A 60,948-nucleotide genomic window follows, 5' to 3' on the forward strand; every position below is an offset into this window, starting at 1 on the left:
CAGCAGATATGGTGAGTAAAAAAGGAGGAGCAGGGCTATAAAGAGGACACGTGAATAATGCACATTTTAAAAGCCTAAAAAAGAGGCAGCACTGCATGTGGTAGTACAGAAAGAGTGTAAAAAAGAAGTGTTGAAGAAAAGACACAGAAACCGAGGAGAAAGGGGTTAGCGGAAGAGGAGTGGGTGACATTTCTGATCCTCGTTTTGTAATTGAATAATAATCTCCTGCGGGACCTGACCTAGAAGCGCGCAAGTGTGTGTATTAGCACGTTTTTTTTTTTCGTTTTTTTTCAGTGCGAGACAAAGAGTCAAATGAAAAGGGCTGACGTGAAATGAAACACTGCCCCCTGTCGTTTGATCGGGGTTTCACTCACATTGAGCATGAAAAATGATCCGGATTAATGTGCTGTGGCAAAGAATTGAAACATAACTGCTTTTCCGTTCAAGCAAGACTTATATATTTCGGAAAGGTTAATGAGATTAATCGTTACACTTTCCTTTCACCACCGTTTCAGTTTGTACAGATAGATCTTTTAGATTATTATACTTTGTAGGGGAGAGCGGGGAAGAAAGTACCATTTTTCATTAAAAAAAATAATCTTAAAAGATAATGATTTAGACAGATATATATATATATATATATATATATATATATATATATATATATATATATATATATATATATTATTATTATTATTATTATTATTTATTTATTTATTTTTTTTTTTTTTTTTGCTTTGGTTACTAACTCATAAGTGTGGTCTATCAATATTAGGGACTAAATAAAAGTAGAACAGCTACCTCCTAGGGCAGGGGTCAAGAAGAGCCATTCCTGATTTTTTTGGCAAATGCATTTTTTAAAAGAGCTATTGTGGATATATAAGCATCACATGTCGACCAAGTCCATGTATTAAGAAAGGATAAAATATATATAATTTTTTTCTTTTCACCATCAGCACTCATGAATGTTGTTTGAATTTACGTGTGCAAGGTTACTGTAGAAATGTAAGTTGCATAATCTTTATTGGTGTCCAATTCAAGTTAATCCACAGCGCTGCACACTTATTCATTGCTGTAAAAATATACAATAAAAAGGTCATTTTAATTTTATTTTCAACAGGAAACTTATTTTTAGTGACAGTTTAAATTTTTTATTGAAGGGAGACAGCTGTAGAGCCACATATTTTTGGTCAAAGAGCCACTTGTGGATCCCGAGCCATAGGTTCCCTACCCCTGTCCTAGGGCTTAGCGGCCACATACATGGACAGCACATTTTAGCTATAAAGTGGCTTTTTAAATACTTTGAATGTTTTAGATTTTGTTGCAGACAATGTGTCATCCTGCAACTGTTTAGAGAATGTCCCAAACACTAGTTTTAGTTGTCAAAATGGGCAAAATTGTTGGTTTTACTCTCTGAAGGTCATATATATATATATATATATATATATATATATATATATATATATATATATATATATATATATATATATATATATATATATATATATATATATTTATGTGCATTAAAAACAGTCAAAAACAGTTTATTTATGTGCCTGTCAGGAAAAAAGTGTTTTTTGTGAATTCAGACCACAAGTCCACATATATGGACATCATTTTTCTCTATAAGTACATCATATCAAAAGGTGATTCTTGAGATACTTGAGATGAGATTTTTTATTCTAATTAGGTTCCAATAAGCTCAAATAGAAAAGAGAAATAAAATAAAAAAAATGCATGTAAAAAAGCATCTAGGGCCTTAAGGGGTTAAAGTAATTTCACTTAAAAATTTTCAGCCAGGTTTTAGTCAACTTGCAATATTGTCAAAAACATAGAACACATCTTCCTGTGCCTGTAAAGCCGTAAACAAACACCTGCAATCGGTTTATGAGATCAGCCAGATAGTCGTGTACCGATCGAGTCATAAAATATGATCTTCGGCTGTGTGATCGGAGCGTCCCTAATATTTTGTCCTTTATTTTTGCCAAAAAATATTAAGCTGCATTTTCATTTAAAATTTAAGCTCCATCAAATATTTCAAAAGTAATTAAACAAATGCAAATGTTAACATTGTACTATGGTCAATTTAGTTCATCCAAATCCCCTATAGAGCACCCAAAACTGAAACACCCAGGGGAAACCCATGCGAACACTGGGAAAGCATGCAAACTCCACACAGAAATGCTAACTGGCCTAGCTGGGACTTGAACCAGAAACCTTCTTGTTGTAAGGCAACAGTGCTAACCATTAAGCCAACATCCATGCCTAATATTTGAATTTGATTTTTTTCCTCCAATGTATCAGACAACTACCATTTAAATAGAAAAGCATGTAATCTTTGTAATAATAATAATATTCTTTCTGTTTTTTGTCTTTTAGTTTGAGGAGGGAGGGCTACACTGTACAGGTCAGTGTGAATGACTACCTGGACATCTACTGTCCGCACTACAACCAGAGCCAGCGGGGGTCGCTAGAGCGTGGCGTGGCAGAGCAGTATGTTCTCTACATGGTCAGCTACAGAGGCTACCGCACCTGCGACCCACAGATGGGCTTCAAGCGCTGGGAGTGCAACCGGCCACACGCCCCCCACGCACCCATTAAATTCTCTGAGAAATTCCAACGTTACAGCGCCTTCTCACTAGGCTATGAGTTCAACGTGGGACATGAGTACTATTATATATGTGAGTATTCAGTTCTTGTGTAAGATTTCAACTAAAAGAAGATATGCTTGTTGTTTGATCAAACTACTTATTTAAAATGAGCTGAAACAACACAATTCTTAAGTATTTTTGGGACAACTTAATTGTTTTATGTTCAATCTACTTCAATTTGTGAAAACTGATACGTTATTTATTCAAGTGATCCCAACACAAATCAGTTTTGAGGAACTGTTACACACTGTACTTATACATACATTTTTGTTCACTGTTACACACTGAAAAATGAAACCGCACATAAAAACGCACAGACTTCCTTTAGCCTATTAATTAATATTTTCGTTATGGATTTGCTTTTTAAACAGCGTGGCTCAATACGCCAAAACAACTCTTGCGCCAAGCTGAAACTAGCAAACAACAATTGCGTCGCGCCTTGCGCCACAATGAGCCGGGTGTATGATAGGGCCCAATGTCTTCATGTTGTCCCAACAGAAATTGATTAAGTTACCTTAATTGTATTTTTTATTTATGAATTTAAGTGGATTGAACATATAACAATTATGTTGCCCCCCAAAAACATCAAGGATTGTGTTGATTCAGCTCATTTTAAATAGGATAGTTTAAACAGCAAAAATCAAATTTTAAGTGCATTATCAGGTGGTTTTATTAACAAAGCATTACAGTGCGTTTACATTAGACACGGATGAAGCGTCAAGTGCGAGTGATTAAGTTGTTAAGTCAATGCAAAGACGTGAATAGACAAGGTTTGCGTGAATGAGGCGGTGCGTATGACAAGATTCACACAAATGAAGCTGTACTAAATAATCGTTTTGCACGTTTGACAAAAGCCCCACCCATGACGCGAATCTGCGTGAATTTCACGTGCTAATGAAGTGAATTTGATGCACGAGTGAGCCTCAAAAATGTGTGCACCCTAGTCTATAATGATTTTATTGATTAAAAAATAATGACGTATTATTAATTGTTTAAACTCTTTTACACATGTACACTATATAGAAATCAATTAGATTAAACTCAATTTAACTTAAAATATTTAAGTAAATGTCCACCCAGATTCCGTGTGGGTCTAATTATGACTAATAATTCAGGAGGGCTAATAATTCTGACTTCAACTGTTTATAGAAATATTATTAAAAAAAAATATATATATATATATATGTGTATATATATATATATATATATATATATATATATATATATATATATATATATATATATATATATATATATATATATATATATATATATATATATATATATATATAATATATACATTCTCTCAAGTTTTAAATCATTCAATTTCTTGAATAGCTTGGAATACTGTTAGGGTTTTCCTTATTTAACCCAACCTTGGGTTAATACATTTACTCATTCATTCATTTTCTATCGGCTTAGTCTCTATTTCAGAGGTTGCCACAGCAGAATGAACTTCCAACTATTCCAGCATATGTGTAACGCAGCAGATACACTTTTGACGATTTAGTTTATTCAGTTCCCCTATACCGCATGTTTTTAGAGCAAGTCACCTGGAGGAAACCCACACGAACACAGAAAGAACATGCAAACTTCACACAGACTCAAACCAGCGACCTTCTTGCTGTGAGGCGCCAATGCTAACCACTGAGCCACCGTGCCACCTTGGGTTAATACAAGCAACATTTTTTAGACTATAACTTAATGAGATGAAGTCACATTTCGGTGTTTGAAGCACATCCAGAAAATAATAAACATAATGTTTTAGTCTTAGCTTTTATAATCAGTGTTGCCTTAATAACTAAAAAAAAAAAAAATAATAATAATAATATATATATATATATATATATATATATATATATATATATATATATATATATATATATATATATATATGTAATTTCGTCTTGGTAATTGCATCCCACTTTTTATGTACTGTCCAAAATATTAGCAAAACAACATGTGGACGAAAGGTAGCATCACAGAAAACCTTTCACACTTATCCTTCAGTCCACAAAAACAAGCTTACAATACAAGTATCTGGGGCAAAACTCAGCACAATTACAAGTGGATTTCAGCTCAAACAAACTCAGGTGCGAGTGGAAATGATTCTCAGTGGTTATTGACAGCATGCCACAGATGGCGTCCACAGAGCTTAACTTGCATTTAACATAATAATCCTTTAAAGTGTGCTTTTGCCAGGGTGCAGTAGGCATACTTTATCTAAACTCCTCTGACAGAAAAGGTTATTACGCAGGGAAAGGCATTCTGGCGAGCAGATGGAGGTTTAGTTGCTTTGTTCAAGGGGACATTGTTAGCAGAAGTGCCTTGGCAGGATCCTCCCTTTCATGATGTGGCGATTGTACCGCTGAGCCAATCAGGGCTCTTCCTGTCCTCAGGTTTTTTTGAATTGGTAATAAAGGAAGATAGAACTTTCGCCATTATGTGCAGGGTGACAGATAACTCACAGAGATGCGCTTAACAAAAGCAAAACTTGTGTGGAAAACAATTTGCAACCCCAGCGATCTATAAGACGGCGAGTTATTTCAAAAACGCCACAATGTTTCATTCATTTTTACCAAATCACAACTGAGAATAAAAGAAAGCTCTTAAGGACGGACTCAAATGCATCTCTCCCAGCAGTACATTTGCTCTCAAAAGCGCCTTGTTGGTGAAATGGTGACAGCTCCGCCATCCAAAGGGGCTTGTTATCGGGGGTGCGAATGTTACGCCAGGCCGCCGATCATCAGTCTTCCTGGCATTTGGGTCAATCACTACCAATTAAAGCGCACCCGCTTTGATTAAAAACTTTTTGAATGCAGAATAGAAAGCGAGTGTTAATAGAGCATCGCTAATGGCGATTTTTCGGATGCATGTCTCACCTAATGCTAATAGTCGTCTTCATTAGTGCGGTCCGCAGGCAGGTTATTAGCGATAGTATGACAGTCATTGCTATTGAAAAATGCTATCACGCTCCAACATTTCTATGATAGCGTGGCCCATATGTTTATCAACCTGAAAACAAGAAACGCTATCTTTAAGCTTGGAGGGAGTTCGTTTGGGGGCAATTCATCAATCGCTGATGGTATCTGCGGCTTGTGGAAATGGATAATTTAATAAACGCACCGTATCTGTTTTGATCAATGCTATTCATTTTAGTGTTCGGTTTATCTCAGCTTTACCTTAAAGGAGCAGTACACTGTAAAAAAAAAAAAAGGCTGGGTTCCACACAATTCCTTCATGTTGTCCCAACACAAATCTATTAAGTTAACTTAATTGTTTTTGCTAATTTAAGTGGAATGAGCATAAAACATTTAAGTTGTGCTTTAAAAAAAAACTCAAGAATTGTGATGGTCCAGCTCATTTTAAATAAATAGTCTGAACAAACAGCAAATTCAATTCAATTCAATTTAATTCAGCTTTATTTGTATAGCGCTTTTACAATGTAGATTGTGTCAAAGCAGCTTCAAATAAATGGTCATAGTAACTGGATCAGGGTAGTTTTTAGTGTTTAAGTTCAGTTCAGTTTAGCTCAGTTCAGTGTGGTTTGAAGTCATTATTGAGAGTCCAAACACTGAAGAGCAAATTCATTGATGAGTAGCTTTTCAAATCCTGAACCATGCAAGCCAGTGGCGACAGCGGAGAGGGAAAAAAAACTTCACCAATAGGAGAGTGAAGGAAAAAAACCTTGAGAAAACCAGACTCAGTTCGGCACGACCATTTTAATTTCTCCGCTGGCCAAAAGTCTTGTGCAGAGCTGCAGTCTCAGCAGTGGAGGCTGGATGCTGGCCTCAACGAAGACTCGTCTGTCCCTGGAGCATCACTGGAATCGGTCTCATGCTCTCCATTCCCCCATGACCAACTGCGCAGCAGCAGCTCAGGATACGGCCTGGTCCCGGAAATGGACACCTTGGGATCATCTCGTTGCTGGTCTTGGGTCCAATCAGTGACTCCGCATGATCTGAGGACCTCGGGATGAGTAGTCCCAGGTGGAAATAGAGAATAAAGAGAATAATTAGCGATGTCAAATGTAGCGTTTGCATTGGTCTTTTAAAATAAAGAGTTCAATATAGTTTGTAGGTGCGCTTTAAAGGACAAAGAAAGTTCAAAGTCATTTGCTTATGAAAGACTTAAAGGTACAAAAGAAAAAGCAACCTGCTTATCTTAAAAGGATAATTCACCCAAAAAAATACGATTCTGTCATCATTTACCCACACTTGTTCAAAACCTATTTGAGTTTCTTTCTTTTGTTGAACACACAAGAAGATATTTTGTAAAATGCTGGGACTTTTTGTTTGATGCATGCGTAATTCATTCTTTAAATATCAGTGGGTAGTTTGTTAATTTACAGCAAGAAGGTTGCGGGTTCATTTGGCATTTCTGTGTGGAGTTTGCATGTTCTCCCCATGTTCGCATGGGGTTCCTCCAGGTGCTCCGGTTTCCCCCACAAGTCCAAAGAGGGGGGGATAGGTGAATTGGGTAGGCTAATTTTCATTAGTGTATGTGTGTGAATGAGTGTGTGTGGATGTTTCCCAGTGATGGGTTGCGACTGGAAAAGCATCCGCTGCGTAAAACATTTGCTGGATAAGTTGGCTGTTCATTCCTTTGTGGCGATCTCAGATTAATTAAGTGACTGAGCCGAAAAGAAAATGAATGAATGAATATTGCTTTAAAATAGCACACAACCATTCTATACCACGGATATCATAATGGATACTATGGTACTTACTGTAGTATGCTGTATTTTGTGCACTATTCATTATTTATGTGTTCTGTTCAATTTTTCTCCGACAGCCAACATACCACCTATTTTAGTTTTTTATCATTATTTACAGAAGATACCCGCTGGAATAGGACATGAGTAATGACACCAAAATGGAACATATACAGAATAGAATAGGTTGACTAGCACTAATTATTTACTTTCTATGGTGGCACAGTGGTTAGCACAATCGCCTCACAGCAAGAAGGTCACTGGTTTGAGCCCTGGCTGGGTCAGTTGGCATTTCTGTGTGGAGTTTGCATGTTCTCCCCTAGTTCGCATGGGTTTCCTCCGGGTGCTCCGGTTTCCCCCACAGTCCAAAGACATGCTGTATAGGTAAATTAAATAAACTAAATGGGCTGTAGTATATGTGTGTGAATGAGAGTGTATGGGTGTTTCCCAGTGTTGGGTTGCAGCTGGAAGGGTATCTGCTTCGTAAAACATATGCTGGATAAGTTGGCGGTTCATTCCACAGTGGCGACTCTGGATTAGTAACGCTGAAAAGAAATTGAATGAATGAATGAATTACTTTCTATACCTATTGTGCACTTCTTACTAAAACTGTGCAGAAAGTATTATTGTATCCTCCACTCAAATGGGATTGACTTGATCATGTTTTTGATTTACAAATGTTAATATATTTACAGATTAGGTCACATGACAGGAAAGCAATATTGTATTTTTAAAGAGAAAATTCTACAGACTGAACTCTGATAATACATCATTTTGAAGTGTTTATTAAGTCTAAACTGGGTTTTAAACATCTTGACAGCACTTCAGCTGAACAGTCTTTCTCAGACACCACCGCCTTCTGTTTAGATTTAATAAAAACCTCAAAAGGATGATGTCTAGAGTACAGACTTCTTTTTTTTTCTTTTTTTGCAGTAGGCGCTACATTCCTGACAGCTATAAAAGCTAGGAAAGTGGGAGAGTGCCGTGATTGCAGTTTCAGAATACTAATATTTACATGTTCATTATCATTCCTTGTTTACTTAATGGATATACTATACTGCATACTGTCCATTTTGTAGTGAGCGTGTATTTAATACATTCTGAACCTGAAGTGCCTGTCATCGTCCAGGAGGTGGCAGTAGGTTAATGCTTGTGCTGTCGTGTGTTGTTTCAGCTACACCGATCCATCATCACGGACACAGCTGTTTAAGACTGCGGGTGTATGTCTGCTGTTCTACAGGTGAGGATTATCACACGCGCGCACACACACACACACACGTGTACACCACAGGAGAAGGTCATGAGAATGATGGTTTTGATGTGTGTTTGTGTGTGAGCAAACTATTTTCAGGACTTAATGCTTGAACACGTTCTGTGGCCTGTTTGATCAGAGCCATGTGTGGAGAGATCCTCTCATCCCTAGCTCTCTCTTTCACTTTGCTGTATTTATATCTATCAGTGATATTTCTCACGTACATGTGTGTTCATATATTTGTTTGATATGGCTTTGCATTTGTTTATGCTGTATTTAATTATATCAACTACAAAAAATGAGAATGAGTGATTTGTGTAAAGAAGGGAGACAGCTAGCATGTGAATTCACATGTAAAATGTAAATTTATTTATTAAGCCAATACATTTAACACATTTTGCAAAAAAAAAAAAAAAAAGGTCTTTTGTGCATTTATTAGAATAAAAAGATTATTCCAATAAGATCTTGTGCTACACACACACACACACACACACACACACACAAATACCTTTTTGGGAGTAATAAGTTACTGTAAAGGCTTGCAAAATACAAGGCAGTGAACATTTTGTGATAAAAAGGTGCACATTTAATGAGAAGACAATATTTTAATGAATTATGTAAATGAATGAACATAATTTTCTAATGCAGTAATCATTTTAATAGTATTCACACCAGTATTTATTGGCTCAAAGGTAAAAATCATGTCTTGACCAGTGTTAATTGAATATTCAACCCAGGCTCATTCTGAAAACATACTCCCGTGAACGTTTCTGATGACCGTGAAATACATTCTCAAAGGTATGTATTTTTGCAGTTTTTGTTTGCGAGAGGCCGCTGTGTGCTTTTTTTTTCCACATCTTGAGTGTCTCTCGCGAATGCTGTTCGCACCGCGCTGTACTCACATAAACCCACCAGAGGCCACTGTCAACCGACTGAATGATTGAATGGGTGACTGGCCAATCGACCGATCCACCCTCCTCATTCCCTAAACCCAACCAATTTTACAGATTGACCCGCCCACTCGCTTACTTCCCTAAACCCAATCTACAGTTTACAAAAGCCGTCCAGAAAAAGAAAAGCCCTCGTCTGATTTTTACCACTTTTTCAGATTTTACCACATTCTCACCCTGTTATTCACTCGTTCATTTTATTTTTTTGATTCTGTTTTTGTCTTACCTGATTTCTGGAACCGCTCTTTCCAGACTCGATCCCAGTCGTCTAGCTAACTGGACAAACTAGTTGCGGTGGGAAAGCTCTCCAAACAGAGGTAAGCGGTAAGCGTCAAAAAGAATGGCGTCATACCGCCCCATAGCGTTCACCATACATACCTCTAGCTACATAATTCGCAGCCTCTGGTGGATTTATGCGATAAAAGTAGGCGCAAATGGCACTCACGAGAGAAATTTGAAATCTAAAAAAAGTGTACACAGCGGCCTCTGGTGGATTTACATGAGAAAAGCAGGCTTGAATGGCACTCACGAAAGAAATTTGCAATCAGAAAAAGTGTACACAGCGGCCTCTGGCGGATTTGCGAAAACAAAAACTGCAAAAAAATGTATCTTCAGGCATATTTTGCGATGTCCAGAAATGTATGTTTGTATCCATGATGAGCCTGAGTTGATAAATTATCAAAATCTAAAAATTTTTATAGAAAAAAAAAATCTAATTTTGAAAAGAGTAATAAAAAAATCAAATTAACTAAAAGTACCATTACTTGCCTTAAAGTGTACTGCAGGTAGAGTAAAAGTATATGTTGTTATGATTACTCAAAGTATGAGTAAATAGTAGCTAAAGAACTCAAGAGTAGTGAGTAATACGCTGTAAAAAGCTGATAGATTTACATGTAATTTGTTAATGTGTTCAAAGGTAACATTCTGTAGTGCATTCAGTTATTGCTCAGCAGGCACACAACATTAATAAGACGTTAATATTAGGGTAAATTTAGGTTTGACATCAGGTAAACTAAATTCAATGTCTAACCAGTGTCTAAGGACAATGTTATTTTGATGTCCAATAGCGATGTCAAACAACATTGATATTTGGTTGATTTTAGGTTGTGTTGAAAAGCGACCAAAATCCAGTGTTGTGCCAACATCTTAAACCAACGTCATATTGACATCAAATACTGACATTTATTTGTCAGGTATGGCAACCGATGTCCAATATCTGATAGACGTCATAGTGGTAACATCCACACAACATCAAGCTGTAACATCATCAGACGTTGATATTTGGTTGATTTTAGGTTGGACGTTAGAAGTCAGCCATCTTTAAGTATACATCTTTAAAACTACTCAGTAAAGTACAGTTCCTGAGAAAAACTACTCAATTACAGTGATTTGAGTATTTGTAATATGTTAGTGTGCACCACTGTTAAAGATTACTGCTAGTTTGCTGTTTAAGAGCTTACTGTTTACTGTTTACCGTTCATGCACAAGCTGAGGCATCTATTAAAATACATACTACGAGTATAATTTGACTTTTAATTCTAATTTTAAACAACTTTTTATCTAATTTAAAAGTTAAACGTGCGTTTTGATGACTTATGGTGTCGACAAGGTATTCTGTAGACTAGATCTGCTGGTTTCAGGTCACCTGCTGAATTTTTTCCGGTAAAGGTGATGTAGTTACGCATGTTCCATGGCCATACTACAGTAACTACAATGAATCATGCATAATTACTTGTAACTGACCCTAAACCTAACCCACATTCTAACCCCAACCATATTGTAAGTACATGCAATTAATTCATATTACTGAGTAATATGCTAAATGAAGAGTTTATACTGTAACTAGGTCACCTTAAAATTAATAGCATTATTATTATTTAATTTTTTATTTTTCATTATTATTATTATTATTATTATTATTATTATTATTAGTAGTAGTAGTAGTAGTAGTAGTAGTAGTATTAATAAAGATTAGATTAGTGCAAACTATTTTCCAGAGACCCTTCCTAAACAGCACACACACACATATGCACACACACACACACACACACGCACATTTTGTTTTTGATGTCCTTCAGGGGGGATCAAGTGTTAATTAGTGAGGGTTAAACTCCCCCTGTAATTCTCACTCTGGTCTTAACTGATCTGGCACTTGACATGCTGTGATATTTGCTAAAGCAGGATCAAGGCAGAGACCAGAGAGAGCATAAAAGTAGAAAGAGAATTTATTTGCAATGCCACATGAATGCCCATTACCAGGATAAAGATCGGTTGATTGTGTTGTTCATTATGGACATGAGCTGATATCAACACTTTCCTCTTCCATCAGCGCTTTTATGCGATTGACCCTTAAATGAACTGTATGAGTATTGTATAAGAGACTGTACATGATTCAGTGGCCATAAATTTACACACAATGCCTTTCACAGTTCATTTATTATTTGATTAATATTGAAAGAAGATGAAAATACATTCGCATATTATATTAATATCGTTTTGATGAATATGTAAGTATGTGCTGTGCGCTTTGCTCTTGATAACAAAATAAAGATATGATAAAACGACAGCAGTGAGAAAAGAGCAGTTAATAATACTCCTGTTTACTAGCATCATGTCGACAGGTGAGGTAATTATTTGGGATGCTCTGATCAGGATGTTTGCAGCCGATACCGAGTACAGATTCCTTGTCTTGGTGATCAGCCAATAGCGAATACCGAGTCTAATGCTTCAAGCTTATAATTATAAAGCTTATAATTATATATAGTAATATAAGAAAAATTACAATCAATACAATTTGGAAAAATTGCAAATGATGAAAGAATAATTCAACATGTCTCAATCAAGAAAAAAATGAAGCGCATATTTAATGCATAAGAAATAAAAAAACAATCAAGTCATTAAATGTTATTATCGACCGATAACGATCTTCGGCCAATCGATCGAAGCATCCCTAGTAACAATAATCTTTTGATATTTTGATTTTTAAAACTATTTAAAATACTGTATAGAGCTGGCTTAAAGGGGTAGGTTTTTAGCCCAAAATTACAATTCTCTCATCATTTACCTTAAACCTTTTTAAGCTTCTTCTATTAAAGACTGTTTTTTTCAGCTGGTTCTTTCTTGGATTTTTATTTTTATTAAAATTACAGGTTCTAAGTTCTGTTTGTGAAAAGCAATGTTTTTACAGTAATATTTTTGCATAAATGGAAAGCAAATGACATTTGTCCCCTCCCTTTTTTGCTGATTCGAAAAATGGTCCGATCCATGACTCAAAACCGCAGAGTGATCTGAACTGCAGATTTGTGATCCGTTACACCACTAGTGTTGGGGAAAGTTACTTTTTAAGTCACATGTTACAATATTGAGTTACTCTCTCAAAAAAGTAACTAGCTGCATTACTTGGTTGCTTTTTATGGTAAGTAATGTGTTATGTTACTTTTTAATTACTTTTTATTACCTGTCTGAGATTTGATCTCTTTCAGAACTTGTTTTTTTTTTCTTTCTTTTTTTTTCTTTCTTTCTTTCTTTCTTTCTTTCTTTCTTTCTTTCTTTCTTTCTTTCTTTCTTTCTTTCTTTCTTTCTTTCTTTCTTTCTTTCTTTCTTTCTTTCTTTCTTTCTTTCTTTTTAATAAAGGAGTTCTGCAATTAAAAGCACACTGTATAACCTACACCTTCATTAACCTGTAAAAACACATCAAAAAATAATACTTTAGCATTATGTTATCTGAGAACTTCTTACCACAGAACTATACATGTTGTACTGTATTTGGAAATTATTGAAAGTTTAAAGCAATGTCTTTGCTACTGTTGTAATATTTGTCAAGTAAAATCACTGTCCATTGAAACAATGCCTTTTTGTTCAAAATAATAAACACATTCTCTAATTGACTGCATGATTCATTTTAATTCAGCTTTTTTAAGCTAATAATTTAAACTAAAAAATAACTTGCTTTACATTTTTTTAAAGTAACTCAAATATTATTACTTATTTTTTAAAATTAACTCTGACTTTGCTCATTACTTAGAAAAGTAATAATATTACGTAACTCGCATTACTCGTAATGCATTACACCCAACACAGGTTACAGATTTTCAGCTTTGTGTTTTGGAATCACTCAAAGTGAGTAAATAGTGAGTAAATGTTCAATTTTGGATGGACCTTTTAATCCCTTTTCATTGCATGACGCATTGAAATAAAAACACAAAACAGTTCTCTTTTTCTTTTATCTTGATCTTTGTGTAAGCACATGTTTCGTGTGGCATAGACCGTCACATGCTTTTTTATTTATTATACTGTAAGTCCTTCACATAAAAATCAGCCTACAGGCTTTCACGGACAAGCTCAGAAGTGATGGAAGGCCTCATTTTTCAAGTTACATTACAAGCACTTCACACATTGTCTATATAAATGCATGACATGTTTTTAAATCAGCTCCTTTAATGCCTGAACAGTTTTGCAACCACTGCATGCACTGAGATCATGTGTTTTCTTGTGTTCAGTCTCGAATTCAGATGACGACTCGAGTCCACCTGACTACACTGTCAGACCCAAACTGCATGACATCGGTGAGTGCGTACACACACACACACACACGCACATATACATGTGAATCCTGAACACAATGCAATTTTTGTTTAGCTGCTCTCAGAAATATTACTATTTCCTATTATCTGAAATTCCTCCTAAAAGCCCGGATGATTCGTTAACGTCCGGTGATTAACCAATAACAAGCAAATGGAAGCATTTATTGATTCTCTCTTGCCCTCACTCAAAGAACATTTTTATTCTGAGAAATCTGGCAGTAGGAATGAGAAAATCATTATGAGTGCCTGGAATCTGAAAAGATTTCTGATGTTTGACACCACTTTAGAGACCCAGTAGACTTATATATATAATATTATATATATTTTTATTTTTTTATTTTTGTTTTGTTTATTATTTATTTATTTGTTGTTTGTTTGTCTGTATTTGATATGCTAGTATATGCTACAAAATTGTAATATGCTTAATTTCAGTTGTTACTTTTTAGGGTGGGTTACTGAAAAATAAATATTAATGAGAAAAATTACAATAATTATAATAAAATAATAATAATAATAAATACACAAGTAAATAGATATTAATGATAAAAGAGCACTGTAAACATGATATGACATGGCAACAAATATTTGTGTGTTACAGTAACATGTTTCAATTAGTTTATCAGGTTTCAACAATTTTTAGTTACACCTGATTTTATTGTACAATTCACGCTCTTAACAAACCATTTTAGCTCAATGAACTACTAATTAGCTGCTTATTAATAGTAAATAAAGTAATTGTGGGGTTTGGTTGTTGGGTAGGATTAAAGATGTAAAAAAAGATCATACAAGTGCTAATGAACAGCTAATAACTTAACAGATATTAAGCAGACAGTCTACTAATACTCAAATGGACCATAAAATTAAAGTGTTACCAATATCTTAATACAAGGCAGACAATAAACCAGTAGTGGTGTAGATTTTTACCTAAACTGAAGTGTTACCCAAAGTTTAACTTTATGTTTCTAGTCAGTTAAATTGATGTAAGTTGCAATAACTAGAAAAGTTAAGTTGATTCGACTAAAAAATGTAGATTTTTTTTAATGCGTAAAAATGTTTTGATAGATCTGTTGTGATATTTCATGTATTTGTAAATAGTATCATAATTTACAGCTATACATATATATAAAATAAGGAAAATGAGGAGCTACTTTCTTCCGCCATTCATTTACATTCTATAGCGTAATGTCTAAAAGTATGACAAAACAGGCGATTTTGATCACATTTTAAGATTATAAGGCTGAATGGCATGAAATGCCATCAGTCTACAGATATTTTCCATTATTTATCTGTTGCAATCGGGAGCTAACAATAATTAACCACGGAAAAGCCAAAGCAAAGCAAACACTAGCAGATTACTATGGTATAAATACAGCACTACAAAATACAAAAGAGAGAGATCGACTTACAGTATCACTTAACTGTTCTGTAATGATTTGATCAGCTGTAGTTTGAAATACGAAAAGAAACTTAGGACTTAATATGCTGTCTCTGTTGCCATCTTGTGTTGCCATCTTGTGGCATCTTGCAACCGTCTTTGGTCAGCTCAGTATGACAGGCTGATGGCTGCTGATCTCAGAATATATAAATATGTGAAATCGACACTGTCCTTATAAATAAACTGCAAAGTAGCACTCTAAACAACTACATACTTCCCTAAAAAATCCTCAGATTTACATTATGTTGTCCAACAGCTGCAATATTTGTCAAACTGTAGTGAGTCTATTGATCTGCTATCACTATGTGGGCGGAGTAATACACAAGAGTAAAGAGGCTGTATTTGCAGAACATTGCATGGCTATTATGTATATATGTATATGTTTTAAATGAGAAATCATTTATGTTCATCAGGATTTCCTGTTATTTATATGTTTGTTTGTTTATTGCAGTGGTCAGCAATTGACCAACAACAACAAAAAAATAAATGCATTTATTGATTCTCACACCAAAAAGTGTTTATATTCTGAGAAATCTGCCTTTAAACGTGTGAAGCGCATTACGAATACATCTGAAATGTATGTCCAGCAAAATACCCAGAAACTCAAGTTCACATCAGGATCACAGAAAGCATCATGGGGACACACTGCAGGATGCAAAGCTTGGCTCAACGCCCCCGTGCCCTTGCTAAAACACATAATGCAACAAATAGCTGGCACTTTACACCGCCGCAGGCATCTAAAAGCACTCTAGCAGTAGGACATCTGTGTGTGTGTGTGCGTCCGTGTGTGTGTGTGATTGCACCATTAAACTGATTCTTATATTCATTTATGACACACATACAGCACACGGCATGAACCAAATGTTCCCCTCTGTTTTCATCCAGAACCTTCTACTTCTAAAGCTGTCAACATCTCGTTAGCGTTTCCAAACCATATCTTATAAAAACACATTGCTGACAGGTCAACCACCCCATTATGTGGAGAAGAAAAAAAACCTTGTGTGCAGCAGTCTTGGGAAATAAGGCTAAGTTTTACTTTGTTTCTGTCAACGGCTCCATAATGTCATCATTTGTGCTGACGCTGCATTCAGACATTCATTCTGCTTCAGTCTCAGCAACGAACGGGTTCCAGTCAGGGATTATTCTCCTCACTGAAACAGATATGATGAGATATAGTTACAGATGTCCAAAAAATAGCAAGGCATAGTCACTTTTCTGAAAAGATTACCAAAGTTTAACACAGCTTTAGAGATCTTGGAGATTTAATAGACTGGGTGTTCACTGCGAAAGGAGAATGGTAATTACAGTGAGGCAAAGTTTATACCAGACTCTTTTGACTCTTCTAAAGCTTACATATACCATAACATGTTTGCTGTAGGGATGCTCATTTCGGTTAATTTTGCTAACCGACAATCGTCACTCATTAATCGGTTATTAACGGTTAACTGGTCAGATTACTATTAATTTTATATTAAACAAATTGACATGTCTATTTTGTGTCTGACACATTAAATATTGCATTTTAAAATACTGATTTATTTTTATATGCTAGCATATAAATAACAGAACAATACAACAGAGCATTTTCACGCACCTGCAGTGTTTAGCACAGAAGAACAGAATAAACTAAATAAAATGAATAAAAAAAAAATAGGACTGCCCTAAATTATTTACACTTAAATAATAAGTTTTTATAACAAAATGAAAATAATGACTGATTCTTTTTAATAACCGGCATAGGCTGTTTTTTCCAATCATATGTTTTTTCTTCCGTCAAATTAAAATAGCTGACTTCCTCAAATCGCTCGCTCCATGGAAAATATGCCTTTATTTAATATGCCTTTATTTAATGCGTCTTCAATTAAAGCGAAACGGCTAAAAACTCCAGCAAGATAGAGTGATTATATGCAGTCATATACCTTTATCTATAAATAAAGTATAAGAATTTGTCATCATCTTAACTGAAAGCTTCTGCATGTTTGCTGGCCTCACGCATCGCGCACCTGTCAGTCAGTCAGTCAGTCAGCACGTAACGCCAAGGGATTAAACGGATAGAAACAGCACAGCACTATACGGTTACAGAAAAGTTTGCGCTGTTATAATCCACTTACCTTTAAATACATTTTGGTACGATTATAATCCGCTATTTAAAACAACAACAATGACTGAATGTTTTGAATGGGTAATGTAGCCGTGGAGGGATGCATTTTAGTCCCCGCCAAGGAAGAATGAATGTAGCGGAAACCATGCTCTTTAAAAGTTCTCTCTAGTTGTCTTGACAACAAAACGTGCTGCTCTGGGATGAGCCGCGTGCAAAAGATCCCCCTCTTAACGCAAAGGCGCATTTAGTCGGCCCCTTATGCAGCCAAACTAAAAATATATAAAATAATATTTTTAATCGTTTAACTGATAGCATTAATCGGTTACAAACGCACCCTTTCGGTTAACGGTTAATCGATTATTTTGAGCATCCCTAATTTGCTGATATTTGAGAAACATGCTAAGTGAACATCTTGTTTATCTGAAAAACAATGCTGGAGTCATATAATCTGCTATGAAAATGTGCGTTACCTGTCTGAACGCCTGTCTTTTTTTTTTTGGTCTCTTTAACCGGCTCATTGTCAGTTTAGCCATTTATATTTCAGCAACACGGGTTGCCATGGTGAAAAACAACGTATTTCATTAATCCAGTCAGGAAGACTCTCAAAGTGTGTGTCCTTAACTGAAATGCGACCTCTGGTGGACAGTAGCTGACTCCGAAATGAGAGGCAGATTCAGAGTTCCACATTTGAGTTTAACATTTGGTGTGCAGGTTATTTTGTTAACCTATAATTCTTAACAACACGCTTCACAAAGACATATGCAGTGATAAACAATTTGGCTGTTTGCACTAGACGAAACACAACCGAAATTTAAATTCAGCCATTCAGAAGCACAGAATAGTGCACTTACTGCACTCCAACAAAATGGTAACATTTATAATCTAATTAATACATATTAAACGACTTTAACACTATTAAACGCAGATGCTGAATCACTGATATATGTTGTCTTCCAATGAGTCACAGTTCTAAAGTTCCATATCAAGTTGTTTATTTTATTGTCAAGATCTGAGGTGAACTGTCTGCTGCTGCTTGCGGTAGTATGGCAATAAATGTCATGTAAAATGACATTCACACTCACACAGCACATGAGGTGTACCTGAGGTGATCATTGCCAGTTTTCTGTTGTTCAGCTGCGGGAAATAGAAGCTGTTTCTAAAATATAATTTTTTATACATTTATAAATTATAAAATATAAATATATTGTGTGCTTTTGATTATATTTAGAATACGGTTTAAATCAGCTTAAATCAGCATTTAGGCTCAACAGGCACATTGCTGTTGGTGTCGTCAATCTGGCAACCTGCCCTTGTGTGTGTATTAAACCAGCTGTGCAAAACCTAGTTCAACCACTGGGTGTCAAACTTTCATACAGCACTTTTCAATTATTTGAAAAAAAATGGCAACACTTTATAATAACTACACACTATGAGTCATTTATTTAGCATTAGCAAATAGTTCATTCATTATCTGTTATGCTGTGTTCAAACCAGATGCGGATTGTAAATAGAAACGTGAACATTTGAGTTTACCTGCTTCATTCGCGCGTCAAAATGGCTAAGATGGATTTTATTGAGAAAATAACTTTGTTTATGTGCTTTATGAAGGCTGAAAAAAAGTGTTGATTCATTCGGAGCCATGTCTGAGTGCACTACATCCTTTCAGAGGTGCACCCTGCTCTGTGAGCTTATAAACTCCTCCAGAAACTATACTTGATTGATAGAACCATTCAGCGGTGCTTCTGAATGAGCCGAGCCCAGTTTAATAAACTGTTATTGGTGTGTGCTGGAGGATTTTCCCCCTGGACATGTCAAAATCACGCCCTCACAAGAGCAAGCTCCTGATTGGTTAACGTGGCACAAATGTCCGCTAAAGTTCAGATTTTCAAACTTGAGCAATGTCAAATGTGCAAAACGCTCAATTCGCACCGAGCCATTCGCGCAATTTGTGTCATTCACGCTGCGCCATTCGCACATATCGCACTGCAGAATGTCTATTCGCGCCTTTGCATTGACTTAACATGTAAATCACTGGTGCTTGACGCTTCATCCGCATCTGATATGAACACATCATTAAGCATTAACTCTAGATTAATAGACATTGGTAAGCAGTTTTTAAATACAGCTACAAGTGCTTTATTCTTGTCTAATTCTTGTTAGGCATTTTCATACTTTTCATAAATACTATTACTAAATTAAGTATTGCATTATTTACAAACCAGTTATTTAAGAATAGCTGGTGTTTTTTTAAGATAATTAAGAACAATCAACAGCATAGTTGAGTACAACCCATTATGAAAATTATTATTTTTATCCATTTCTGAGTAAATATATTCAGTGTATTTTTGGTGCATTTAAACTAAACAGATTTATTAAACAGATATATTTCTTAAAATAATATTTTAGTCACCAAGCTTATTTAGAAATTATATAGATAATACAATTAAATTCAAGCTAAATACTGCAAAAAAGTTACAACCTACAAAATTTCAACTTTTTAAAAATATTTTGATCTCCTGATTTTTCCTTTTTTTAATTTGTATTTAATATTTTTCTATAACATAAATTTGGGTCTTCTTTTTTATACTGTTATCATTAGTTATTTTGTCAGATAAGCTCCAGATTTGACTTTAGTACTGACTAATATAATGTATCTGCACAAATATAATATTTTAGAGCTTCCTATTAATAATATGAATTTAAAAGAGAGATTTGTGAGGGGTGTTTACTTATATATGCTGAGCACTGTATTTATAATAATTTGTTTCATTCATTTTTTTTCCAATTCTCTTAAATGTCTCAAAAGTCATTTTTTATTGTTTATTTTTTTAAATATTTCACACAGCTTGGATCTTTTTTTTATATATCTTTTTATTTTTTATACAGAACATTTCTCTCTTTACTCTTACACACTAAACAATACCGGTACAGTGTTAAATCGTCACATGATGTCTGGGTCCTCAGGCAAAACCAGCAAGGATGTATTGTAAGGCTAAATTTTGTTTGACAGCCGTGTTTTATCCAGGCCAAACAAAAGATGGCGATACAGGAGCACATCCTACTTTGTCACACACAGAACAACAGAAGTAGATTTTTAACAATAACAGATTCTAGACATTTTCCTGATGTGTTGACATCCGTGTATCTACAGAGCCGTGTCTCTATCCATTCACGTCTGCCATCACAGCAGCATATTTAACCTATAGCTGTCCGAGTGTCCTTTATCAACATACAGAATGCTTCAGCTGATAAGAAATGTCAGAAATTCTTTGTTTATTTCTGTCAGACCTCTTTCCCGCAGTCTTCCCTCTACAATCATATCTCCTGCTTTAATAGATAAGATTTCTCTCTCACTATCTCTCATTTTCTCTGCAGCCTTTTCTCTCTCTTTTCTAAGTGATTATTTTCATCATCAATAACTCTTGTACAATGTTATATCGGGCTTTGGGGCCAGTAATAATACCGAAAATGAATGGATGAGTTTTATCTTCCTTATATTTGGTGAAGGCTGTGGGGAAGCCGTTGCATTTGCCGTAGGTAACGATGTTACTCAAAGAGAAATCATTATTTCCCCTGCTCCCATATGCCATTCGCTGAGACCGAGTAGGTGAGAATTTACCATCTATGTCAATTTCTAACTTCAGCGTCTAACTTTTTTCCCCTTTGGTTAATAAGATTAAACAAATAGTTTCTCATGCTTGTCAGTTGGGCGATGACTTTGAAGAAAATGTAGCATCCGTAAAACTAGAATCTGAAGCAACATGCATTCATTCACTTTCTTTTCGGCTTTTTCCCTTTATTAATCTGGGGTCGCCACAGCGGAATGAACCGACAACTTATCCAGCATATGTTTTATGCAGCGGATGCCCTTCCAGCTGCAACCCATTGCTGGGAAACATCCATACACACTCATTCACACATATAAACTACTGTACGGGCAATTTAGCTTACCCAATTCACCTATGCCACTTGTTTTTGGACTGTTTTCGGGGCACCCCGAGGAAACCCACACGAACATGAGGAGAACATACACAAAAATGCCAACTCACTCAGCCGGGGCTCAACCAGTAACCTTCTTGCTGTGAGGCGATTGTGCTACCCACTGCATCACCTTGCTGCCGTCTGAAGCAACATGTACTGTAAAATAAGTTATCATGAACTGCTCAGCTCACAGTCAATGTCTTTGCAGTATTGGCCTGCGTTTTTTGATAAGTTTGGGAAAAAAAAATCATATCAATGTTGATTTTTTTTTCAAGATTTTTTGATGAAGGGAAAGTACAAATCAGGAGCCTTTATTTGAAACATAATTTTTGTAACATAAAAATATCTTTGCTGTAGGGATTTATGTTTTGCTTATATGGTGGCTGCATAGTATTACAGGAAACAAAAACTATTTAAAAATATATATGAAAGTATATAGATGCATTATACAAAATTTATATTGCCTTCATTTTTATTTTGTTGAATCAAATGAACTTTTCTAGCCATCTCAACTTACATCAATCAAACTGACTAAAGCCCAATCCCAATTCTATTTTTGTACACCTACCCCTTCCTCTTCCCCTTGACCCTTGAAACAGAGTCTGAAGGGGAAGGGCTTCAAAATTTACCTCTAAGAAATTAAACACTACTACAACACCTGCACAAGTCCTTGCAATCTCTTGCCTTATATGAGATTGTTGACGGAGATAGCTGCAGTTATTCCAGTTGCGGTATTTATCTACCGGAAATCACTGAAGGCAACGATTTCATGTTATCATAGCGATATAATGTGACAATAAGGTTGTAACTGTACTATGTATTTACACAGTGGCCATATTTATCTATGTAAACACACAAAAACAACACTAACATTATAGCAGACACTGTAATAGGTCATTCCTAGCCACTAGACTTTTCTGACAGGTTATTCGAGTTTCAATGGGACAGGAGTTATTATTATTATGGATTGTAGATAGTTTTTATTTTTAATTTATTTTTTTTATTTTAGCGTTTTTTTAAGCATAATAATAAAACAAGAACGTGGTTATGAACATATTGAAACATGCTTGTTTGTTGTAAAATATCATAATAATGACAAAATACTAATTTGTGCATCTCCTGACTTCCGTGTTCAGCCATGCTATAGTTGTAGCTAATGTATTCTGGGAAATTTACTTACCCATTGGTTTCAAGTGTGGTTCTGTAAAATCTCAGTTTCAGGGGCTGTCTAGCCCTTCCTCTTAGCACTACACCTTCAAGCTAAAGAGAATTAGGACACCCCTACCCTTACCCTTCCAAAACGAGGAAAATTATCAAGTTAAACTTTGAATAACTTTTAAAAAAAATTGAATTAAAACCTAAATAACTTATTAAAATAATAAAAAATCTTAAAGTATTGGTTGTCTTGATGTTTTGTATTTGTTTACAGTGTGAACACTAATTCTTTCTTTCTTTCTTTCTTTCTTTCTCTCTTTCTTTCTTTCTTTGCTTTTTTTCTTCCTCTTGTCTCAGACGAGTTTAACCCTGAGATCCCCAAACTGGAGAAGAGTGTAAGCGGCAGCAGTCCGTCCGGAGACCGACTGTTAATCACTGTGGCGACGCTCCTCCTCGCTGCTCTCCTCGTGTCCTAGCAATCATCTTTCTGTCCTATCTGAGCAAACCCGAGCGCTCCGAAAAACAAAACAAAACATCGCCTTTCCTTCAACCTGTGCGGAGGGATTACCCAATCAGAATCCATTCACCCCTAGTCGAGCCCTGAACACGGGAGCTAAACGTAGATCTACCGCACCCAAATAGTGGCCTTTGTCTCCACAATTTTGGACCTTAGGAATAAGGAGCGTCGATTTCAGAATTTGCCTTTGTGGTGGAACGTCCACTCTTCTCAAACATACTCGAACATTTCAACAGAGGAAAAAACCAATGTGGTTAGACAGTGAGGTCTCTCTACCTCGAGCTGCACCGTTCTCATCTCTAATGAACCAGACTGAGGCATTTTGAGATTGACGTGCGCTCCAATGGAGATGACGAACATCACAGTGGTCCGTTGGATTTCAGCTGAGAGACTCAAGGAGCTCTGGAGACCTTTGATCCTGTCTTAACTTTCTGTCACAATCCATACCTTTGTGACTGCAATATGTGTTGGTAATTGACAGCGCTGCAGCGGAGATCAATAAAACTCATTCGCCAGTCACTAAGTTCAGGTGTCAGGCTTATGAATCGATGGCAAAAAGGCTCAGCAGCAGTTTCTGCTAGTTGCCAGGCTGGAGTGGGGAAAAAAACATCTAAACTGTAAAAAAAATCCGTAATTTTACGTTTTTTTTTCAGGCACCTGGGGTGAAATAAAATAACGGCCGTTAAATTACAGAAATTTAGAATAGAATAACGGACGTTAAATTACAGTAATTTACTGTTGAATAACAGATGTTAAAATACAGAAATTTACTGTAGAATAATGGACGTTAAATTACAGAAATTTACTGTAGAATAACGGATGTTAAATTACAGAAATTTACTGTAGAATAATGGACGTTAAATTACAGAAACTTACTGTAGAATAACGGATGTTAAATTACAGAAATTTACTGTAGAATAACAGACTTTAAATTACAGAAATATACTGTAGAATAACAGATGTTAAATTACAGAAATTGACAGTAAAATAACGGACATTAGATTACAGAACTGTAGAATAACGGATGTTATATTACAGAAATTTTCTGTAGAATAACAGACTTTAAATTACAGAAATTGACGGCAAAATAACAGACTTTAGATTACAAAACTGTAGAATAACGGACGTTAAATTACAGTTATTTACTGTAGAATAGCAGATGTTAAATTCCAGAAATTTATGGTAGAAAAATGGACTTTAAATTACACAAATTTACTGTAGAATAACAGAGGTTATATAACAGACATTTACTTAAAATTTCTGGTAAATTTCTGCAATTTAACGTCTTTTATTTTATGGTAAATTTCTGTCATTTAATTTCCATTATTTTATGTTTTTTTTCCAGCAGCCCAGCTGTCAAAAAAGAAAAAGTAAAGTACTGACTGTTAAATTACAGAAATTTATCAAAGAATAACAAACATTAAATTACAGAAATTTACTGTAGAATAATGAACGTTAAATTACAGAATTTTACTGTAAAATCACAGACGTTAAATTACAGAAATTTACTGTAGAATAACAAACATTAAATTACAGAAATTTACTAAAGAATAATGAACGTTAAATTACAGAAATTTACTGTAAAATCACAGACGTTAAATTACAGAAATTTACTGTAGAATAACAAACATTAAATTACAGAAATTTACTGTAGAATAATGGACGTTAAATTACAGAAATTTACTGTAAAATCACAGACGTTAAATTACATAAATTTACTGCAGAATAACAAACATTAAATTACAGAAATTTACTGTAGAATAATTAACGTTAAATTACAGAAATTTACTGTTAAATAAGAGACGTTAAATTACAGAAATTTACTGTAGAATAATGAATGTTAAATTACAGAAATTTACTGTAGAATAATGAAAGGTATATTACAGAAATTTACTGTAGAATAACAGACGTTACATTACAGAAATTTACTGTATAAAAACAGACGTTACATTACAGAAATTTACTGTAGAATAATGAACTTTTTATTACAGAAATTTACTGTAAAATATCAGACATTACATTACAGAAATTTACTGTAGAATAATGAAAGTTATATTACAGAAATTTACTGTAGAATAACAGACGTTACATTACAGAAATTTACTGTAGGATAATGAACTTTTTATTACAGAAATTTACTGTAGAATAACAGATGTTAAATTACAGAAATTTACTGTAGAATAATGAAAGTTATATTACAGAAATTTACTGTAGAATAACAGACGTTACATTACAGAAATTTACTGTATAATAACAGACGTTACATTACAGAAATTTACTGTATAATAACAGACGTTACATTACAGAAAAAAAAATAAAATTATTTTATTTTCTGGTTAATTACTGCAATTTAATGTAAATTATTTTACGGTAAATTTCTGTAAATTAACTACCATTGTTTTACGTAACGTAAATTTACGGATTTTTTTACTATGTAGTTTCTTTGTTCTTTTGCTGAACTTAGAAACTAGAGGCACGTTATAGGTCAGAGACCATCACTTTTGTACATTGTGCGACCTGAGATGTTTGATCATCATAGCAGCGCACGACTGAACGAGCTGTAGATGGATAGATACTTTAATTTCTTATAGTATGTACTGTACCGTGTCATCTCGAAGAGGCGCTGGATTGGCCGGTGCCACCGATTAGCATTTTTTGTAAGAGCGCTCGACTTGTAAACTGCAGTTCGCTGTTTTATATCGAAGACTTTGCGATGCAGACTTAGTTTTTACCGTACGATACATATTTAACTGCTCTTTGAGTATGTTACTTTATATACTTAATTTATTGAGTTATTTATTGATCATTTGATCCTTTTTTTGAAACTTTGTGAGTTTTGTCTGCTTTCTTGAGGGATCTTCCCTTGTCTTTGCTAATGCCAAATTATAATTTTGTTTCTGTTCGTTTCATGTTCTTTGTTTATGTGCCAGCAAATTGAATCACATTTCATAGTTACAAAATCTCATTCATTGCTCTCGGTTGAGTAGGTCTCATTATTATAGGACAGTGTGAGATTGTTGTAGTTCGTATTGGTGGGCGGGGCTGGGGGGATTCATGGGGGAGGGGCTTTTGAGTGGGCATAGCTTCAGTGCAGTAAGGGAATGAGTTTTAATGAATAAAAGCATTCCTCCGATCGCCGCAGACAATGTCAAGAGTGAATGTCAATGTAAACGTGTCTGCGTATGTGTCTTATGAGTGTGCACTTTACTGGGAACGGAACGGGAGTGTGCGCGTTTTCATATGCATTTAGATACACATTTGTAGGTTTTAAATACTCAAAGCTTGCGTGAGAGTTTCGGCTGGTGAGAACGGAGCGGGCGAGAACGAAGGCATTTATCATTGTTGGAAACAACAGTACCAATCGTGTTTACCTTAGAACGATTACAAAACATGTAAACGAATCATGAATGACAATTACCAGATTGAAACTTAATAAACCATTCTTATTTTAACAGTCTACTTGTTATTTTTTACTGATTTCTAGACCATTTCTGAATCATCATCTGCATGGCATTAATGTAAATGAGTTTGGGTTTGCGCTTGCGTTTTGAGAACAAACATGTTTATGAGTTTTTGTTTCCAGGCCTGTTTGTGACCACTCGTTTAGTCATGGTACACTGCTTGTAAATCCACTTTTACTATTTAAGAGATATTTAGATTGCCTCTGGTTTGCGGTGTGTAATGAACATGCTGAGATATTAATGTGACTACCATAAAATATAATTATACAAAATTGTAAATGCTAATAATGTCAATATAAAATGTGTTATCGTTCCTATTATTATTATTATTATTATTATTATTAGTATTAGTATTATTATTATCATTATTAATATTATCATTATTATTATTGTTATTATTATTATCATCATCATTAATATTATCATAATCATCATCATTATTATTATTATTATTATTATTATCATTATTAATATTATCGTTATTATTATCATTATTATTATTATTATTATTAATATTATTATTATTATTATTATTATTATCATTATTAATATTGTCATAATTATTATTATCATTATTATTATTATTATTATTATTATTATTATTATTATTATTATTATTATTATGACGCTTCTTCTTCTTGTGTTGGATTTAAATGGCAGCCCATATAGCCATATGCAGGATGTAGTTGTATAATTTGCACAATGAAAGAGGGCAGTCTCAATATTAACCAGAGCAAACATAAAGTTTTAAAATCAAACACTCTAGTGTCACCACTTGTCCAAAGTTTCACTTGTGTTTATCTTTATAACTTTTAAACCAAATGGGCTACAATGAAACAACTTTTTCCTCTGATTGCTTGAATCAAGCCGATTCAAATGCATGCTATGATGTCATTTTCCATCATGAAAATGTTTTCGCTATTTTGAATTTTTTGCAAAACCTATTTGACCGATATTTAATTTGTGATCTTGGTTCAAAGATGAACTGGAATTCATTTTTGTCCTGCAACTTGGAATTAATAATGTCTTAACATCTAATAATACTTAAAAACGTCCCCTCAATTATTCTTATAAGATTTTTCTTGTAATAATAAGAAACGTTTTTGTAATAATCATTTATTTTTTCATAGTCATGTTTTATTTTCTCATAAAATGAGAAATGTTCTCTTAATGTTGACTTCCTACACCGTAAGAATTACTAGGTTCCACAAAATTCCTTCATGCTGTCCCAGCACAAATTGGTTGAGTATTTTACAAATTTAAGTGGATTGAACATAAAACAATTAAGTTGTCCAAAAAAACTTAAGAATTGTGTTGTTTCAACTCAATTTAAATAAGTGGTTTGAACAAGCAGAACAAAGTCATTTTTTGAGTGTAATAATAATGACTTTATGATAAATTTTCTGAGAAATTATTATGAGAAATGTTCTCATAACTATGAGCAAAATATATCATTATGGGAAATCAACATTATGAATAAATAAGTCATCATTTTGAGAAAGTTTCTTAATATTATGAGAAAAATATCTCATATTGGAAAAGTAAGTCATTATGATCAAACAATAAGTCATTATTTTGGGAACATTTCGCTGTATTATGAGATATTAAGTCTGTTTTATGAGAAAAATATCACATTAAAATTATTACTATAAATAAATAAGTCATTATTTTGAGAAAGTTTACCATTATTATGAAAAAAATATGTCATTATGGGAAAGATATTATTATTTAAAAAAATAAGTCATTATTATGAAAAAAAAAATAATTTTTATGAAAAAATCATATAATTATGAGAAAAAAATCTCATTATGGAGAAGTAAGTCATTATTATGAAAAAAATAAGTCATTGTTTTGAAAAAGTTTTTCTTTATTATGAGAAAAATTATCTTATTATGGAAAAGTCATTATGAAAAAAATAAGTCATTATTTTAAGAACATTTCTCAATTTTATGAGATATTAAGTCAGTTTTATGAGAAAGTTTTTCATAATTATGAGAAACATGTCTCATTATGGGAAAGTCATTATTATGAAAAAATGAGTCATTATTATGAAAAAATAAGTCATTGTTTTGAAAAAAAAGTTTCTCTTTATTATGAGAAAAATATCTTATTGAAAAGTCATTATGAAAAAAATAAGTCACTATTTTGAGAACATTTCTCAATATTATGAGATATTAAGTCAGTTTTATGAGAAAAATATCTCATTATAGGAAAATCAATATTATGAATAAATAAGTCATTGTTTTGAAAACGTTTCTCTTTATTATAAGAAAAATATCTCCTCATGGGGAAGTCCTTATGAAAAAAAAGTCATTATTTTCAGAACATTTCTCAATTTTATGAGATATTAAGTCAGTTTTATGAGAAAGTTTTTCATAATTATGAGAAACATATCTCATTATGGGAAAGTCATTATTACAAAAAAATGAGTCATTTTTTGAGATGTTAAGTCAGTATCACGAGAGAATTTCTCTCTCTCTTTTTTTTAAATGTATTATATTTATGAAAAAGTATGTAATAAAGTATGGGGGAAAAAAGTAATTATTAGAATGTTTCCCGCTATTAGTTTTTTTTTTTTTTTTTTTTTATGGCAGAAATGAGCTTTAATAAATGCTTCAACCAAAACAATTATATAAAATATAAAACATTTTAATGGTTTCACATAAATGTATTCATCATATGAATTTAAAAGCCTTTTTTTGTTTTGTTTTTACAGTATTTTAAAATATATTTTAATAAGTTTGTCAGATTTGTAACATGCACTTTTTATATCTCCAATTATAAACTATTACGAACATTTAGCAGAAAAGTTACACAATGTAGCAAAATTAGTTTATTAGTTTATTATTATTGTAGCATTATTAGTTATTTTTGCATGGTGCTATGCCAATTATGTAATAAGTATCTTATAAACACATTTATATATTTAAAAATGTCGAAATTTAGTCCTCACAACTTTATTTTTTATATCTTTCCATCTGTGTTCTGCACTTTGTCTCTGTCTGTTATTTTATCTGCTCTGTTTTCACACAGACACATTCATTCATATTCAGCCAGACAAAGCACACGTCTGTCTCCTCAGGTAAAAGGTTCCTAAAGTGATGAGAATCTGACCTCAGAATCTCCTTCACCTCTGTACTCTTATACAACATACAAATCAAAACTTTCAAGGTGCCCATCATTAGCGAACAAACACAGCATAAAACACCCCACACTGACAGTCCTGAGAAGAAGATGATGTTGTTCTTCTCAATTTCGCTCTTTCCATCTATGGAGAAAATGCCTCGGAGCGAAGCATGTTTGTGCACATCTGTCTGTTTTTCTCTTTTTTTTCTTCAGCCTTTCTCCTTCTCTGCTCTTAAGTGTTGTTCAGTTCCAAGGACTCTCCACGTAAAAGCGGAGATAGTCAAGGCACTCAAGATTCAATGGTAAGCAAGATTAAATGTCACATCAAACATTCCAGTCCTGATTTCAACTGCATAATGTTGTGCAATAACATGGTTGCACGTCTCAGAAATCATTGGCCGTGTGTTTGTATGAATCATTCAGTTTGTCTATCACAGCAACCGTTTTGATGGTGATGAGGAGTCTATTCCTGTGCCAATAAAAAAATGGAATTGTTTTATGTTCGATACTTGGAGTGAAAATAAAAGTGCGTTTAGCAAAGTAAATTGAGGGTACCCATGCACTTTATACATATATATGTTCCGTATTTTGTGATTCACAAGTGTTTTCCGTTTATTTACGGTTGTGAATTGCATTATGGGACCTTGATCTCTGCTCTGTCGACTTTTGATGTTGATAATCCAACTCTAACGTTTAACAAAGTGACTTTTTATTGAAATTTTAGTTTGAAATATAATGTATAAGAAGTTAAATATTGAGAAATAAGTCCTGATAGTTTATTACAAAGTTTTTGTACCATATACACCAGGGATGGGCAGTATTTATGAAACATGTATTTCAAATACGTGTTTTAAGAACAAAATAGTGTTTTGTAATTTGTATTTTAAGGGGTTAATGGAAATGGCTTCATGTTTTGTATCAAAATACTTTAGTGTCTTGTATTTTTAAAATACTTTGTAAGAAGTCTGCATGGTGACATGATAAGATGCATCCTCTGATTGGTGCTTTTCACATCATTAACTCTTCCATTTAAAGAATAACTGAAAAAAAATACAAAATCTTTGGAGAAAGAGTATACTGTACAAATAATAGTAGTTTTGGATGGATTCCTGATGCCAAATGTTTAAAACAAGAAACATAAAAATAAGTCCTACAGTGGCAATTCCTACAATACCTCTTCGTCGGTTTTAAATGGCAGAAGTTGAACAGCAGGTATAGTTGCAATGTAAATGAGGAGGAAATGTATGCCTTTAAAGATGTCAGAGTGACACAACATATAAAACATATATTTAATAATCTCCTAAAATCGGATTATACAACAGGAGCAGGATATAGCATTTAAAGAGTTACCGGAAATTTTCAGAAATTGTGTTTTTACATTGAGTATAGTGTCTATGCTAGATCCTATACAGACCAAAATCATTCCTTCATTCATTTTCTTTTCGGCTTAGTCCCTTTATTAATGTGGGGTCGCCACAGCGGAATGAACCACCAACTTATCCAGCACATGTTTTGCGTAGTGGATGCCCTTCCAGCTGCAACCCATCTCTGGGAAACATCCATACACACCTCTACACTACGGACAATTTTTTAGCCTACCCAATTCACCTATACCTCATGTATTTGGACTGTGGGGGAAACTGGAGCACAGACCAAATTACTAAAACAATTGTTTTCAGAAGATTCTGAACCTGTTCTTAACGTTTTGAATTCATCCCTACTTTTAGAATACATTCCTAAAACTTTTAAACTAGCTGTCATTAAGCCTCTTATTACAAAAAAAAAAAAAAAAAAACACAGCTTGATCCCAAAGAACTAGTAAATTAAAGACCCATTTCAACACTTCCTTTTCTTTCAGTGATTCTAGAAAAAGTTGTATCTGCTCAACTATGTTCCTTCCTGCAAAGAAACAATATTTATGAAAAATTTCAATCTGTATTTAGAGCCTTTCATAGCACAGAATCAGCACTCCTAAGAGTTACAAATGATCTTCTCCTGCCGTCCGATTGAGGTTGCGATTTTCTCTTAGTGTTATTGGACCTCAGTGCTGCATTTGATACAATCGATCATAATATTCTCATTGATAGGCTTGACAATTATGTTGGTATTACAGGAACTGCATTTGCCTGGTTCAGGTCTTGTCTATCTGAACGTTATCAATTTGCATCAGTTAATGAAGAGGCATCATACAGGTATTTGGTATGTTATTTTAAAATGCATTTCCATGTATCTTTGCCCAACCCTGGTACATATATCAAACACCAAACCAGACAATATATCACTTTAAACTGTTAAAAATGTTTATAAAAGTCACTTTTTTCATACTTTTTAAGGTTAAAAGTGTTTGGAAGGCAGCTCAAGGTTTCATAATGATATTCAATAGCATAAATAAACAAGGAAAAACTAAAACATAGATCACAGATATGGAAAACTGACAATTTATGGATGTTTGTTTACAGTGTGTCATGGCATTTCTGAAATATCAATTTGAAAAGTTCTATTCCAGACATTGAAAGTCAGGGATTTTATTGCTCTTTTTATCATGGATTTTTGTTTGACATTTTAATTTTGACCATCTAATCATTAAAATTAATTTTTTACATGTTTTGCCTATTGTTAGTCTATTTATTTTCATGCAATTTTACTTCTTTCTCACTTGCCAACTCATAATCAAATAACTTAAAACATTATCAAGTAGCATACGTTGTTTTGGTTTGCTGAAAATTAATGGAAGTGAATAAGACTGTAAGTCGCATTTTACTTTACAATGGCCATGATGCTTAAAAATTAAGTGGATGGGTCATGGACCCTCAGCCTTTTAGTCAGTGAAAATTAGAGGGAAATCTGGAAATTTCACATTTTGTATAGAGCAAGAACCCTGTACATAGTACTGCATTGTTATTCACAAGTGAATGTAAGCCTGGTTTTAGCCAAAATACCACCCCGTGATGGGATGGGGCTGTAGAGTTGTGGGTACTTGCAATCAGTGTGAATCTGCCTTTAAGCAGCTTGTGTAAAGAAGCTCACAGCTGACTTCCTTCAGGCACACATATGCTGCTCCTCGACCTCCCAGATTGTGGTGCCATCTCGGTCATCAGAGGGACTAAGAGGCAGATATTAAACAGAGAGATAAGAAAAACTCAAACTATACACTATGGCAGGCAGGCGTTCTCAACTGGTGTGGCCATGGTCATTTTCTCATGGTCATTACCTATAGAAGATATATAAAACCAGAGCAAAGGTAATTTACAAAAATATTTAACACAGACTCATTGTGAAAACGTACCCCCATATACATCTCTGGAAAGCATGAATTATGTAGCCAGAGCTGCGTATGGCTGCATTTCATCTTTCAAACAAATGCTATGGAGTGGTACGACACCACTGACTGTTTATTTTCATGCTACCAGTTTACCACTTACCTTAATGTGGACAGCTTGCCCAGTAGCTTGCCCTGTATGTCTACGACTTGAGATGTAGAGAGGAGTTGACCGCATCGACAGGGTTTAAGTTTGGCAAAGAACTGTTCCAGAAAACAGGTAGAACAAAAACAAAAGGCAAAAATGAAATAAGTAAATGACAGGGTGGGAAATTGGGTTTAGGGAAGGGAAGGAGTGAGGGGATCGATCAGTCTGTCAGTCAGCCTCAGGCGGTTTTTCGCGAGAAGAGCGGGCGTTAATGGCACTCGCGAGAGAAATTTGAGATCTGACAAAGCGTACACAGCATCCTCTAGTGCAGTGGTTCTCAAACTTTTTTTATCAAGTACCACCTCTGAAAAAAATTGTCTCTCCAAGTACCACCATAATGAGCAGTTTTGAAATACAGTAAAGTAATAGGCCCAGTCAAGCAGCTACAGATTTGTACAGTTTAAAAACATGGCAGATTATTTCCTATTTATAAGAATATTATTGTCAGCCACTTTAAACATTATAAATAGTTTGAACATTAACCCTGCACTGTGCTTACATGTACAAAAAACGTCACCATTTAAATTAAAATGTGCTTTTAAAAGTAAAAAATTATAGGTTACTGTTCGTAAAAAGTAAAAAAAAATAAATAAATAAATAAAAAATCCTGTACTCCTGTAAAGTTTTAACATGGTAGCCTATTTATCAACACTTAGAAATATAGGCTGTATGTCTTCATATTCATATATAAATCATTTTTGATACATTTGTACAATGTACATGACATATTTGATTCCTCCGCATTCCACTAAAAGGAAGCCCGCATACCACTAGTGGTACACGTACCAAAGATTGAGAACCACTGCTCTAGTGGATTCACAAAAACAAAAACTGCAAACAAATATACCTCCTGTGACATATTTCACGATCTCCAGAAATGTATGTAGTGGTGCTTATCAACAATGAGCCTGGGTTGAAAATATTTCACACACATTGATTTTGGTGGTTTATGATGTCTCTCCATAGTCATTATGTATTTTATACTTTAAACGCTCTACATGATGTAACTACAAAAGTGTTAATCTTTAAATAAGATAATTATTAAAACCTTTTGGTCATTATTGCTATCTAGATGCTAATGGTCTAATCTGATTCAATGACTTATACTAAGCTAAGCTAAAATTGCTCCCACAAGACCCTGAGTTCAGGTGAATGGATTAAAAAATGGTAAAAAAATAAATAAATAAATAAATCAACACGTTTAACAGTGCAACAAGTTTAACTCTGTGGTAAAATTAGCTTATTTTCAAAAAGGAAAAAAAATGTATGTAGTGGAAAATAAAAATTGATTCATGAGAACTTGATATTTTTCATGGGTAAACAAACTAAAGGAGCTTCCATTTATCTTCATACAGATCAGTATTTATGTATTTATACAGCAGAAATCATCATTAGCAGTCTTTAAGCCCAATATACAATTACCTGCCATTTTATTAGGTACACCTGTCCAACTGCTTGTTAATGCAAATTTCTAATCAGCCAATAACATGGCAGCAACTCAATGCATTTAGGCATGTAGACATGATCAAGACGATCTGCTGCAGTTCAAACCGAGCATCAGACTGGGGAGGAAAGGTGATTTGAGTGACTTTCAACGTGGCATGGTTGTTGGTACCAGATGGGCTGGTCTGAGTATTTTAGAAACTGCTGATCTACTGGGATTTTCCTGCACAACCATCTCTAGGGTTTACAGAGAATGGTCAGAATAAAGTGAGCAGCAGATCTGTGGGCGCAAACTCCTTGTTGATGCCAGAGGTCAGAGGAGAATAGCCAGACTGATTTGAGCTGATAGAAGACATGAGGTGGATGGGCTACAGCAGCAGAAGACCACAACCTGTGCCATTCATGTCAGCTATGCACAGGAAACTAAGGCTACAATTTGCACAGGTTAACCAAAATTGGACAATAGAGGATTGGAAAATGTTGCCTGGTCTGATGAGTCTCGATTTCTAATGCAACATTCAGACGGTAGAGTCAGAATTTGGCGTCAACAACATGAAAGCATGGATCTATCCTGCTTTGTATCAGTGGTTCAGGCTGGTAGTAGTGGTGTAATGGTGTGGGGGATATTTTCTGGGCTCACTTTGGGCCCATTAGTACCAACACCACAGCCCTACCTGAGTATTGTTGCTGACCATGTCTATGCCTTTATGACCAGCAGGATAACGCACAATGGTGTCATAGAGCGCAAATCATTACAGACTAGTTTCTTGAACATGACAGTGAGTTCACTGCACTCAAATGGCCTCCACAGTCACCAGACTCAATCCAATAGAGCACCTTTGGGATGTGATGGAACGGGAGATTCGCATCATGGATGTGAAGCCGACAAATCTGCAGCAACTGCCTGATGCTATCAAGTCAATATGAACTAAAATCTCTGAGGGATAATTACAGTACCTTGTTGAATCTATATGCCATGAGGGATTAAGGCAGTTTTAAAGGCAAAAGGGGGTCCAACCCTCCAACCTGGTACTAGTAAGGTGTACCTAATAAAGTGGCCGGTGAGTGTAGTTGCCGTTATTTTTAGAGGAACAAAACATTTGACATTGAAATCTGTCTAAACAGCATTTTTGGAGCTTGACCAACAATTCTGACATACAAATCAACTGTGTAGAGATTCGACTCCATTCTAAATTTATGTTGTGTTCTCACTGGAAAAATAACACAATGCGGCTTTGGAACAAAATTAGGGTGATTCAGTAATGGCAGATTTATTTTGTTTTTTTGACCAATTTGGTTTTCCATTAAGTCTAATAATGCTATTCGATACCCTTCAAAAGTTGACTTCTGCAACCGAAAGTCTGCTTGTGTGATCAGCTGATGATCTCAGCCTCAGGCCTGGCATGTTTCCCAGGCAAGCAGAGCTTCATTAGCCTGTGGTGCACCAGCAGAGAGTGTCAGGTTCATCTGTGGGCCCCAACTCCCAATTACCCTGTACTATTAACAACAATAATACTAATTATGTCTGACATGAAATGCTACAATGTCACGATTGTATTGCTTGGTGCAGACTGCGCCACTCGGACAGATGGTGCAACTACCAGTGGCCACTAAGTGGGATGCTGTTGTTCATTTAGTCATAGAAAAAGGTCCAGTTTGGAACAGCAGCCTTAATTAAACCAAAATGGCTGCCAGACTTTGCCCATATGGATTTTAGTAATGCTCTGTTTGTCAGTTCATGTTAAATGCTAATGACATGGTAGCACAATGGTGGTTGGCACCGTTGTGGAGTGAGCTTAGAGGAAAAAATAATGCCAGTTTTGCTTTGCTAACCAGCTTCAGACAGACACTGAGGGTCGGGGAACAAAGATTAGCTTTTATGGTAACTTGAGTTGTTTTTCAAGGCAACCTGCTATAGTTGTTTTCCCTTAAAAAGATTAATCTCTCTTTTTTGTGGTTAGCATGGTTTCACAACCCTAAACACAGTTTTACCTTGTTATTTATAGTAAAACTGGTTATTTAAATGGTAGTTAACAATCCATAAAACCGTAGTTACTATATTTTTACTATTAAAAAACATGGTTAAATTTAATGCATTTGGCCAGTTTAGTGTAAAGTGCAAAGGCAAATCCTAGCTCAGAATGTGTGCTAACCATACTGTGTGTGGCCTGATTTGAGTTAGCAAAAGGTGAGTTTTATTATAGGTTCACTGCTATTAAAGTAAAAGTGTGATAAACAAGTTTTTGATAAACAAATTAACACTGTTTCATTTAAAATACCATGTCCAGCTATGGTTGTGAATTCTGTGTAGTGTGGTTAATTTGTGATGACATTTTTTTGTATTTGTAGCAAAACCTTGGTAAAAGCCAATCCAGGCGCATTCTGAAAACGTACCCCTATACATTTCTCGAGAGTGCCAAATACGTCCCAGGAGCTACATTTTTTGCAGTTTTTGCGAATTTACCAGAGGCCGCTGTGTACACTTTTTCAGATCTCACATTCCTCTGGAGAGTGACATTCACGCCTGCTGTTCTCACATAAATCCACCAGAGGCCTCTGTAGACTGACTTTTGACTGACTGAATGACTGAACCACCCTCCTCCTTCCCTAAACCCAACCAATAGTGTTTCCAAAAGCACAGATTGACGTTTTCAGATTTTACCACATTCTCACCCTGTTATTTACTTGTTTATTTTATTTTATTGGCTTCTGTTCTTGTCATACCTACTTTCTGGAACCGCTCTTCACCTGACTCGAACCGTGACGTTGTGGTCAACTTCTCCCTGCATCTCAAGTCCGCTGATGTACATGGCGAGCTACTGGACAAACTGGTAACAGCGAAAAAGCTGCTTACACAGGGGTAAGCGCAAAAAGGAATGGCATCATACCGCCCCACATCATTCAACTTTAAGCGTGAAATGCAGCTATATGTGCTTATGGCTACATAATTTGTGAACCTCCAGAAATGTATTTAGGGCTACATTTTCAGAATGAGTCTTATGTTGGTTAAAGCTCATAAAGGATGTTTCAGTGTGTTTCTTATTAGTCTACAATTAAAAGGCTGCCATTTTGTTCTGTTTGACAGATTGTGCAAATTCTAATGCAGCTGTATCACAATGTTTTTACTTGCAATGAGCAATGAGCCTAAAAAAATCCATGTTGTGCTTAACCTGCTGCTTGTGTATTGCTTGCTTAATGCTAACATGCTAATTCCCTCTACCACTGTCCCGTTGTGAACAGAAAGAGAAAAGTCTGCCTCATAATCTAAGCAAATATTGTGTGTGTGGCCTGATTTGTGTAGACTAGAGGTTAAAGCAAGAATCAAGAAGTTCCTATTACACCCAAGGCTGCCAGATTTTGCCAATAGCCTGTGTATTTTGGCTTGTCAGTTTTTGGCTTGTAATGCTAATGATACAGTATGTCATCACCTTATTCTCAGAGAAAACCGTAATGTTAGTTATGCTTCCAGATTCAAAGCTAACTTGCTAAATTCTGCTAATGTCCAGTTGAAAATAAAAAAGCAAAGCTGTAAGTCTAAATGTGTGTGGCCAGATTTGAGAAAGAAAAATGTTAGTTGTTAATTTGGTTTCATTTGTAGTAAACCATGGTTTCATAAGGGAAGTATCAGTGTGTTTGCTATTACACTTAAATGGCTGCCGAATTTTGTCCATACACATTTTTTTATTTTGTTTTTGTTTCTTTTTTTTTTTATGCAAATTATAATGCAGTAGTACCAATGAATTTACTTTTTGTAATGATCCTTGAGAAAATCATAAAGCTAGTTTTGTTCAGCTAACCTGCTTCTTTTGTACTGCTTGCTTAATGTTAACATGCTAATTCCATTAACCACTGTCCTGTTGTGAATAGAAAAGTAAGCTAATAATGTGTGTGGCCTGATTTGTGTAGACAAGAGTTCAAAGCAAGTATCAAAAAGTTCCTATTACACCCAAGGCTGCCAGATTTTGCCAATAGCCTATGTTTTTTGGCATTTTAGTTCATGCTTAATGCTAATACGTATGTCATCATGATATGCTCAGAGAAAATCATAATAAGAGTTACTACTTTCAAATTCAAAACGTAATGCTAACTTGCTAATTGCTGCAAATGTCCTGTTGCAAACAAAACAAACAAAGCTAACTGTATTTGACCTGATTGGAGTTAGCGAGAGGATTATTTTTAGTTACAGTAGAAGTGTAATGACCATGTTTTTGGTAAAATGGGAACTATTTGTTTCCGTTTCAGTACAAATACCATGTTGTGGGTAACAATAGAACAACAATAACCATTTGGTTGTAGTAAACCATATTGTTATTAAAGAGAAGTATCAGTAAGTATCATATTCCTAAATGGCTGCCAAATTTATGAATTTTGTTTAGATTTTGTTTTGTTTTTCAGTTTATGTGGTCAGTGTGGAGGCTACCACAGTAATTTTAAGTGTGACGAGCCCAGTAAAGACCATAAAGCTAGTTTTGTTTTGCTAACCTGCTACTCTTGCACTGCTAGCTTAGTTTAGCTTAATGCTAATATTATGGTATAATGGTGATTTCAGAGAAAACTGTAAAACTAGTTCGCTAAAGCTAATTAGCTAATTACTGCTAAGTCTTAGCTAAATTGTGGGGCCCGATTTGAGTTGGCAAAAAGTTAGTTTTATCATCATTTTTACTACAGTAGGTGTGTATTAACCATGGTTTTGGTAGAATAGGAACTATTTTTCCATTTTACTACATATGTTAAACTATCTTAAAGTGGTACAACAATAACAATGGAACAACAATAACTATTTGGTTGTATTTGTAGTAAACCATAATTAAAGTCCAGACAGAATTGTTTTGATTTTGTTTTGTTTTTCAGTTTATGTAAATGCTAATGAGGCTATGCTGCCGAATCAGAGCCGCCGAAGGTCAGCCGAGCTCGGGCCGATTACTACCTGCTATCTGGGTACCATCATGATTTTAATTGGTAGGCTTCTAATGTGAGAAGACCATAAAGCTAGTTAAGTTTTGCTAACCTGCAGCTTTTTCACTGCTTGCTTATTGCTAAAATGCTAATTACTCTAATAATTACTTTTACAGTTCAAGCTTAATGCTAATGATATGGTTTCATGGTATTCTCAGGAAAACCATATTACTTGTTGTGTTTTGAGATTCAAAACGCAATGCTAACTTGATAATTTCTCTTGTGAACAAAAAAGGAAACTACTGCAACAGTGTGGCCTGATATGGGTTAGCAAGTGTAAAAGGGCATGCTAAATGGTAAGCTAATTTATAAAGACATCTTATGGGATATTTAACCTCATCAAACAGTCTGCGTGATGCATTTAACCTGAAGAACATTGTGAAAGTCCAAGATTGTTTGGTCTCTGTGAGACTATAAATCACTTATTGAAGATGTGAGGTGTAAATCTACTTTATTGTAGCTGCTGGCATGTTCCCGAGGTGAAGATAAACCCCATTCTGTTTTCTCCGTCTGAAAGTGTCAGTATTGAATTCCCTCTGGCTGACACAGGATCAGGTGTTCCAGCGCTCCTCCCAGCCCCAGTCATTATGAGCTTAAAGATGACACCCGTCCCAGATCAATGCCTGAAAGCACCACTTCAGCAACACAATACGGACCGCTTCTACAGTTACAGTATGTGGTCTGATTTGTGGTCTGGGAGAAGTTTTGACGATCATGTAAATCAAATCATCCTTACTGGAAGAGTTCACCCAGAAAAGTGTCAGCAAAATGAAGGGATTACAGTGATAAGCTTCACTTTGTTTGTTCTTCAATAATATTATATATCATAATACCAGAACACTTAGTCTATTGTCATAGAGTTGAAAAGTATAGTTATATTTTTACATAAATATCTAAATATAATTATATAAATAAATAAATTTACTACCACTTTTTAAATATCCCAATATGTTTAATTAAACTTTACAGTGGAGGTATTGTTTCAGAAAATGTATATATTCACATTTTTAATATTTGCAATATTTAAATGATTTAAGTAAAATTTATTAGAAATTAATGTGTAAAAGTAAGCTTTATGTATTCATTATTTTCAGTATTAATTAAATAAAAATATTTTCATACTTTTATATTTTCTACATATTAAATTTAATGTTATTTCTTGACTTTTGAATATAAATATAAGTTAATAAAAAAAATAAATGCTGTAAAATGTGTTGATTGTTATGAACTCAACGTTGGTAACACTACTTTAAGGAGATGTTCGTAAGACACAATTTTAAAGGCCTCATGACAATTATGTTTATGACGGATTTATGACAAGTAAAGGTAATGTCAAGTCGTCGTGACAAAGACAGTAATACATTATGATGCATTTGGTTATGTCAGGTTGAAATAAGCAATTTTTCCATCCAAAAATGTGAATGAACTTTATGTGCAAAACTGGATTATCGCATAAAAGACGTGCAAATAAAGCAGCGTTTCCATCCAATAAGTCAAAGCGAACAAAATTGTGACTTCCTGATTAACTGGCGCCAAATATTGTATCAACAGTAAAACCTGAATTTGATGTTGTAGGAAAAGCTGCGTCAATATTTTCTTCATATAATAAATGACTTGCGGCTTAGAAGGCAATCCTGGCATTTGAAGGAGTCAGACGTGGAGCACAGGTGCTCTTGATTCTGGAGGTCATTAATAATATAATAACACTAATACTTAAATGGTAAGACATTTTAGAAGGATTAAAACAACATTTCAGATGTTTAACAGTGTGCTGAACGTGCTGATTTGTCCATTTACACACATTTTTATCATTACATCATCTCTTATAACACAATCACATGACCTTTTTTAATGCGCATACTGATATTTGTGCAGTTTATGTGTTTCCATCGTAGTTTATGCGCATCTTTTCTTATTAGATAAAAAGTTTATCCTACTCAGTTATCCCATAAGTTTTTATGGGCAATTTCAAAATTAATGCGCATCATGGTGTTTCCATCAACCGTTTTTTTATGCGCATATGCAATGTGCATACAAATAGGTGGATGGAAACATACAGTAGCTATAAATATATCTCAAAGGGTCACCTTTACATTGAAAATGACATACTAGACTGAATGACACTTACTTGTCACAAGCATGCATAAAATCACCTTCATATTCATGACGTGAAGACCCACTTGAAGTAAATTCTGAAGAGCCACTTGAAGTAAAGGTGTACCCTAATGTTAAATTGAGCATACTTTTTACTGATTGAAAGATGGAAGAAGAGTCTACATTTGAGTACGTTTATTATTCTGAGCACTTGTTTCGTGGTTTCATGTCATTCCTGAACTGTTAGGTTGATTGAAGGATGACAGTCATAAATTGGAAGTGGGACGTTTTGTTTAGCAGTCTCTTTGGGTTCATTCGACATTTTCAGCATCATTAGTGCAGAGATAAACCATCTGTGTGTGTGTGTGTGTGTGTGTGTGTGTGTGTGTGTGTGTGTGTGTGTGTGTGTGTGTGTGTGTGTGTGTGTGTGTGTGTGCGTGTGTGTGTGCGTGTGCGTGTGTGGTCGTGTGATTCCCCAGTCTAGCTAGCCGTCTGGACTCGTCACAGATACAGATGCAGCCCAAAAGCTTGCCAGATTTCATGATCTGTTCCTCTATTTCCCTCTATCTCTCTATCTCTTTCACTCCCTCTGTTGCATCCTGCTCTGTTTGTCTTCTTTTTCTCATCAACTCTAAATCTTTTTTTTTTATCATTCTCCTGCTGCTACTCTCATTTTATCTCTCATTTCCTCAGAACTTCACTGAAATGTATTTAGGTCATCAAATTACACTCAGATGTTTCCTTGTAAACACAATCAGTTTATTTATTTACTTCATCTTTTTTTTTTTTTTTTTTTACTGGAAGTGTGATTGTGGGTGACTTGAGGAATGAGTTGAAACTGTTCTGTTAAACAAGTCTTGTAAGCTGTTTTTGGCTTTCGAAGAAGTTTTCTAGGGATTAGTATGTGAATTGTGTCAGCATAATGTGCTCTTTATAAGCTGCCAAGCCTTAAAGGGGCAGTAGGTGATCTGCGACAATGCTAACCGGCTAGCATAAATCTCTAAAGGCGCCTACACACCGGGACGCTTCTCGTTTGCGTTTATCGTCAGTGTTTTACGAGACGTTTTTTCGTATTCAAACCATAGCGCTTTTCACTGGCCTCTGTGCATCTTCTTTAATGTGCGCTCGCATTGACAGTTTTGCGCTGGAGCGCCTCCAAGTGCTGTTTACTGTAACTTCAGCAGCTCTGTACACGTGAACAAAAGTGCTGATCTCATTGGTGGAGAAGGTTTTGACGCAAAAAACCTAAACTAAAAAACGAGCATAAGGTGTTTTTTTAAAAATGATGCTTTTGCGCCTGGCGTTTTGCGCATTAATGTGCACAATCACATTGACGCTCTTTATTAAGTCACAAGGCGTTAAACGTCTCGGTGTGCATGAGCCTTAAGGGTGCTTTCACACCTAGACTTTTGTTTCGGAACCTGTCTCGTTTGCCCAGTTAGCGCGGTTCATTTGGCATATGTGAATCCACCAATCGCTCTCGGATCCGCGCCAAAACAATCGCTCCGATATCGCTTGAATGAGGTGGTCTTGGCTCGATTAAAACGAACTCTGGAGCGGATCAATTGTAGTGAGAAAGTGATACGATCCGAGCCCGGTTATATCACAGTGTTTTATAGATATGTAATAGGCATACGGCTATATGAAGAGAGAATTATGAATAGGGCGGAGGTCATTCAACAGACATCCCGAGTCTCCCGCAAATGCACAGAGATTCCTGGATGCCCGCAAACGAGTGATAATCTCCCGGTAATCACGCATCTCCTTCCTGCTCTTTAAATACGTTGCGCACCCTTCTCACCCCTCCCCCCTCCCCGCTCCTCAGACACGTCGCATGCACCTTGTCAAACACCACCAAACCAACACGCCCTCTGACAGCTGAGTGGGATTCTGCAAAATAAACCATGAAACTCTGACCAATGTGAGGAGAGTTTACTCACACATGACTTGTTTTAGCTCTTTTGGTCCGTTTAGAAACTTTATAGTGTAAAAGCGAACCACACCAAGAGCAAAGAGCAACAATGTCACAATTTTAATCCCTGTTTCGGAACACATTAAATCGATTCACAGGTGTGAAAGCACCCTTAAAAACACAGTCCCACCCCTGCAGTCCAAAGCCACACCTCTTAAAGCACGAGTACGCGCACCATAAAAATGACTTCACAACCTCACACAGCGACTAGTGCTTGGCCGGTGGCATGCAGGAATTACACTCATTATTAAGCCATACTTACATGCTATTTCAGAGCGAATATTCAGAGTTGCGTAGTAAACAATATTGGAAGCACATCACAGGTTGTCATTGTTCAAAAATGAACCGATGTGATTTAAGTATAAAAGCAACTTCACCTCAGTAAAGCAGGCTAGGCGGAATAGCGCTATTTGCTGATGTTTTGTTGTTAAACTACATAAAAAATCTACATTATCGGTGCTGTAGAAGATCCCTTATGAAACTGAACAGAGCTCGAAATTAACCTGTTTGCTTGGTAGCACCGGTGCTTCTAACTTTAAAAATGTAGATGCATCAGCCAAAATTTAGTCGCACCCACCAATTATGAGCACCGTTACTACAAGTTTTATATAAACAGATTTATTGCATTTGAAATCAATAGTAATCAAACTAACAAGCATATATATATATATATATATATATATATATATATATATATATATATATATATATATATATATATATATATATGAGGAAAATATGTCTAAACGAAATCCCGTAATCACAAGAAAATACATTTTTATAACTAAACTGAGTGACCAAAAGATACACGGAGCGCTCACCGGCAATACACGCACTGCTTGACATGAATGAATCTGTTAACAATATAACTGTGCTGTTCTCACGGGTGCTGTCTGATATTGCATTGATGCTTTTGACATATACTGTACCTTCTTATATGCATACTTTATGTTAATAGCAATACCGGTCTTTTTATCAGTAGCGATATTAGTTTACTCAGTGCAAGCTCGTTTGCGATGGTGTATGTGGTGTTAAATTTTACATATAGCTGCCACTTGCACGGCGGACAGCATCTGCCGATTAAATGAAGGATTAAACAGAACCTCTCGTGCCAGATGTGGCAAACATTTACCTGAAAATTCCATCCCACAGACTTTTCATGGCGGACTTGAAGCCAATAGAAGTCTTTTATCCACTCTTCGAAAAGTGTAGATGATGGATTAACATTCAGCACATGATCACTACTAAGATGTGTCATTATTTGTAACTTTAGATGGTTTCTAAAACAAAATCTGTCAGTTATTTTCATTCTCATCTCTTTCATCCTACTTACATTTTCGCGGTTGTAGCTCTTCCTGTCATACCATGGCAGTAGGCATTGACTGAGTGATTGACAGCTGATATTAACCAATCCATTCGTGTTCAGTTCTAGAGCGCTGGGCCAATAGGAAGAGCGTGAAGGTGGGCAAGCATTGTGGGCTTTGTTTACAGCAGCAAGTTGACATGACAAACCATTTAAACCATTCCTGAGCACTGCGTTTTGCGTTTCAAGTGCAAAGACGCATTCTGCGTGAATGTCTCCTAAATCCACGCATGTGGTGAACATTTTGCAGTAAAAACTGGTCACACACATTAACTTTATTCACTCGCACAAATGCTCCCAAATAGGTTTTGAGGTCGCATAGATAACATTTTTTGCACTGCTTGGAAATGCATACCACTCATCAGTTCTGATCTTGTTGAATATGTCTGCTGCTTTTACCACCCGATTCTCCTGTCAAACTTTGTGACAAAGAGCATCTCGGGAACCACATTCTCATGATTCAAGTATTACCTCTCAGGTAGATCCTTCAGATTGTCTTGGAGAGGAGACATGTCCAAATAACTGCATCTTGCTACCAGGGTGCCCTTAGGGCTCAGTTATTGGACCACTTCTCTTCTCTATCTACAAGACATCAATAGGATCTGCTGTCCAGAAACATTGCTTTCTATTATTGCTGTGCTGAAGACATAATTCCACTGTGCTTCTCATTTCAGTTTGATAATCCAATAATATTTGCTCATACTGTATGTCAGCATAATTGACATACATTTCTTCAAGCTTCACTTTCACCTCAGTCCTACCACAGACCTGCTTGTGATTTCCAGCAGCACAAAGCTTTATCTTATCAACTGACCTATAGTGGGTGCATTGTTCAAACTCTTGTTCTGTGCGGGCCTGGCTATTACAATGCTCTCTTGGCTGACTGTGTGTCCGCCAAAGTGAGTTTGCCCCTGTCAACCCTGATGACAAATGGCATCCAGTGGTTTGAGTCGTACCTCTCAGGTAGATCCTTCAGGGTGTCTTTGAGGGGAGAGGTGTCTAACTCCTAATATATTATTGCTGGTGTGCCACAGGCCTGAATTTTTAGACCTTTTCTTCTTCTCTATCTATATGGATCTGTAATTCTGATGCTTCTCCATCCAGCAAAGGGGGCATAGTTCACACTCTTTTTCTGTCCAGGCTGGATTATTGCAATTCTCCCTTGGCAGGCATTCTAGCCACTGTGATCAAACCTTTGTAACTGATCCAGAATAGAAGTGTTTTTTAATGAGGCAAAAAAGCACACATCACACTTCTGCTCATCGGTTTGCACTTGCTGCCAATATCCACTCACATATCCACAAGGCACTGATGTTTGACTAAAAGCTATGTACTCCTTACCTAAACTACTGTTGGTGCTCTCTAGAAACTTTTGTTCTGCACGTGATCAATGTCGTTCCTAAGATGACACAGATCTTTACATTGACTGTTAACTATAGTGGAATGACTTGCCTATCTATAAAAAGACTTTTTCAAGAAATGGATGTCCCCAATATGTACAGGGTGCAAATTACAGGGGGTTTGGGGGGGTATGACCCCCCTAATTTATGCTTGATCCCCCCTGAAGAACATCAAAACAAGATGTATGGGGGGGGGGGGGGGTATGTATACAAGATGTATACTCTGATTTCTATCTTAAATAATACTGCTAATTAAAATAATAGAGAACGTAAACATACTTTTGACCGCCCCTATAATGGTTTATACCATTGTGAATGCATGTTTACACCAAAATACTACTTTAGCCGCAGGGTAAATGGCGTAAGTGTTCACACGACGGCGTAAGTGTTCTTGTAAAAAAGGCATTTGTACTGTAGATGTCCATTAAACTAAGCACATAGTTTGGATTTTAATCAACTCTTGTTCGCACATCGAACTTAAACAGTAAAATACAAAATATGTGCAGTCTTTCAAAGTCATTCATTAATAGGTGCAGGAATGCCAACCTGTAATATCACTAATGTCATTGAGAACCGCTCAATATCCCTCAAAGCAAAAACAAAAGTTTGATTAATAAATTAAAGGTTATTGATTTAAATATCTAACTTTGGTTCACTGAGGCATATTACCGAGCATTGACGTAAAACTTGACCCCCCTGCCCCAGATCATCAATGTATAATTCACACCCTGCATATTCATGATGTTAATACCAAAGGCCGCTGTATAACAAAGGACGATAATTATAAAGATAACAATAATTAAAAACGTTAAAAACTTAAAAACATAATCACTTTAAAAATAATGAATTTATTTGATTAAAAACACAATGAATTGTTCTCATTTGTAAGTTGCTTTTAGATAACAGCATACGATAAATATGTTTTTCATACTAAATGTTGTGCTGTTCAACATCGCCAGTGCTGAATGCTGCATGTCTTTTTAGCGACTGTCACTATTAAAAATTACAGTCAGTCATCATCCATATATTAACCTAACAAACTAAGTTGTTTTTTTTCATGCTGAATTGCAGAAATGTAGTTATACTGGGACAATCCACCAGCTAAAACCATCATGAAGTAAAATTTAGTTAAATCCATCAGTCTACAGCAGGGGTCACCAATCTCGGTCCTGGAGGGCCGGTGTCCCTGCAGGGTTTAGCTCCAACTTGCCTCAACACACCTGTCTGGATGTTTCAAGTATACATAGTAAGACCTTGATTAGCTTGATCATGTGTGTTTAATTAGGGTTGGAGCTTAAATCTGCTGGACACCGGCCCTCCAGGAACAAGTTTGGTGACCACTGGTATACAGTATAACTGTGGCAGTATAGATCTACTGTATATTATACATTACAAACATTGCTGTTTTAAGGCGTTCTAGAGACAGTCAGTTGTGAACATTCTTCAGAGGAATAACTCATGCAGAGGAATTCTTTATTGAGCTTATCTTATTGAAAACAGTTATTTCACACAAGATATTAAAGTTTCTAGAGGGCAGAAGCTGGCATTAAAATTCTCCCCAGGTTAGTATATGAGTTTTTGTATGATGGTTCTTTCAAAAGTAGATATATTGCATGGCTCACATAATTTTGAGGTACAGAGCTACTACATTTTTAGCATTAGGAATTCTGCAATTATGTTTTGTGCATGTGGTTAAATCACAGGTCAGGTCTTTTCCCACAGGGGGCGCCATTTCTTACATCGTCACCCACTCAAAAGCCCTGGGCAATGCTGTTATATAAACCACCGTTCAAATGCTTATCAACAATGTGTATTATGCAATGGGCTTTATGAGTACACATCAACTCGACACACATTGCCTGCTTGTGATATAATATCCATGTTTTATTTGATGTAGATGGCGGCTGGCCTCATGACCCATTGCAAAAATAAAGAAATAAATAATAAGTAAATAAATACAAATACTCTATTGCATTTTATGTATGTTGGTTATATAATTTATAGTACACTTTTGGTAAGCACTTGTATTGGTGCATTTATAAGACATGCAGTGGCCTCCAAATGTCTGCGACCTCATTAAAAATCTGGGATTCAAAATCTGATTTAATCCAGGAGTTTTAGGGGCTTGAAAAAAATGACAAAAAAAAAAAAAAAGAGCAAAATTGGAACAAAATATACTGAGATATATATATTATCATTCAATTGAAACATGTTAAACAATTTTAATAATTGTACATTAAGTATGGTTGAAGGCAAACTTATTAGAAACGTTCATTCTTTTTTTGTACAATATATTTATTACTTTTTTTTCAATTTGCATATCACAACATATTACACAATTACAGAACAATAATCATGAAGGCACAGCAAACTTTTTACCCCCCCATTCTCCCTCCCAACAACCTATTCCCTTAAAAAATATTTAAATTAAATTAAATAAATTAAATAATAAATAAATAAATAAATAAATAAATAAATAAATAAATAAATAAATAAAATAAAAAAGGGGAAGAGAAAAAAAAGAAAAATAGGGGTATATGTTTAAATCAGGTAGAGAGTGTTTCCTGAGTTTAGACCATGATACTTCCCATATTTCTAAGCTTGTTCTAGTTGTAGTAGACTGTCAACATTTACATTGTACTTTAGAAAGTTATTAAAAGGTCTCCAGATATCTTCAAACATATTTTGTTTCTTTTTGACAATGTACATGATCTTTTCCATTGACATATGCGATGCCATTTCTTTAATCCACTTTCCTATTCTAGGTTCATTTATACGTTCATTCTTTTTAAAATATTTCCTATGTTTAACAGAGCAAGGAGATTTTGAAGAATTTTAATATTTTTTTCTGTCATATTTATTTCTTCTGGATGAATTATTGATTTATTATTATAATATTAATTGTTTATTTTATTTATTTTAGTTTGGCTGGAATAAAGCAATTTATAATAATAATAATATAAGATAAAAGATACAAAATACATTAGAAACTGGTTATATTTAAAGTGACTCAAAACCTTTCATCAAGGTGTCCTAAAACTGTTGAACAACACTCATTCTTGTGTTAGGATGTAACTATGGAAATATATACACTACATGACAAAAGTCTAGTCAAGTTTTAGGAACAACAAATAATAACTTGACTTCTAGTTGATCATTTGCTATCAGAAATGGCTTATATGGAAGGCAAAGCAAAATATTGCTTTATATGAACTAATGCAGTATAATTTAAAATAAAATATATAATGAATTTATCACAGTAAAAACAAAAACAATCCCATTTATTACACTATGAAGTTCAATGCCAAATAGCAACACAAGTCAAGCTTTTGCATTGATTTGCTCGCGATGTTATGTGCGTTGTTCTCTATTCGTCTAGTGGTTAGCATGTCGACATAGGATACAGTAGCATGCAAGGCGTCCCGAGTTCAAGTCCAGACACAAGGACATTTCCCTACCATCCTCTCTCTCTCGCTCGCTCCTACTTCACTTCCTGTCTAAATTCTGTCCCATCTAATTGTAGCGAACAGACTGACACGGAGGTATCCATTTTGCAGTATTTAATAGACACAGTTCAATCACAAACAAACAACACGCACTAAAGTGCGAACTCACATCAACAATATTCAATATTGGTCGTGGGGCTGGCGGCTGACAGACACAGGGTGATATATCAGGCATGGATCAGTGGCAGGCAGCATGGTTCAGAGTCCTTATAACAAGCGTGGGTCGAGGGCAGGCAAAAGGCAACTCAGAGTCAGAAACAGTCCGGGGTAATGCACAGGAGGTCAGGCAGGGAGTAACGCTCAGAAATGTTGGCCGTCGCTGAACAAGACTTCGTAATGAACTGGTGTTTGAGTGTGGCTTATATCAGGGAGCGTGGGTCGTTAACGGGATTCAGTTCAGGTGTGTGCGCAATCAATTCAGGTGGATGATGTAATGCTTAGTAGTCCGAGGATGGCGGCCTCTGCTGGCCAGCGAGGGGAATGACTGGGACCAAGTCGGTGACACTAATAAAGGCCAATATGCCAAAAATAAATCTTAAAAAATTAAATCATAATTCTAAATCATTCACAACCTTTAATTAAAACATTTAATTTCAGTTTTCTAAAAAAAATAAATAAAAATACAGACAAAAAGGTTACGTTGAATTCAAAATAACGATCTCTGTTAAGGGAATTTTCCCCAATGTCTCCCCTCATTCTCTTTTCAGATGAGATGAAAATCAAAGCTTGGGCCACCTTTGGCCCGCAGGCCCCATTTGGACATCTCTGGTATATAATATAAAGTCATGGTGAAGTGGAAAAAGAATTAATGTTGTGTATGATTGCCATAAGCTTGGAGGACTGCATCCACACAGCTCTGCAATGACACAAATAACTTATTAATAAAGTCCTCTGGAATGGCAAAGAAAGTGTTCGTGCAGGACTCATCTTCAATGCCTCCTCCATCTTACCCCAGACATGCTCAATGGTGTTCATGTCTTGTGACTGGGCTGGCCAATCCTAGACCACCTTGACTTTTTTTGCTTTCAGGAGCTTTGAGGTGGAGGCTGAAATATGAGAAGAAGCGCTATCCTGCTGAAGAATTTGCCCTCTCCTGTGGTTTGCAATGTAACGAGCAGCACAAAAGTCTTGATACCTCAGGCTGTTGATGTTGCCATCCACTCTGCAAATTTCTTTCACGCCCCCATACTTAATGTAACCCCAAACCATAATTTTTCCTTCACCAAACTTGACTGATATCTGTGAGAATCTTGGGTCCATGCAAGTTTCAATAGGTTTTCTGCAGTATTTGGTATGATTGGGATGCAGATCAACAAATGATTCATTGGAAAAATCTACCTTCTGAGGCTTCTTCCTTATACAATAACTTGCCTAATTACCCTAAACTAAGTAGTTAACCTAATTAACCTAGTTAAGCCTTTAAATGTCACTTTAAGCTGTATAGAAGTGTCTTGAAAAATATATATTCAAATTTTATTTACTGTCATCAATGCAAAGATAAAAAATATCAGTTATTAGAGATTATAAAAACTATTATGTTTAGAAATGTGTTCTCTAAAAAATCTCCTCTCTGTTGAACAGAATCTGGGGGAAAAATAAACAGGGGGCTAATAATTCTGACTTCAACAATATGTCTTATTCTTATGATTTTTTTTTTTACATATATATATTTTTTTAATGTAAGTTTTTATATTAAATGAAGATAGTTACATACTTTTGGTAGTCTATTTTTGTTGTTGTAATGTTTTTAGTTTTTGTGGACACTGAATATCGTCTTAGATACGATGCGAACATTTGTTGTTGAGATGAAATATCTGTGATTATCTTCATCTATTTTTGCATCTTCACCTTCCCCCACAGCTCAAAGCTGAGAGATGCAGGAATATTTCATGTATTTTATTATTATTATTATTTGTATTTTTGCAGTTTTGTTGTACGGCTCATGGGAATCTTTATTTCGATCACGATTATGTGACCGGAGTGAAACTGAGAAAGGGATTAAGATGTTTTCTGGAGTCTCCCTTTCAATGCAAACAACTACTTGGCAATCCGTATAAAGCAAGCTAACAAAAGAAACGAAATGCCAAACCAGAGTCGACTGGCAGGATGGAAACACAAAAGCTTATCAAGAAAGTGTCACAGTCCGGTTAAAAGTGAAGTGAACACACACTCACACACACACATACGCAAACACAGAGAGAGGGAAAGAGAAGTGTTTCAGGCCAGCAGGTTTGGGCTTGCGTTGCAGGATCAGTCAGACAGGGTGTTAAATAATAAAGACGTAGAACAAAACATCTAAAACGGTTGATAACATTGAGCGTGTCAGAATGAGATAATCTTTCTGGAACTTTCTCTGGGGAATAATGTTTGTAGACTGCATTACCTTTTAGCACCTTTTAGCATGTGGCACTTATTTAGGACTAAGAGATTAAAAAAAATTAAATGGAAAGTTTGTGAGTTTTTTAGTAAGTCCTCATAGGCACTCATGTCATATCTTAGTATTATTATTATTATTATTATTATTATTATTATTATTATTATTATTATTATTTACTTATTTATCATTTTAGGACATAAAATCAAAACAAATTCCATGTTACATTATTTTTAGAGTCCATTGGTTGTCATAAATTGTTGTTTTGATAGATGTAAATATGTAGGATTAATAAATGTGTATGGTTTTGAGCAATTTTGAAATATAAATTCAAAGCAATTTTATTAAATTCCATTAATGCCATGTTTGCAGACATTTTTTTTGTTGTTGTTGGAAAACTATTTTAACTTCAGAAAAGGTTAAAAAAAAATTTAAAAAAGTAATATTTGATGGATAAAATGTGATTTTCAGTCACAAAACATTACCTAATGTGATTGATTGTCATTTTTTGTAAAAAATAATAATAATAACAATAATAATAATAAAAAAAATAATGACAAGATTTTGTTTGAATTTGATAAGAAATGTTAACAGAATTGTGTAGAAGAAATCAAATATTACCATTTTACTCAAATCCACACATAAATAATTTTTGTTCAGTTGGTTTAATTGAAAAAATATTAAATGCTTAGAAAGTTTTATATTATGTTCAGTTGAATGTCAATTTATTAGCCCGCCTGTGGATTTTTTATTATTTTTCAAATGTTTTGCAAGTTATTATTAACAGAGCAAGACAATTTTCATAGTATTTCATATTGTATTTTTTTTCTAGAAAAAGTTTTATGGTTTAAGTTTATCTTGAAAAAATATATTTGTTTTTAATTTCAAAGTTTATATATATATATATATATATATATATATATATATATATATATATATATATATATATATATATATATATATATATATATATATATATATTTTTTTTTTTTTTTTTTTTTTTTTGATTGACTACAGAAGCCCAATGACTTGACTAATTAACCTAACTTGCCTAGTTAAACTATTTAACTTCGTTAAGCCTTTAAATTGCACTTTAAACTGAATACTTTTGGCAAAACAAATAGTAAAATAATATGTACTGCCATCATGGCATAGACAAAAGAGATTTAAAATGGTGATTAAACAGCAAAATACACATTAGGCATAATAATTTTCCCTTTAACTTGTGTTTAATATAAAGATTATGCATGTTAAAATTGACCAATAGAGCACCTCATGTTAATTGAAAATTGTTAATTCACAAAATGAATAATAAATATGTAAAATTCCACACTGTTGTATAAAAAATATATGACTAAAAGTTAAGACAATAAATATTTTAATCCACATAAATCCACAAGACGCTGCTGTCGACTGATTGACTGACTGACTGAATGACCGTTCGACCCATTGCCCCACCCTCCCTCTTCATTAAACCCAACCAATAGTGTTTTAAAAAGTACAGGTTGACCCGATCACCCTCTACCCTAAACCCAACCTATAGTGTTTTAAAAAGCACAGGTTGACCCGATCACCCTCTACCCTAAACCCAACATATAGTGTTTTAAAAAGTACAGGTTGACCCGATCACCCTCTACCCTAAACCCAACCTATAGTGTTTTAAAAAGCACAGGTTGACCCGATCACCCTCTACCCTAAACCCAACCTATGGTGTTTTAAAAAGTACAGGTTGACCCGATCACCCTCTACCCTAAACCCAACCTATAGTGTTTTAAAAAGCACAGGTTGACCCGATCCCCCTCTACCCTAAACCCAACATATAGTGTTTTAAAAAGTACAGGTTGACCTGATCACCCTCTACCCTAAACCCAACCTATAGTGTTTTAAAAAGCACAGGTTGACCCGATCACCCTCTACCCTAAACCCAACATATAGTGTTTTAAAAAGTACAGGTTGACCCGATCACCCTCTACCCTAAACCCAACCTATAGTGTTTTAAAAAGCACAGGTTGAACCGATCACCTCCTTCCCTTAACCCAACTTATGGTGTTTTAAAAAGTACAGGTTGACCCGATCACCCTCTACCCTAAACCCAACCTATAGTGTTTTAAAAAGCACAGGTTGACCCGATCCCCCTCTACCCTAAACCCAACATATAGTGTTTTAAAAAGTACAGGTTGACCCGATCACCCTCTACCCTAAACCCAACCTATAGTGTTTTAAAAAGCACAGGTTGACCCGATCACCTCCTTCCCTTAACCCAACTGAACCGTGTTTTCAAAAGCAATCCAGAAAAAGAAAATTCCTTGTGACAGCCTGATTTTAACTACGTTTTCAGATTCTCACCCTGTTATTTACTTGTTTATTTTATTGTTTTGGCTTTTGTTTTTGTCTTACCTACTTTCTGGAACCGTTCCTCATCACAATATCTCAAGAAGTGCATGTTAAAATGCAATAACGTTAAGTCTGATGCTGTGCTCAAAAAATACTTTAGTAATTCATAATAAGTACTATATTGATTTTGAATTACACAATAGTGAAGTACTCAAATTAATTTGTTGTGCTTGTGATATTTAGTTTACTGTAGTAAAGGCTGAAGTATACTATGGTGGGGAGGATTTAGTGCCAGCACCTATTAAGGGAGCGCGAGATGTTGAGGCGTGCAATCGTAATTATGATGATGATTTTTATGCGTTCACTAAAGGAAATATGATTAACGTCAGATCCACAGCTAATTTTTAGGCACCTGTAGAGGTAATGCGTTCCAGTGATGCGTTCCAGTAAAATATGACAAACTTTGGTAATAGATGCGAATATAAGGTAAGGACTGGTGGAAGAGTGTTGTTTTAATGGAAAGCCGAATGGAAAGGAAAAAAAAAACCTCTGCATTTTGTGATGTGTATGTGTGTATATATGTGTCCTAAAAGTTTGAAAACGCCTGACTTTAGTTAAGCTACATTTTAAGTAGAGTAGCTAATAGCTTAGCTCACTACATTTTTCAAGCTTGCCCAACATTAGCATTAATTATTTACAGTGTACGTAGAGATTTTTTTCACATTGTTGTTTTATTTAAGCACCATTGAAGCACAAGATGTCAAATCAAGCCGGAGAATATGATCATCAAGTTTTTTTTTTTTAATATTAGACATTTTCACTATTGGATGGCATGTGCTGGCGTTCATTTCTTGGAGTCTTCATTCATGTATCATCCTCATAAACTAAACAGGTTAAATAGGGGTGATCCAAACTTCTTATGAGGCAGAATTACAGCTTCAGTTCTGACTAATTTACTCCTCAGTTTCTTGGCTGCGCCGCAAAACGCCATCATTTGGAGTCGCAAAGTCCAAAATTGCTGCTGGCCAGTATGAGGTTGAGTGTGAGCCGGAGCGCAGACGAGTCCAAACACATCCCGCAATTAGAGTCTTTGTTTTTGAGAAGCGGCGGCGGCTGGAGGTGGAAGAGTGTCAGTGTGCATGAAGCTCCTGGTTCCTCAAGGCTTTTTTCAGCAAGCGCTAATTTGGGGCCCAGCCAGACTTGTGTGATCCAGCAAACTGACAGCCATGAGAGACAGAAGAGATGAGCCTTCATCATGACAGACTGAGCTGCATTTACCAAGAGAAAAGTGCAGGAAGGAACGCATGCTATATTTATAACTGCAACAAAGTTACACATTTTGACGTGCGACGGTATGTGCTATAAAATATGAATTATACGTCAAATATTGTGGCCTGTCGAGATAAAGGTGTGTTGTTCTTTTTCTTTACAATATGGCTTACAGTTTCCACATGCATTTTCAAAATGTGGCAAAAACTAGATTTATTTTTCTTCACTATTAAAAGTAAAGTTAATTGTGTCTGTTAAAAAAAAATCTGTTAGTTAACGGTTTCTGAATTTTGTGATTCACAGGTGTTTTCCAATTGTTTTTATTTGTAAATTGCATCACGAGACCCTGATCTCAACTCTGTCGACTTGATGTTGAAAATTCAACTCTACAGTTGAACAAAGTGACTTATTTTGATTTTTAAGTAGTTTGAAATAATATATTGTAAAAGAAAAAAATATTTAAAGAAATAAGTCTGTAAAATAGCAGAAAATGTACTGCAGTTTATTAACAGTTTTCTTGTATTATACTATACAACACCAACCTAGACAATATACAGTTGAAGTCAAAATTATAAGCCCCCCTGAATTATTAGACCCCCTGTTTTTTACTATCGAAAAAAAAAATTGCTTAAACAGGCTAATAATTTTGTCCTTTAAATGGTTTTTAAAAAATTTAAAAGTGCTTTTATTTTTTGCATAAATAAAACAAATAAGGCTTTTTCAAGAAGAAAAAAATTTATCAGACATACTGTGAAAATGTCCTTGCTCTGTTAAACATCATTTGGGAAATATTTAAAAAAGAATAAAAACTAATTCAAATTCTGACTTCAACTGTATATAACGAGTCTTCGATGAGGTCCAGCATTCTCAAGCCTCTGGTGCACAGACTGCAGCTCTGCACAAGACGTTTGGCCATAGGAGAAATGATCGTGCCCGACTGAACCTGGTTACTCTTGAGGTTTTTAAAATATTTACTTTCACCAATTGGTGAAGCTTTTTCCTTGCTGCTGTCACCACTGGGTTGCATGGTTCGGGATCTGTAGAGCTGCGCATCGATAGATTTGCTCGTCAGTGTTTGGACTCTCAGTAGGGATTATTAACCACACTGAACTGAGCTAAACTGAACTGAACTTGAACACTAAAAACTGAACTACACTGTTTCAATTTACTATGATTTTCTATTTGAAGCTGCTTTGACACAGTTTACATTGTAAAAACGCTATACGAATAAAGGTGAACTGAATAGAATTGAATGTATCACTTTAAACTATAAAAAATGTTAAAAAGAAAAAAAAAGTCACTTTAAAAATTTTTTAAGGTTAAAAGTTGTTGGAAGAAAGAACAAGGTCCTATAATGCAACTTAATAAACTGGGAAAAATAAAAACACGTGGTGGCGCAGTAGGTAGTCCTGTTGCCTCACAGCAGGAAGGTTGCTGGTTCGAGCCTCAGCAGGGTCAGCTGGTGTTTCTGTGTGGAGTTTGCATGTTCTCCCTGCTTTCGTGTGGGTTTCCTCTGGGTGCTTCGGTTTCCCCCACAGTCCAAAGACATGAGGTAAAGGTGAATTGGGTAGGCTAAATTGACCGTAGTGCATAAGTGTGAATGAGTGGATGTTTCTCAGAGATGGGTTGCGGCTGGAAGGGCATCCGCTGCATAAAGCATGTACTGGATAAGTTTGCAGTTCATTCTGCTGTGGTGACCCCAGATTAATAAAGGGACTAAGCCACAAAGAAAATTAATGAATAAATAATTATGAAAAAATACCTATTTATTAACTATGTGCAAACGTATAAGAATTAAGTTGTCAACTTAACAGCTCCAATTACAATGAGTTTACTCACTTTTTAAAGTAAAGTATAACTAATCACTAAATTAACACTGTAAAAAGGGATTAGTTATACTTGCATTGCAGTATTATATATTTATAATAATATATTATGATATATATAGATGAACAATTATAATTTGTAGAACAGCAATGCTCTAATGCTGTATAGACATCTGTCATACAGCTCTTAGTTTTCTACTGAAATCTAAAAAAACAATTACTTGCAATTGAGCCTCAGTTCTATTTATAAACGCTTCAAATTGGATCTGGTTTCCTTGAGCCGAAAATACACAGGCATGACAGTCTTCAAAAAAAGAAAAGAAAAGAGCCAGCAGCTCCTAAGCTATATGTTTATAGAGGCCATAATCTGCGCTATACATTTTCATTTAGACAGAAATTAGAGAGAAGCTCTACAGCAGTCTGCTTAACGCCTCCATTTCCTCTACAAAACTGTATATTGGGGAAGAATAAGATGCTAAAACACCATTTCTGGCCTTTTTCAAAAGCTTTGTTTCAAGGAAAAGCGCAGAATAACATCTCTTGCATAATCACAGAAGATAATCCATCAAAAGGGCATTCTTACGCTGCGCTCACTCTTGTAAACTTTGATCTTTTTTTAATGCCTGTCATCGCTCTCTTAATCTGACGCCGCTTCTAAGTATTGTTAATATCCAGTTTGTTTGTTTAGTACTTAAGAATTCCTTTTACCATGTCTGTCTCATTTGATCCAGTCAGTCTTTATTCTCTCTATCCCTCAAACGCCTTCTAATCCTCATTCTCTCTTTCTCTCGTTTGCTGCTAATCCTTTTCATCCCTTTGGTTTTCCTAATGTTGCCATCCTTCAGTGTCTTGTTCTTTTTTATTTATCCCTCCTTCCCTCTCCGTCCCTCCTTCCCTTTCACCCTGCTCTCCTTCCCTCTCCGTCTTTCACCCTATATTTAGCTGTAATCCGCTATTTTTGTTACTGTGCACAACAGCTGGGGCTGAATTTACGCAAAGATCCACACCCACATGCTCACACACACTGCTATGAACACACAAACATGCACACACCCTACTAAATGCACACACGCAAGCCTCTGCAAACCCACAGACCCCTGCAAACATGTGAAGCACACATGCCAACAGTGCTGGACAGCTGCTACAAAACTAAAGACTCAAAAGTCATCATTTAAAGCAGCCAGACTACCATTTTAGGTAAAAAAGATCCAAAAGTAGTGCATCAACGCTACTTAAGGTGTGTTCACAGTTGGTTTTGTTTGACTAGAACAAACCCTGGTGCTATAGAGTGTTTTGGTGGCATAAGTCGGCCATATTGGTGGCACAGAATGTAAACAATGGCACTGAACCAAATGAAGCTCACATATTTTGCTGATTATTGTTTCTGAAGATGGACCATTTTCATGTTTTGAACTCTACTAATTGGTTGACATGAGGAAAAAAAACATGCAGAGTACGATAGAATGCCAAAAAACAGAGGAGTTGTGTCTACACATTTGTCCCAAGTGGCAACCTCTCGCTCTCCCTCGTGAAGCCAATGCGGAAGTAACTGAAACTGCAATTCATCAACTTGCCTTTAGGGGCTGGCTCCAATAACTCCAGATGTTCATTTACTGCAATGCTAAATTGGCCATTTTTTACAGCTGATAAATACGTTAACAGCCTGGTACAAAAGCTGGTTTTGGTGCATATAGCTAATATTGACCCTTATGACAAGTGTGAGGGAGGTGAATCCTTTTCGTTTTTATTAAGCTATATTAAATCTGCATAATTAAAGCCGTGGCCAATTGAGTGACAGCTAGGTCTCGCTGATCAGCTGATTCCAGCTGACTTGCTGCTGAACTCTACATATACATCATATTTTTGTTTTGTTTTATGTTGCTTTACACAGTCAATTGCTTTTTGGGATTATTTCCTATAGATATCAGATAATATGCCATTAGTGGCGGATTTAGGCATGGGCAATATGGGCGATCGTCCAGGGCAGCATCTTGCTAAGGGGCGGCATGGGGAGACAGTGCAAAAAAATAAAAATAATCCAGCCCCAGTAAGCTTTGAGATACGATTTACTTTATGCAAGTGTATTAATTTAGACTGATAATCCTAGAATAAAGATGTTAGGGGCCACTAACATTTGGCGTCTTTTGCATGCGCAAACTGAAAGAGCGTTGTAAAAAGCAAACTGGCGCATGCGCGCATAAAACCATTCCCGCACACCTCAAGTCTGCTGTTCCGCTCTCGGTGTGAATATCAGTTGTTTACATGCCCGCGGATAAAATACACTCTGCTTTTGTGCTGTGAAACTGGAGTAACTTTTAGGCAGAGGCGTCGGCACACAGCGAGCTTTGAAAGTTGATGCAGGAAATCAGGGAGGTAAGACTTAAGGTAAGGTCTAAGGTAAGATAAATTCTCAGCCATGAGTCTAAGACAACAGATATTTACATAAAACATTTTTTTTTTGTAGCCTATCCTATAGAATTGTCTTTAATATTCAAGCTAAGAGATCTTAGACTCTCACGCCAGTTTTGTCTTTACATTGTTTTCCAGTTACCTTTAAGATTGATTTCTGTTATTTGTTTATAATAATAATAATAATAATAATAATAATAATAATCAGATTTATTTTTATTTATACTAAATAATTAAAATATATGTTTTTGGGTTTTGGGGCGTGGCCATTGTCTACACTGTAAAAATAATCAATAGTTTTATGGTTTATTTTGGTATATAAAAAAAGTAAAATAACGGCCGTTAAAACAGCAGAGGTTAAATTACAGAAATTTACCACAAAATGTAAATTTAAGAACATTTTTGTAATTTAATGACCGTTATATTACTTTTTTTTTTTCTTTTTAATTCTAAAGCAGAATAATTAAATGTGTTCTTGTACATGGAATGAGACAATCAGAATTAAAAAAAAAATCTTGACATTGAAATTTGGTTAATAATAATATAATTTGTAAAATAATAATTTGGTTTAAAAATATCTGTAATGTAGATTTAATTCAGTTAATTTTG

At 35.2% G+C, this 60,948-nt stretch overlaps 1 protein-coding gene and 1 long non-coding RNA gene across 7 annotated transcripts in view; both read left to right on the top strand.

Moving 5' to 3' along the window:
* The window catches only part of efna3a (ephrin-A3a), a 195,945-nt gene extending 169,152 nt beyond the window's left edge, over window positions 1-26,793 (top strand). For 2 of the 6 annotated variants that reach the window (XR_015516472.1, XR_015516474.1), the window contains 5 exons: window positions 2,380-2,681; window positions 8,540-8,605; window positions 14,067-14,132; window positions 23,180-25,108; window positions 25,247-26,793. Coding sequence is in view for 2 of the 6 variants with exons in the window: in XM_087295402.1 (XP_087151528.1) it covers window positions 2,380-2,681; window positions 8,540-8,605; window positions 14,067-14,132; window positions 23,180-23,298 (553 nt within the window). In the remaining 4 variants the exon portion in view is untranslated. Of the gene's footprint in view, window positions 1-2,379; window positions 2,682-8,539; window positions 8,606-14,066; window positions 14,133-23,179 lie in introns of all 6 variants that reach the window. The other 4 variants (XR_015516473.1, XR_015516475.1, XM_087295402.1 and 1 more) reach the window with 2 other exon arrangements.
* A 26,713-nt stretch (window positions 26,794-53,506) lies between these two features.
* On the top strand, window positions 53,507-56,659 carry LOC141378971 (uncharacterized). The gene is made up of 3 exons (XR_015517328.1): window positions 53,507-54,061; window positions 54,118-54,285; window positions 54,678-56,659. It is a non-coding gene; the product is annotated as an uncharacterized LOC141378971 (long non-coding RNA).
* The last annotated feature ends 4,289 nt before the right edge of the window (window positions 56,660-60,948 follow it).

This window comes from Danio rerio, chromosome 19 (assembly GCF_052040795.2).
Source record: "Danio rerio strain M-AB ecotype USA chromosome 19, GRCz13ab, whole genome shotgun sequence".
Lineage (NCBI taxonomy): Eukaryota > Metazoa > Chordata > Actinopteri > Cypriniformes > Danionidae > Danio > Danio rerio.